General features: G+C 35.2%; 2 protein-coding genes and 1 pseudogene across 3 annotated transcripts; 1 reads left to right on the forward strand and 2 right to left on the reverse strand.

Moving 5' to 3' along the window:
* Positions 1-10,752: 10,752 nt before the first annotated feature.
* LOC132641802 (putative late blight resistance protein homolog R1A-3) lies at positions 10,753-17,267 on the reverse strand. Its single transcript, XM_060358893.1, has 3 exons — positions 16,682-17,267; positions 11,885-14,159; positions 10,753-11,017 (listed from the first exon to the last, which is right to left on the reverse strand). Exons 1-2 carry the CDS (start codon positions 17,120-17,122, stop codon positions 11,895-11,897), a joined length of 2,706 nt encoding a protein of 901 aa, XP_060214876.1. The 5' UTR covers positions 17,123-17,267; the 3' UTR covers positions 10,753-11,017; positions 11,885-11,894.
* A 24,056-nt stretch (positions 17,268-41,323) lies between these two features.
* LOC132642799 (protein PLANT CADMIUM RESISTANCE 9-like) lies at positions 41,324-43,380 on the forward strand (annotated as a pseudogene).
* A 112-nt stretch (positions 43,381-43,492) lies between these two features.
* On the reverse strand, positions 43,493-49,208 carry LOC132641803 (putative late blight resistance protein homolog R1A-3). Of its 2 annotated transcripts, none has more exons than XM_060358896.1 (4): positions 48,880-49,208; positions 47,942-48,211; positions 44,682-46,917; positions 43,493-43,911 (listed from the first exon to the last, which is right to left on the reverse strand). In XM_060358896.1, exons 1-3 carry the CDS (start codon positions 49,045-49,047, stop codon positions 44,713-44,715), a joined length of 2,643 nt encoding a protein of 880 aa, XP_060214879.1. In that variant the 5' UTR covers positions 49,048-49,208; the 3' UTR covers positions 43,493-43,911; positions 44,682-44,712. The 2 variants fall into 2 exon arrangements, with proteins under 2 accessions (XP_060214879.1, XP_060214877.1); XM_060358894.1 differs by having other exon boundaries at positions 43,493-43,953; positions 48,880-49,207.
* Positions 49,209-72,089: the final 22,881 nt, after the last annotated feature.

Raw genomic sequence — 72,089 nt, forward strand, 5'->3', positions numbered from 1 at the left:
GTCTCCAGCTCATCCAGCCTCGACGAAAATTGAGCTTTGTCTCGGCTAAGACAAATCTTCTCAGCCTCGAACTTCAGTTATAATCAGTCATGGCGGCCAACTCATTTTTCAAACGACGATTTTCGTCCTTGGCCGCATCAAGCTCGGGACAAAGGTTGGCAAGAACGGCGGCCCGACCCAACTCTTCATCCTTCTCTCGGAGGGGATGCTTGTATTTCTCCGTTTCCCGGCCTTGGGCATCTAGCTGGCCTCGAAGATCATCCATCTCGTGTTGGGCACGAATGAAGGCTTCGTTTGCCAGTACTACACTCTGCAAAGAAAGCAAACATAAGGAATCAAACGAAATAAGCATAAGGTCTATTGATATACAAAGATGGCCGAGAGCCTTACCCGGTTGACCGCGTGCATCCCTTCGTTAATAAGGCACTGCCAGGTGACCCCGGTCATTTTTCGCTTGTCCGAGTCGGAGACGAGAGGACGCAAATAACTGGTTACTCCTACCGAACGCGATAGAAAGCCACAATCCTCGGGGACGGTGATTACGGCCGATCTGGTCCTTCTTGGTTCTACGCTCGGGGCTGGGAAGATAGTCACCAAGTTGTCTCTAGAGCCGGATTCTGACTGTCGGTGGGCCGACCTCGTGACCCGAGGAATTGGAAGATGGCCAAAACCCGCAGCTTCACCGGTAGCAGGAGGAGTAGTTAAAAACATATCTTCAAAGTCTTCAATCCTCGGGGCGGGGGTAGACGAGCTTGGCATAGACCCGATGTTCTGGGCAAGGACCGGGGGTTCCGGAGTAGAAACAGGTTCGTGGCCGGGCGATGGGCGAGCCTGAATGGGGGCTTCGGTCTCCGAAACTGGAATGGTCCTTTCATCGGTTGCAGTGACAGTCGTTTCCCTGGCTCCTTTACTCCTCTGCAGGGGAGTATCTTCCGAGGAAGTCTCACCTAAAATATCGACAAAGTCAACCGACCGAAGAGGAGCCGGGGAAAGGATTTCTTCCGCACCTGAAGGAAGAACGGGAATCAAGATACCTTCGTTGATAGAAGGAAAGGGCGGTTCGGAGGTAGTATCCTCGGGTATTGGGGCTGTTGACGGAGCCGGGTCGACCCTCCGAACTATGATATCGGGCTCAGTCTCCTCTCTCTGGGGCCGGGCAACGCTTCTTGCCTTATTTCGTTTAGACGGCTCCCCCTTTTCTGAGGGCCGTTTTCTTTTGGTGGCTTCGGCAAGAACACGGGAGGAACCCGCCGTATCAAACGCGGACGCCGGTGCAGGGGAAGCGGCCCCCGACTCCGATCTAGATGCCACCGAGCCCTTCGGCAAACCTGAACGATAAAAGACGTTGGCAGGTTAAGAAAACTGACGACCTCGAATGGCTAAAGGTGCAGCAAGATCGAAGGAAGGTCGAAAGTTACCATGATTTTGAGCGATCCAGCGACCGCGTGACAAGTGGGCCCAAGTCCGGTCTTCATAGGGAAGCTGGTTGAGGAGCGTCGTGACCCACTCACTCAGATCTCGGATAACCGGGGGAACAAACCCATTTGCTACAAAAATAAGGAAAGAGCAGTGAGAAAACAATACCATAAGCGACTGAACAGGTAAGGGCGATGGCTCAAAGGTTCGAACTTATGTTTGTCGTTCCACTTCTCCGGAAAAGGTAGATGGGCGGCCGGGATTATGTCCTCGGTTTTTACCCGGACGTAGCGTTCTAACCACCCCCTGTCCCGATCTTTGTCCATCTTCGAGAAGAGCGGGTTCCGGCTGCGCTTGGTTAGTTTTATGACACCGCCCCGGAATATCCTTGGGGAGTACAGGCGTATTAGGTGGCCCAGTGAGAATTCTTTCTCAGCTCTGTTGGCTAGGAACCGGAGGCAAGCAACGACCCTCCAAACAATCGGGCCGATCTGAGCCAAAGTCACGCCATAGGTCCGGCACATATCCAGTATGACCGGATCAACCGGGGGATCGAGCTTAAGAGTAAAGGGATAAGTGTATACGTACAAGAACCCTTCCCGGTGATCGGTAACGGATTCGTCTGGCCCGGGTGCAAAAACCCCTACCGGGCGTGTGCACCACCCATAGTCTGCCCGGACCGTGTTGAGTTTATCCTCGGTTATGGAGGAAGGATATCTCCTCACGTCATATCCCCGGTCTGAGACGGCAGAGGGTTTTTCCGCCTCCAGGTCTTTATTGAAGTTAAATTTGGCCGGTATAACATCCGAGGCCGTAGTTTCGGGGTTACTCTTTTGTTTGGTCGGGGACACAGCCTCGGCCCTCGGGGATGAAACTGAAGGAACTTCGGTAGAAGTGGTTTCAGACATGTTGAAGGAATGGAAGGAAAAGGATTTTAGGAAACAACGCAAAGGAAACGAAGGAAATAACAATTTGAAGAAGCAAAGAGCAGTTGGCAAGAACGATGACAAAGTTAATCCCCCCTTTTTCTTTTTTCATATAAACAAAAGAAGATTTGGCAACAAATTTGTAACAGAAAGGACGGATCTGGAACACAGAGGGAAGAGGAAAAGAGAGGACAGATCGAAAAAAGTGAAAAAATGAGGGAATAAGGGGCTTTATATAGGCATAAGGAAGGGAACGGTTATCGAGGACGACCAATCGAGGATCGCCACGTGTCACGTCATTAATGTGAAGCGACGCGAAACGACGTGCAAGAGGCGGTTGACAGGAACGGACCATCCGGAATAGGACACGTGGCCGGCAAAGGGGAAGACATGACGCACCCATTCCCCCCAAAACAAGGAGATAAGGATAGGTCGTCCGGGCGGTCGGATGCATGACTCATTCACTTCCCGTCACTCCGATAGATCGTTGGTCCGGGAAGCGTGGGGCTATCTGTATACGGTAGAAAAACCGGATACGGGTAGATCCGGGATAACTATGGATCGGAGAAAGAAAAGGGCGAGGGTTCGTACGAGGACATCACACCTCCGGATGAGCACTTCAATCAAGGCCGAGTGTAAGCGCCATCTGGCCCGGTCTCTAAGCCACCGAGGGTTTAGGATCTCTCCCCGGTGTCTCATCACCGTTGGTCCGGTATCCGTGAGTCCGTTGGTCCGATGCGACCGTTGCTAGGACGCGTCAGTGGTATCACATCATGGACAGCTGCCAACTATGCGTGTGTCAGACGGCGCCGTCAGTCACATCACACCAAACCCGTGCAGGGGCTGTCCCTTTTATTATTATTTTATTGATTCACATTGGAGAGAGCCCATGGGCTCATTGCTATAAATAGAGTACTCCCACCTCCCTTAAGGGGGTTGATTCTTCTTTTACTTTCAAGAGCATTTGTAACACAACATATATATATATACATCCGATTCTTGTTGAACCTCTTCAATCAACTTGTCATATATGTAAGCAGCCGGTATTTATGCTCCTTATTTGTGTATCAAAAAGCGTTCTTATCCAATCTTTGTAATCAATATTTAGGCCCAAGCACATATCCTATATCCACATACAAATTCAATTGGTTACCAAATCGGGGGTAAACAAGTATAACTACCAATATTCCGCAACTTCGATAGTCTGATAATCAGTAACAATTAGAATCAGGGGCGGAGCTAGCATAGTACTCAGGGGTTCGGCCGAACCCAGTAACTTTGGTCTAAACCCTGCATTTGACTTGAGAATTTCATTGAATAGGTATAAATTATTAATTTAGAATCCAGTAACTTAAACGAATTAGAATCTCGAACCCACAAGTCTCGAATCCTGACTCTGCCTCTGATTAGAATATAAGATAATTGTAGCAGTACCATTGACCCATCGCAGCATTGTCTAGGTATATCTGCAAGTTGATAATGAATGACTTTAACTCAAACCTAATCACGTGGGATTTTTATATAAAGTGATTGACAAAATCCTTTTGATATAGTTTATTCATTTACTTTATTCAAATGATTTTGATTAAATATGATCATCATGTGATATAGTGTAAGTTCCATTAATCAATATAGACCAAGAAATTTTTACATTGCCATCTATTAACGTGAATGACCAAAATCATTGTCACTCACATTACGTCATTCCTCGACAAACTTATTCACTATACTCACGAATTTTACTGTTTAACTACAGAATTTGTTCGTCCCTAATTTCTATCCTTTTTAGCAGTGCATCATCTGCGTGAAAACACTTCTAAGACAAATACATAACAAAGTCATTCAGGAAAATTGGACCCTATTAAGTCATCATGTAAAATTCACAAATAACTATTTTTTAGCATTGTAATTGAAAAATAGCCACCGTCATGGAGTTTCAAATTTAACATGCGAAACTCCAGGATTGTGAAATGTGAAACTTCATGACAGTTTTTCAGTTATAGTTATAGCGCCGAAAAATGGCCGGTGGACGCTATTTCTACTAATACTATCCTGGATTGGGCCTAAGCTCTCGCATTTTGTTTTGGGCCGATGATTTGGTCCTTCTTAGTCCAATCAGACCACATAACTGTGTTTAGTCAAGTTGATTACATAATCATGTAACTGATCAAATCTAAATGATTCTTAATTTGTCTAAAGACTCAACCACATCAAGATATATATAGTTCATGTGATTTTTTTCTTAGGTCTCACGAAGCAACGATGTGACACAATTGATACAAAGTCAATTGGCCGGTCATGTATAAGATTCAAATATTTTTATTTGATTAATGAAAGGAGAAGGAAAAGAAGAGGTAGTATCATTACCTTAATATTAACGTCAATCTCAATGACAATTAAAAAGAATTGACAATTATTAATGTAAGCAGATCTAGCGTACAAGAAAGAGCTAGGGCTTCATCCAAATACAGAGTCAGAATTTTTTTATTTTATGTGTTTGAGATTTTAATCATTTTGAGTTATTGTATTCTAAATTAGTAATTTATATATACAAAATGAATATCTTAAGATAAATACATGGTTTAAATCAAAATTATTGGGTTCTTCTAAACTCGCTTCCTATATTCTAGCTCCGCTCCTGGGTTCATTTAAAACTTCACCGAAAAATTACAGTATATATATAAGGCTAAATTCTTTTATGTATATAGGGAAAAGGGCCAAATATACCCCTGTAGTATCGGAAAAGGGTCAAATATACCCCTCGTCATACTTTGGGTCCAAATATGCCCCTCGTTATACTTTGGGTCCAAATATGCCCCTCGTTATACTTTGGGTCCAAATATACCCCTGCCGTTATACTTTGCGTCCAAATATACCCCTGTCGTTATACTTTGCATTCAAATATACCCCTGTTGTTATACTTTGGATCCAAGTATACCCCCTCCCTCCTCCATTAAAGTTATCCAAGGTGGACATCCAATCCTACGTGACATTGACATTTGATTAGGTGGATGCCACGTGGCATGCCATCTCAACAACCATAACCCATTTTACTCCTCCCTCTATTTGTTTTTCTATTACTAAAATTTCCTTCTCCTCACCACCATAACTTAGAAAAACAATAGCTTAGAAATTTGAAGAAAATATAACAATTATATGAAAGTTCCGTAATAAAAAATTGGGAGACAAATTGCAATAGAGATTATAATGAGCAGTACTGTATCAAGGAGTTCACATTACTAAATCTTCAATTACTTTATAAATACCCAAATGAACAGAACAACTAAAACAGAGGCTAAACTGACCTTTCTTTTAGATTTAAAACTTGAAAAATTCTCTAATAACGCGGAATAATTATGGGAGGTAACCGGAAGTAATCTACAAATACTTACAACGGCTACACCGTTTAGCTCAAAACCTGATTCTTGTTCTTGTTTTTACTCATTCATGCTATCCTGATTACAGTACTGCTTTTATAATCTCTATTGCAATTTGCCACCGAATTTTTTATGCATGGAACTTTCATATAATTGTTATGTTCTCTTCAAGTTTCTAAGCTATTGTTTTTCTAAGTTATGGTGGTGGAGGGGAAGAAATTTTAGTTATGGTGACGTCAACCTCATCAAATGTCAGTGCCACATAAGATTGGATGTCCACCTTGGATAACTTTAACGGATGAGGGGTATATTTGGACCCAAAGTATAACGGCAGGGGTATATTTGGACCCAAAATATAACGAGGGGTATATTTGGCCCTTTTTCGATAGTACAGGGGTATATTTGGCCCTTTCCCGATGTATATATATACTAGTAAATATGCCCGTGCTTCACGTGGTCTTATAGAAGGTCACTAAACTTATAAAATTAACATTGAGCTAATAAGGAATTCATAAACTATCCCTCTTTTTTATGAGAAGGAAAACATTTATAAATAGCATGTATTTGTTTTATATATCATTTGCACACTTTTATGTATTGTATATTTTCAATGAAGCTTGTTTAAGTTTATCTAATTAAGGAGGCTCAAGGAAATTAAAAGTAAATTTTTTTAAACAAACATAATAATTACCCAAAAAATTAAATTATTATAAATTAGAAGGGTAAAAATATGTATAAATGAAAGACAAGCAAACAAACAAACAAACAAAAAACTATTAGATTGACCACTTTCTCATGCCCTTGCGACACATATTTTAAAATATTTGTGTTGTGCATAATCTTTAATGTATTACTTGCCATTCGAAGCATGTTTTTGTGAGACATACATTTAACATTTCAGATTGAAAAATATCAGGTAATAACATACTTAAAATGATTGTATAGAAACTAAAAGTAATTTTGTTAAATGAAAAAATGATTATTGTCTAACATTTGATTATGCACTTCACTAATTGTACACGAACGGTTATCTTCTTAGACCCTGGATAGATTGATCAAATTGTTATGTTAAAATTTATGACATTTTTTGTAGGAAAGTCGATGTTTTGTGACATTTTTGTACTAAAGCCAGATTAAGAAAATAATACAATTCCTCTGTAAATAGCACCCTTTATTCCATCACTTACTAACTCGATCAGATGAAGCCTCGATATTTTCTTTAACAAATGGGGTATAAAGTCACTCACTTTTTAACCTTATTTCCATAACTTCACTCTCAATTAATGCTTGGTTCCACTGCTCATAAAGTAGCCGCCGATTAAATCGGCGTCGAAAATGAAGGAATTTGTATAATATATACATTTAAATATTACTAAATACGGAGCATTCTAGATCATATTGTTCCTTAAAGGCTAAAGCTACGTATCACAATTTCACATTGTTCATTCATCAATGGCAATAGCTTGTTGTGCTATATGGCTGCCAAGAGTTTTCACTGTTCTCTAAGAAGCATAAGTTGTTGGGCTGCACATTGGACGAAGGTGAAGTTTCAGGATTTCATGAGATACAAGAAAGTTTGATTATTTTTCTATATCGACATGTTAACAAGCATGTAATCATTAAAATAATAGCCAAATTCCATTCTTTGAAATGATATAGCAGAGTTAGTACTAAGGACACGAACGGAGGATAACCACACAATCACAATTTAGACAATACATACACAGAAAACAAAATGGAAAGACGTTCTTTTAAAACAAACGGAGTGTGCATCCGCCTCTAATTTCCCCTTTCAGGTTCTGAGTGGTGTAAAATTGTGGGACGTGGAAGACGATACATTCGATGATTGTACAGTACAGGGGCTAAGAATAGGGAATTAGAGTGGAAAGCTCGGCGTTCTTTGACACCCAAAAAGCAAAAAATAAAAATTACTCTAATTTTTGCTCGATTTTTACTAACAATGAATGGAAATCAAAAGTTAAATAAGAAGGACGATCGCAATAAGAAATTAGGTTTTTCTCTAACCATTTGTTCGATGTTGGTGAAAGTGGTGTTTCCGGATTGGGCATGGCCATGTCCCGCCCTCAATTTTCCCAGCGTTTGCATGTAAAAAGAAGGGTTTTAGCGGGGCAAAAGGACGGCTTGTCACTCAAGTTATGCGACACTTGGGTTTGTGTAAATTCTTAATTTTAATAATAGGAGAAAACCCCAAAAATTGGAGAAAAAAGATAAAGGCAATTGTTGTTCACCGGGATTGCCACGTCGCTGGCCTAAGTCCTGTAATTATGTATATATATATATATATATATATAGATTAGATGTTAAATTTCATTAGTTTTTTCTCAAGTTTTTTTTTTTTTTGGTTCATTTTTGAATCTCCTAAATAAATATTCTTACTTTGTTTTGTTGGAGTTGCTTTTGACCAACTTAAGTGGTCAAAATCAAGGTTTTAACAAAAAGGACAAAAAGTATTCAATAATTGTCCACAATTTCTAGATAAGTTCGGAAGAGTGATACAATACTTAATACTTAGGACTCGTTTGGTTGGGAAACAACTTATCCAGGGGTAACTAATTTCGGAATTAATTATTTCATCCTCAAGGTGATAGAAAATAAGGCTACAATCCCGGGATAACTAATCCACTCTAATTATATATATGTAATTTATATATCATAATCACCTTTTATTTTTATATTCTTTTAATGTTTTCCTGAAGTGGCCTTTGAATTTCAGGTTTAAGCCCTTTAATTAAAGATGCACCCTTCATTTGGAGAAACGAAATATCCAAGAACATGTGAAGCTTTCGTGTGCTCACTACGCACTATGATTTTGAACGTGACCATTAGATTATTATAGTCAAATCAGATATACATTTATAGATCATAAAATAAACTAGTAAGGTCATTCGTGGCAAATAAACAATAAAAAAAAAGTGAAGATTGGAGGGTATATTTATGAAATTTCCTGGGAAAAAATTAATGTACAAATCTTTACATTATTCATGATCATGAAAGTATATTAGGGTCGCTAATTTTCTCAAGTGCTTATAAAGTGACAAAGCAAATTAAGTCTCAAAAATCTCTCAAGCTAATTTGCTTCTTCAATTTCCTATTTGCAATTACCAGAAGGCAAAAAAAAAAAAAAAAAAAGGAGATGAATACAGAAGGCCAGTGGACAACAAATCTCTTCGATTGCTGGGATAACCGATCTCTTTGTAATTACTTTGATTATAAACTCTTAATTTAGTAATATTTTTTTGTGGTTAATTAGTTTTCTAACGTCAATTTTGTAATCTTATTTTTTTTTCTATCGATTTTGAAGGTGTGAAGACTTGCTTTTGTCCATGTATTACACGGGAGAGGTCGTTGAGATACTTGATCAAGGCACTACATGTAAGAAAAATTTAGAACATTGAGTGGTTTTTTTGGTATTTAGGAAAATGATGTAGTAAACATTTTTTTTTTTAAATAAGTTATTTTTTGGGTAACCGAATAGACAAATAACCAAATAAGTCATTTAAAAAACGGAAAAAGGCCAAATATACTCCTGTACTATTGGAAAAGGGCCAAATATACCATTCGTTATACTTTTGGTCCAAATATACCCCTAGAGTTATACTATTGGCTCAAATATACCCTTCATTAGTTAAAATTGTCCACCTTGGACGACCTATCCTACGTGGAAGTGACACTTCACTCCTAACCCATTTTACTCTTCCCCTCTTCCACCACTAAAATTTCCACCCCTCCACCACCATAACTACCATATACTTATAACTCTAGAAAAATCAGTTGAGCGGCATTAGTCCTTAATCAACAATGGTCTTAAGGTAATTGTAATGTAAAACCACTATACTAGAATGTAGGACATTTTTAAACGTTTTTCCAGTTTCTGGTTTATTGATTTTTGAACTGTGTAGTAACAACCCATATTTTCCGAAGTGATACTTTATTCTACTCCTTCCCTTTATACTTTAAGCGTGATTGCTATAATATATATTTCCTCGACTATTACAAATTATATATGCTCTTTTCTATTGAAATTTTTATTTCCAATGCTAATTGAGGTATTGATTTTGCAGAATGGGAAGGCAATGTTGAGAAATGGAAACGAGAAGGGGTAACTGTGCCACCAATTCCTACATCAGCCATGAGTCGTTAATTAATTAATCCCTTCTGTTGTGTGATTAATATCTAATACAGTGTGATTATTGTTTGTGCCATGAGTTTTGGTTTTTTATTTCCTTTGATGTACCTTATATTGGAGAGAAGATGTAGAATTGGGCTGTTGCTACAATTATTGTTTGTTTAATTGTCTTGGCGATAGTTTGTATGGTTTAGCTATGTAAAAGTATATAATAAATGTGTCTGTTGAATAATGATATTAATTATGTGCAGACCTCTCTCTGTCCATTTTGCTATGCACTTATTGATTTGATATCGATGATTTAAAGAATAGTTGCAAATGCGATTGTATTGGTGGGAGAAGTAACTTGATTTTTGAGAATTGGAGGATTCGAACCTAAATAAGTGAATTTGTTGTGTTTTTTTATTTGATTTTACTAATAAAATTAGTAAATTTATCCACACTTCGTGCAATTATAAAAATTATAGTATAATTTAAAATATAATGTCATAACTTTGATTAAAAAAATCAATATTGACCATCAAGTTAAGTGTGCTATTACAAGAAATGAGGAAGAACATTTTTTTTTTTTACATAAATAGCTCATGCAGCAAAGTTGTCAAATTAAAGTATCAATAATAAACTTAAGATTCATGCTTCATCCCGTATGCTCACAAGATAAGGTACATCTTGTATAAAGAACAATCTAGTATACTGAAAAATGGAAATTTCCGACTGAATCGGTCAAGAATCTATTGAAAACATTACCGATGAGCTAAATTCCGACGGATTTTCACTGGACGTTCTTCAAAAATCCCATCTTTTTAGTAGTATTAGTATAGTTATCTTACCCAAACTTTATTGTAAATTGACCAAGCACAATATGATAATCTAGAATACATCACCAAACAAGAATAAGGGGTAAATCTCACTCAGCAACAAGGCACAGCCAAAAACAAATAAGATAAATCCGGCCACAACAGGAAAACTAAATGCTGGTCTTACAATTACAAAGATAATGAGAAAGCAAAAGAAACAAAATACTCAAACCTTATAGCTTGGAACTCAAGATAATAACAGACAACCTACACAATGTCTCAAAAACATGTAGAGACTTTATTCAGAAAGTAACTTAAAAGGGAAACAAGATTCAGGAAAGTTTCCTCTACCTCCTGAAAAAAAAAAGCCAAAAATAAGAGAAGAAAAGTTAATAAAACCAAATAGAGAAGAAAAACATGTACTTAATAAATAATACTCCTCCGATCCATCCCAATTTAAGTGTCTTAATTTGACTAGACACAAAGTTAAAGGAATAAAAAGAGAATTTTGAATTTGGTGGTAATAAATTAAAGACGTACGTAGTGTATTAAAATGTCTTTTGAATCTTATGGTTTTAAACTTGTCATGTAGGATGTTAGAATTATCAACTTACTAAATATAGAAACATACACTATTTTTGGGACGAACCAAAAAAGAAAGTAAGACACTTAAATTGGGACAGAGAGAGTACTACTCCCTCCCAATTTATGTGAAAGGATTCGGAGAGGGTTAAAACACTTCATTTTGACTATGAATTTAAGTATAGATAATTTTTCATTTTTTTTTATATATATTTGAAAACTATACGGAAAGTACTACACTTCTACAAGTCAATATAGCTAATGATTCAAAATATTTAAAAGAAGTTTGAGAGAAAATTACAGTTAAAGAAAAAACTGTTTGACTTCCAAGTTGGAAGACCTTCACATAAAATGGGAACGTGGGAGTATGTCTTAACAGAACTACAACTAACAAGTGCGTATAATTGATTGAGTTTCCTCTACCTCTTCCATTTAACGGTTAGTGAGAAATTTTATAGCCACACAAATATCATGACGTATTTAAGATCTATAAGTTTCAAAAGTTTTATGACCACATAAATGTTAAGACGTGATTTATAACCACAATTCATAATGTCTTTCTTTCTTTCTTAAATTATGTGTCCAGTCAAACAGATTCACATAAATTGAAATTGATGTAGTTATACGAAATAACTTTACCCGTAAAGAATCAGTGTGTTGGTTGAGGTTGAGGATCAGCATCGTTATCAGGAGGAAATACTGTGAGCTTGAACCCAAAGCTAAAGTTGAATGGGTGTTCTGGTTTGTTCTCCTCTGCATAGTGTTTCAACTCTTCCTGTTTTTTCTTCTCAATTTGTCGCGCCGCTTTCACCGCTGCTTTGTGAGTGCTATCCAGTTTCATCTCTTGAAGATCAAGTATATCCGCCAGACCTTCCGGGATTTCTTCTAGGTTCTCACATGATATAAGGAAAAGCCGCTTGAGGCAAGGAAAGCAGCGATTTGAAGCCCTCCAAGTCTTCAAGTCTGTCCGCTCAATCCACAAGACTAAGAGACTATTGAAACCACCAATATCCGTCTCCCAAAACTCTCCCTTGAATGCGAATTCTTTCAACTTCAGCACTTCAAGGGACTCGAGCTGCCCTAATTTACTCATTTCGCTCCAATCCAGGCTGGTACTGGAAAAGGTCAGCTTTCTCAGGGTCTTGGGAAATATGAATACCAGCTTTGGAAGGATTATGACTTTACCATAGTACTGACCATCGTTTATAAGCTTCAAGTTCTCCAATCGCTTCAACTCAGCAAGATCGCTCAATCCACCAGCACTGGAAGTGAGAAGAGCAGCTACATTGCCCCGAATGCCTAATTTTCTGAGAGCACGTGCCCTTGAAAATATTTTCTTTGTGCAGCTTTGTGGAGCGATCGTGGACAGTGTTTGTATGCAGCATTCCTTGTCCGTTAGAGGACCAGGGAGAGGCAATTTAGCAGGGGCATTAGTATGTAGATGCCTCAACCGTAACATACTCCATATATTTGCTTTGATTTCAAAAGTACTTTCTGGAGTAGTTGTATTAATGATAAGAGTTTCTAGATTCCAGAACCTACCGAAGGGTTCTGGAAGGGCCTTGAAATCCCCTGAGAAAGAAATATACCTCAGATGCAGTAGTCGGTAAAAATCCTTGTTGAAGGAAAATTTTACAGCTTCAAGGTCAAGGACTTTGATTAGGGGAAAGACCTTGTGGATTGTTTTCAAGTGATCATCGGACTTTCCCGTTTGTTCTAAGGTGAAACATAAGAAAGATCTGACAAGTTCCATAGGTGGTTTCTTTGAAAATGAGGACAGGAAGTTTTCCAAGATAGAAGAATTGATGCAAAGGCGACGACAAAAGTCAGAATCTTGCATCATTATAGAAGACTGACCAGGTGCTAGTGTAATTTCCTGGTAAAGATCTTCCTCACTTGCCTCTCTTTTGCAAAACTCATATAACATGTCGTGAATACGACATGTTTTGATTTGACCATCCGCAGTCCAGTTCATTACCATCACTAAGTTCCTCTTAGTCAGATCATTTAAGTAATCTTCTGCTTTCTCCTCAACAGTTAAATTCTTGTCATAAGGGATGAACCCTTCAGCTATCCACAAGCGGATCAATTTCCACGCGGGAATATCAAAGCCTCGAGGAAATGTAGCACAGTATAAAAAGCACGCTTTAGCATCATAAGACAACAGATCATAACTCATTTTTACAAATCCCAAGCAGTTATCATCACTATTTGGATTTATAAGGTGATCTCCTATGTTCTTATTTACATGTTCCCATTCCCTTTTTGTCTTACAAGCTAGCAAAGCTCCCGCAATGACCACGATAGCAAGTGGTAGTCCACTACATTTTGTAGCTATTTTGTATCCTGGATCTTCAAGATCACTGGAGCAACTTTCTTTCCTAAAAACCTTCTTTTTAAGCAAAAGCCAACTATTATCGTCACTTAAGAAGCTTAGCTTATGAATATCTTCATTGAAAGCACTTGCTATTGTATCTTCACGACTAGTCATCATGATTCGATGACCTTTATCGCTCTTGGTGAAAATCTTCCCGATAAAATCCATCACTTCCCTGTGCCACACATCATCCAAGATGATCAAACACCTCCCTCCTTTCCCTAAAAAAGTGCGAATATCTTCAATTATTTGCTCGTCGCTCTTATTGTCAAGCTGTTTCGTGAAAGTTTTAAGAATACTGAGCAAAACTTCCGTTTTCTTATATGACCGAGAGACGTTAACCCAAATGCAACTGAAAAATTCAAATGTAATTCTTGAATCCTTAGAAACCTTTCTTGCGAGTGTTGATTTCCCTAGACCGGGCATACCAACTATTGGAACTGCCTCTAGATTCTTTGATCCTCCAATTAGCCTATCAATCACAATGTTTGCCTCCTCCTCAAAGCCAACAACATCGTCTTCATCACTCAGAGTTAGCTATTTTACATCGGAAAAAAAAAGAATAAATTTAATATATCAGGAGTAAGATTTGAAATAGTCACTCTACGTGCATAAACTAAAATTAGGAAGTACTCATTCCAAACTATTTTCATTTAATTAAAATCCTATAACTTATGACTTTCAACTTATAAGTATTATTGGCCCCGCTTTATCGTTCGCCCTTCTTCCTTTAGAAGTATTTTATAAATATATCTAAAATTATTCATGAAGGCACTGTTTATTTTTATTAAGAATAAGATGTTTGAATAAATACATATCTGATTATAAATCTGAATACTAATTTCTCAATATCTAAAATCATTAAATTCGGTTATTTAAAAATTAATAAGTACATAATTTTAAACTACTAATGTTACCGGTTAAAAAGAATTCAATAAAATAAAATAATTTTAAATTTATATGGTGTTTTAAAAATTGTTCGCTTGATGAATCATACTTTAAAAGCTAGCAGCTGCGACAACAAGATGGTGGGGGTTGTCGGCAACAACAGTAATGAGGTGGTGGCTATTGGTGGTTGAGGTTGGCAGAGGGGCTGATGGTAGTAGCGGTTTTGCGATAGTTATCCGTGATGTGTAGGTGGTGATTAGAGGTGGTGGTTGTTGGCAGTGGTGGAGTCATGATTTTTACTAAGGGGGTTCAAAATATAAAAAGGTGAACTTACGGAGAAGCCAAAGGGAGTTCAACATCTACTATATATACATAAAAAATAATTTTAACCATGTATAAACAGTGTTTTTTTCCGTCAAAGGGGATTAACCCCCTCGGCCCTATGTGGCTCTGCCCCTGGTTGTTGGTGTTAGATGACAGAGGCTAGTGTGAAGGTTGATAGCGACCGGTGGTGTGGGTGGTTGGCGTTGGAGGTTAGCAGTAGATAGGTAGTTGGTGGCCATAGTGGTTAGCAGTGGATCGGAGTTGGTGGTAGAGGTGACTGTGTTGGTGGTAGAGGTGACTGTGTTGTTGGTGATATGTTGATAGTAATAGCTAGTAGTGATAGTGAAGGTGGAGGTTGGTGATGATAGTTGTGTATGTTAATAAATAGATGTGGAGGTAGTACTATGCTTGTATTGGATGGAGTAGTGTTAAAAACTCATCACCTTCACACGAATCTTTAATAAGTGAACAACATTAAATGGTTTTAAGATTTTATACAAGATCCAAGTGATTTTCAAACACCCCTACCGGAAAAATACAAAACTGTGATGGAAATATTCGTGAATGACAAGCTTTTTCACAATTTCCTGGCGCATTTGTGACAATTTTATGATAGAATTCATCAATGTGAAGAAAAAAAAATATTTTGAAGATGATGATCTGTCACAATTCATTGACAATTTCATGACGAAAATGATGATTTGTCACAATTCTATCACTAATTTATGACGAACAAAGAAATTCGTTATAATTTTGTCACAAATTTTTTAACAAGGAAAAAATTAATCAAAATAGTTTGATGTGATGTAATATCCGTCACACTAATTAGTGACGAAATTGTGAGGGATCTTTCCATCACAAATTTTGGCAAAACAAATATACCACATCGGAAGACAATGAGACATGTGATGTAAGTGTCAGTATAAAAGAGTGAGAGGACAACCTTTTAGAGATATTTATTTAAATTAAACTATTAAACAATTTAACAATTAATAATTGATAAATAACTGTTATTGTTTAACAAATTTTAAATATTATGAAAATTATTATAAAATATCATTTAATTATTGTTTATTTTGAAAATAAAATTTAATTTTGTGACAGATTTATGACTAATGGTACATTACCATTTGTGATGAATTTAAGCTTTATTAAATCCAACATTTTGAGACCGATTAGCAAAATCTGCCTCATAGTGAGATCTATCATAAATATTTGTGACAGTCATTATTCCGTCGCAATTTTGTAAGACGAACGAATATGTGATGGCAGAAAATTTATCACAAATTTTGTCACAAAGTTGAATTTGTGACGTCTGTCACAATTTTTGTTTTTTCTTGCAGTGATATGCATAATAAGAGCAAATACGTTGTTCTAAAAGAAAAAAAAAATTAAATGGACCGGCATCTCATATTCAAAGATCAATTAAGTGAAACGAACATGCTTAATCATTTTAACAAGAAAGTTCTAACACATCCACTTTTTATTATTACTCTTATTTCAGTTAATGGTGTTTGACTGGGCACATAATTTAAATAAGAAAGCAAGAATTTTAAAATTTATGTTCTAAAATAAGCCGTAAATATTTATACAATTATAAATCATCACTAATGGTAAAATAGGATCTTAACGTTAAATTATTAGTACTAAATATAAAAAAAAAAATGACATTCTTTTATAGATTGACTAATAAAAAAAGAGTATCAGATAAATTGAAACGATGAGAGTATCATCTAACATAAAAAGCTTAAAACATCAATTTCAATATATTTATCTAAACATGCATATTTATAAAATCAGTTTAAGCAACTAAAAGTATTTTTCTAAGAGGGGATTCAAAGACATACCTCTCTGGTCCGTAGAGTTGTCCTAGATAGACTGTTCAATTGAGTGGCCTCCAAAAGATGTTTATATTTATCTTGAAGATCCTTCACTTTCACTCTGATAGACTGAATCTCTTTAGCAACATTTTTAACTTTGTACCAATATGGAACATCAATCCATTTTGCAGCTGGATGAACATCTTGGTGTTGCTTGGCCTCAACCAAAAATTTGTCAACACAGTCTTCCGCTTTGTAAACCACATTTCTGATCTCTTTCAATGATTGCTTCCAACCTTGAGCAGTATCTCTATTTATCTTCGAAGCGTCTTTAAGAAATGCCTTAAGAATTTGAAGATCATTCACAAGATCATTCACATCGTCTTGTACCCCAGCTATCAACTCAACGTTTTCGCGGCCTAACTCTAACAACTTCTCTACCAAGTAATTCACTGCTACTTCAGTCATGATTTTTTTTTCCTTTCTAAATTACTTTCTTGTTACTACTTGCTAAAGATGAAAGAAGTTTTTTCATTTCTCTTAGATTTTTGGTGGTGAAGACCTCAATTGAAGCCATTATTATATACTAGTTACAAATCACCCGTGCTGAGCACGGGCCCAAGCATGATAATCTAATATGATAATACCAAAATTATCTTTTATCTCTAATTATATAAAAGTAGCTTTAGAATTTGGATAGAAATCCTATAAATTCATCCATAAATATTTATGGTCGTCCACTTCTTTCACTTGAGCGTCTAAAGTGGTTCTCGTTCCGTTTAGACACTTTAGGTGGGTCATTCCTATTCCACTTAGACACTTTTTGCACTGCTATTGGAGCAAAACCAACACCAATCGTCTCCTATGTGGATTAAGTGGCCAATTAAATTGCGTCAGCTCATTTAAATTGTGACAACTCATTTAAATTGTGCCAACTCAATTAAATTGTGTCAACTCATTTTAATTGTAAATTCACTAATTTGTAAATTCGTGAAGTTTTGACCATTAAAAATTGAGGCTTTTGGACTGGTTGGATGTGCAATGAGGCGGCGCCCCTTTGGTGTTGATTTTGCTCCGATAACGATACAAAAAGTGTCTAAGTGGAATAGGAATGATCCACCTGAAATGTTTAAATGGAACAAGGATCACTTTATGTACTAAAAGAAATGAACGACTACAGGTGTCTGTCGATGGATTTGACCTAAATTTTATTCTTCTTTCAAGCGAGACATCATACTTCTGGAGCAACAACTTTGATTTGAGATTTTGCATTATAGTTTGTTAGTATAGACATGTTTGGCAGAATGTTGCATTCAAGTTCAGATGGATTCGTCTCTTTGAGGTTGATATACGTGCAATATCTTCCATTTAAATGACGGAAGAATATTCTTGAGCTCTTTAAAACAGTTAATTACCTTATATATAATAAGAAAAATCATTCAATAATTAAATCAGTGGATAATGTATGACAAAAAATTATTACATGAAATTAGTACTATTAATACTCATAATATTTATAAGATTTCTAATAAAGTAAAAAGGGACTGGAAATTTAAAAGAAAATTGCGCAGAATATATAAGATTCCATATCCGAGCCACATATACTTACATAATCATAAGATATTATTTTGGTTCAGTATTTCGTCCAATATTCTTTTCGGAGCAACTTGTAGCATGCCTTCTGAATTATGCTAATTGTTCTTACTGTCCGACTAATCTCTTCCGTCATAATTCAGAAGGATAATGTATGCTAATTGTGTGAGTAATTTAGGGAAGGATAATGTTTGCTAATTAAGTTGGGACAATTAATAATTTTATAAAGGAATACTGTATGCTAATTGTGTGAGTAAAAAATGTGAACTATTAAAGAGAAAAACCTGGAACAATAGACAACACTTGAGTGAGACTGGGACCCACTCAAAGGATAGCTTCCACTTTCAACTGAAATTGACACGAATCAACCATGGCAAAAAGGTCTGGGCAGCCAAAATAAAACAAAGAAAGCAGGTACATTTCTCCACCAATGCAATTGCTCAATTTCAGCAAAAGACCAAAATATCCTTGAAATGACAGAGCAGGTATGTTGACGTCCCGTTAGCTTATCCCCTCTTAGTAGATAGTAAAAAAATACTGTAATAATATAATAATATTATAAAACCCGGTCAACACGCGGCAAATTAGGATTTGAAGCCCTTGAATTATTGAGCTCGGTCTTTAAAAAAAAAATGTATTTGTCACTGTACGATAACTTTGCCCGGTAGCCAGTATATGACATAATAGCCCTTGAATTATTGAGCTCGGTCTTTAAAAAAAAAAAAAAGTATTTGTCACTATACTAACTTGGCCCAGTAGCCAGTAAATGACATAATTTAGCATTATTTTTTTGCGCGGATGGATCTTCTTTTGGGGTGGTGTTTAATTTTTATCCTTCGCTTATAAAGTCTGTCTTATGCTGCAGACTTTGCCTTAATGTATAATTAAAAGTCTATCGCAGACTTTTTGCAAAGTCTTGCCTTGCGATTTTTTATTTATTTTTATGATAGTCGGGATTCAAATCAGAATCTCGGAGTATTTTAGGCGAAACGCAAAAATTAAAGACCAACAACTTTAGAGCCAAAAATTAAAGACCACCCCCAACGAAGGGCAATCGTGCAAATTGCCCTTTAGCATTTAATTGCACAATTTGACCTTCAAATGGACTGGTCTTTAATTGCACATTTTGGCCAGTTGGTCCGGACACGTCGGCGTGTCGATAAAGGAAAAAAGCCTTGAGGATTTGAAGGTCGGCGACAAGATCATTCACATCGTCTTGTACCCCAGCTATCAACTCAACGTTTTCGCGGCCCAACTCTTAAAAACTTCTCTACCAAGTGATTCACTGCTACGTCAGTCATGATATTTTTTTTCCTTTCTACATTACTTTCTTGCTACTACTTGCTAAAGATGAAAGAAGTTTTTGGTGGTGAAGTCCTCAATTGAAGCCATTATTATATACTAGTTACAAGTCACCCGTGCTGAGCGCGAGCCCAAGCATGATAACCTAATATGACCATATCAAAATTACCTTTTATCTCTAATTATATAAAAGTAACTTTAGAATTTAGATAGAAATCCTATTCTTATTTTATAAATTTTATTCTTCTTCCAAGCGAGACATCATACTTCTGGAGCAATAACTTTGATTTGAGATTTTGCATTATAGTTTGTTAGTATAGATATGTTTGACAGAATGTTGCGTTCAAGTTCATATGGATTCGTCTCTTTGAGGTTGATACACCTGCAATTTCTTCCATTTAAATGACGGAAGAATATTCTTGAGCTCTTTCAAACAGTTAAATACCTTATATATAATATGAAAAATCATTCCATAATTAAATCAGTGGATAATGTATGACAAAAAATTATTACATGAAATTAGTACTATTAATACTTATAATATTTATAAGATTTCTAATAAAGTAAAAAGGGACTGGAAATTTAAAAGAAAGTTGTGCAGAATATATAAGGGTGATCAAGGACATGTATGAGGGAGCCAAAACCTCATATGGAAATGCTTAGAGGTTAAAAGTGTACCTGTGATGTACATTAGGGTGATCAAGGACATGTATGAGGGAGCCAAAACCAGGGTAAGGACAGTAGGAGGAGACTCAGAGTACTTTCCAGTTGTGATGGGGTTGCATCAAGGATCAGCTCTTAGTCCGTTTTTATTTGCCTTGGTGATGGATGGATTGACACGGCAAATTCAAGGTGAGGCGCCATGGTGTATGCTTTTCGCGGACGACATAGTCCTGATTGACGAGACTCGTAGCGGAGTTAACGCTAAGCTGGAGTGTTGGAGACACACTCTGGAGTCTAAAGGGTTTAAACTGAGTAGGACCAAGACAGAGTACTTGGAGTATAAGTTCAGTGAAACACCTCAGGAGGCTGACTTGGAAGTAAGGCTTGGTACCCAGGCCATTTAATTCCCAACTGCCTGTTATACATTTAGTATTCTTCAATTGAATCAAAACTTAATCGTTGGACATTTTTTGCCCTTCAACATAGGCTTTCCTGAAGCAAAATGTGGTTGGAACATATTCTGGTCCGTTTAAATGAATTGCGAATTTGCTGCTCATATATGCTTTATCGAAATAAATTTTTCCAAATAAGAATGATACTTCTTACGAATGACACGGAGGGTATCTCTTAAACTTTAATCCCACATAATGGATTTACCCTATCGGTATCGGCTTTCAAGACCTGCTAAGAATTTATATTTCATTTTCCTTTTTATACTTCTATAATTTGGGCAGAGGTTCCTCTGTATTCCTTACTATCCCAAAACCTGTACACAGGAAATACCAACCATGCCTCACAGGGCCAACACATATACGTATTTATATATCATATCATATCATATCGTAGCCACACAAGGCTAACAATTGCGAATAAAAGTATACAGATGTCGAGACTTACCTCACGTGCCCAACTCAAACGGCACTGGTGACATTTTCCTGTTTATTTTTCTTGTCAATCTTCAACTATATATTTCCATCCTACTTCAAATATCTTTCCCGACATACATCTTTCATACCGTTTCTTACCTGTATACGGTACAACTTCCAATATCATCGGTCACTTTCTTACGTCGATGCCGTCCTCCAGCTGAAATTAAAGGTTAGTAGAAAGAGATTCATTTCCTACGGCTGGCTCTATCGCACGATCTAAGATTCAAAGAAAGGAAACACCCTAAATGTCTTGTAGCCTCCTGTTTATCGATGTGGTGCACAACACACCGATAAACAAGACTCTACGAGACACGGTCTGTAGACATTCCGAAGACAAACCACTCTGATACCACTTCTGTCACGACCCAACCCCGTAGGCCGTGACTGGTGCCCTAATTGGGCACCCTGACATACCTATCCATATCGAATCACAGACAAATAGCGTATACAGGCACAAATATCACACGCTGCCTCAAATTATATCAACTGTTTCAAACACATTTCAACGCAACCATATGCGGACATATATATATATATCAAAAAGCCGACAAGGCTATCAAATGTATCAAAAACCGACAAGGCTAACAGATGTATCAAAAGCTGACAAGGCTAACAGATGTATCAAAAGCCGACAAGGCTAACAGATGGCGCAACGGCCCAAAACATATACAAAATGCTCGCCGACAAGGCGGCCATAACAAATGGGATCATACAAACACAATCTGTACAGAAGTAGGCACACACACCCACAAATACGTCTACAGACCTCTAAACAGACCAACCGAATCATATGGCGGGACAGGGCCCCGCCGTACCCGTGAACTAATATATACATACATAGCGAGCAAAATATATATACCAAAAGTGTTTGCTCTGAAATGAAAAGAGCACTCCAAACAGCAGAAGAGGGTGTCCTAAACTGATGGATCACTAAACTGTGCGTCTGTACCTGCGGGCATGAAACGCAGCCCCCGAAGAAAGGGGGTCAGTACGAAATATGTACTGAGTATGCAAAGCAGAAAATACAGAAACAAATCTGAGTCATAAACGAAATAGTAGTACAGAGAATAAGTACAAATCCAACATATCAAAATATTTACTTTAAAATATGTAAGTCATGCATAGGGTACAGAAGAATATGGTCGCCCGCCCGTCGATGGCACCATAACACAGCATAACACCAGAAAGTTTTCAAATCTCCGGATCCCCGTCACATATCATAACACAGCATAACGCCATACACAACATAACACCATACACAACATAACACCAAATATAAGTGGAACCCGACCCTCTTTAGCGAGTAGCTCGGTGAACCATAAACACAGCATAACTCCGGAGTATATCAAAGTGCGCACGACAACAGAACCGGCCCGGGACTCGGCGAAGGGATAATAGAATGCACGAGTAGAATCGTGAGTAGTCATATGCACAAAATCATTATCACAAACTCAAACATAAGTAAAATGATCATACTTGAAATCAGAATAATAGTCATACCAAATTCTTTCAAAAGTTCTCCGAATTACATAAAGAAAAGTAGCGGGACCCACGGACTGGTATTGATCCGAGTCGGGCCCGCCTATGGAAAATATACTCATTATACATCATGCAAACTCATATAAAAATATTGGAACAATCCGAGCATTTATGTGAAATATATGACATTCAAAAATTACGAAATTCTATAAAGTGAAACCTTTCTATGCAAAGTTCGGAAAGTGATTATTTCAAAGACATCATGGTTCATATTTCATCAAATCCTACATAAAAGTGCCAAGGAATATATACGGATCATAACATGCTCGGATTTTGAATCATAGGATTCTCCTAAAGGCTCGTAATCTAGCCTATCCAAAACTAAGGCATGCCAAAAGAAAGAAGGTTGCGCTTTACATACCTCGTACGCACTCCAAGCTAACCCGACTAAAGCTAATCCCAATCTACGCCTCGGGCTCCCCAAGGTATACAAGTACGCCAACGAATATCAAACATTAGCTAAGGGCACTTAAGCCATTTATTCCAAACTAACATTAAATTCTACAGAAAATTCGGCAGCATTTCCCCTATAAATAGGCCAACCCGAGAATTTAACTCGCTCAAAATCAACAACAACAACAACCACAATAACCAACCTAGCAACATCGATAATCAATTCGAAAGGCAAAATAACAATAGTAACTCTCTTTTACATCATTCAACAACTTTCCAAATATTCAATTCAACGGCTTACATTCAAGCCACAATATCGCTCACACATTCAATTATCAACCCGAATCCTTACCAACAATATTCAAGGGCATTCTAAACAATTCACATAATTTTTTCAACAATCCAATAATTTTTCCAAATTGGGCCGAAAACAGCCCCTAAAACCGAAACAGCCCCTATGCCACACTTCTCAATTTCAATTCATGATTTGTATCAACAATCCACAATATAACGATGTCATTTTCACAAATATACGAATTACATCAAACGCACAATAAGTCTCAAATCAGCCCACACAATCTCAACATAAATCTTGAGTCATTAAATGCTCAATTCCAACTAAAATTCATAACGACGACAACTAAAACGCTAAGCGATATTAACGCGATCTTCGGCATATTATATGACCCACATTCGTCCACACTACACATATACATATGTTGATGGTTCTCATAAATAAAGATTACATTAAGTGCACCAAATTCTCCAAATCAATCCGCACATTTACTATATCAATTTTGGGACATTAAACTCTCATTTCCAACATAAAAGTCATCACAACAACCATTACGACGCTAAGCGATATTAATTCATCATTTGCTACAAATTGGAGGCTATATACACGGCTACATACCCACCTATGTACATACATCGATAGTTCTCATTCATTTCTTCACCCTACAACAATCAACATACTAAATAGAGTTAATTCATCACTTAGTCACAACACCCATTTACACAACTTCACACACCATACACGACCCAACTTCCAACATACTACAATTCATGATTTTCATCCATATTAACATGCTACAACACGAATTAAACGTTCACAACACATAAACAAGAGCAAAACTTACCTTTCTTCCCCAATTCCACACTTTGGTTAGGGTTTGCAATTGACACAACGAATGGTTGGATGACCCAAGCAACTCTTCCACGCTACTTAGGGACCTCAATATAGTGGGCTTGTATCAAGGAAATAATTTTTGGAAGGCTTGATTTGATCTTGGGTTTTCCCCCTCTTTGGTCGTGAGCTAGAGGAAAAGGGTGCTCTCAAATGCTTGATTTTTCTCTAAGTGTAAAGTGATAGAAAGATGACTTGAAAGTCATCTTTTAATCCCACAAAATATCTATATTTGTCTTTGGCCCATACATGTGTTGGACCAATTAAAATTGGCCACAACAATGTGTGGGATCACTTCAATATACACGGCCACAATAGCTTTATTTTGCAAGATTTTTAATTCCAATTTTATGAATTGTGGTCCCAATTTTTCCTAAGTGTTAAATGCCAACACTTTCATATATAACTTGTCTCAAAATCAAATCAAAGGTCAAAAGTCCCGACTTCAAATCCCGGAATAGTCTTGGCCCTAACATATCATAATTAATCCGGGTTGTCCCAACGTATAAAAATACGGGACATAACATTCTCCCTCCTTAAAAACATTCGTCCTCGAATGTTGGATTAGTTCTACGGGTCTTATAAAACATCCGGGGGAGTTTCTTTTATAGCCATCACATACAAGTTATTCACAATCAACATAATCAAACAAAAAATTTGGATTACCTAAAGGTACTGGAAATAGGTGAGGATACTTTTTCCTCATCTGCTCCTCAGCCTCCCAGGTCATTTCTTCCCGGTTATTATTCTGCCACAACACTTTAACAGAAGCCACGTCTTTATTCCGCAACTTTCTTACCTGACGATCCAAGATGGATATAGGCTGCTCTTCATAAGATAGCTCCTTGGTGACCTGTATATCCACTGCAGGAAAATTTCTGGAAGGGTCACCGATACATTTACGAAGCATAGAAACATGGAATACCGGGTGAACCGCTCCCAAGTCAGCTGGCAGATCCAATTCATAGGCCACTTTGCCTATTTTACGAATAATCAGATAAGGCCCAATATAACTCGGACTGAACTTTCCTTTCTTGCCAAATCTCATAACACCTTTCATAGGTGACACTTTCAGGAACACCCAATCGCCAACCTGAAACTCTAACGGTCGACGTCGTTTATCAGCATGAGATTTATGTCGACTCTGGCCCGCTAATAATCGCTCTCGAATCAGTTTCACTTTATCCACTGCCTGCTGGACCACATCTGGACCAATTAACTGAATCTTACCCACGTCAAACCAACCGATCGGAGATCTGCATTTCCTGCCATACAAAGCCTCATATGGTGCCATCTGAATGTTGGAGTGGTAGCTGTTATTATCAGCAAATTCAACTAGCGGCAAATGATCATCCCAGCTACCTCTGAAATCAATAACACAGGCACGCAACATATCTTCCAATGTTTGGATAGTGCGCTCGGCCTGCCCGTCGGACTGAGGGTGGAATGTTGTACTCAGACTCACCTGGGTCCCCAGTCCCTCCTGAAATGACCTCCAGAAATTAGCTGTAAACTGGGCACCTCTGTCGGAAATAACAGACACTGGAACTCCGTGCAGTCTCACAATCTCCTTAATATATAATCTGGCATAATCTTCAGCTGAGTATGTGGTCCTGACCAGGAGAACACGGGCTGATCTCGTCAGTTTATCGACAATAATCCAAACAGAATCGTATCTGTGCGGAATGCGCGGTAAACCTATAATGAAGTTCATGCGAATCGTTTCTCATTTCCAAACAGAAATTTCTAGTTCCTGTAGCAATCCGCCGGGCCTTTGATGCCCGATCTTGACTTACTGACAATTTGGGCATTGGCCAGCGAACTCTGCTGTGCCCCTTTTTATACCGTCCCTTCCGTACAAACATTTAAGTTTATGGTACACACACATTTTTTTTTTGATTTAGGATAAACAGAATACCGAACATTATATGCTTCGCCCATAATTAGCCGTCGCAGCCCTGCAACGTCAGGCACACATAATCTGCTCCCGTACAATAATACTCCATCGGATGTAATCTCAAACGGGGTCTGCTCCTTTTCACGGGCTGCGTCTCTGTACTGTATTAGAACAGGATCCTCGTATTGACGCTGCTTTATCTCACCCAGAATAGAGGACTCGGCCACTCCTCGAACAGAAATCCCAGTATCTCCATAATCGGCTAAGCGGACTCCAAGACTAGCTAACTGATGAATATCACGAACCATTTCTTTCTTACCAGACGGTACCTCAATCGAATTACCCATGCACTTGCGGCTGGGTGCATCTGTCACGACATTAGCTTTCCCTGGATGGTATAGAATATCAACATCATAATCCTTCAGCAACTCTAACCACCGCCTCTGCCGCAAATTCAATTCTTTCTGTCTAAAAATATGCTGGAGGCTCTTATGGTCCGTATAAATATCAACGTGGACCCCATATAAGTAATGCCGCCAAATATTCAAAGCATGAATAACCGCGGCTAACTCCAGATCATGTGTGGGATAATTTCTCTCGTGCGGTCTGAGCTACCGGGAAACATAGGCTATGACTCGACCGTGCTGCATCAACACACAACCCAAACCCGTACCAGAGGCATCACAATAAACCACATACCCATCTGGCCCTTCTGGAAGAGCTAAAACTGGAGCTGTAATTAATTTTTGCTTCAACATCTGAAAGCCGCGCTCACAGGCATCAGTCCACTGAAATTTCACGGCCTTCTGAGTTAGCTTCATTAATAGTGTTGTAGAAGAAGCAAAGTCTTTCACAAATCTTTCTGTAACACCTGGCTAATCCCCAAAAATTGCGTATCTCGGTCTATGTCGAAGACCTAGGCCAACTTTTTATCGCTTCAATCTTCTGTGTGTCAATTGTTTCTATTTCTACTGACCTTACTTCACTTTCATCCGCTCCCCCTCTTTTGGGGTTGTGCTTATACCGTATCCATGTTTTTCCTTTATAATCTATAACTTGATTATCTTCGTAGGAGATCTTAACAAAATCAAGAAGTTATGAAAACTCTCAATCATATAGTACAAAATCTTATCCAGTAGCTGGCACTCAAATAATTTAATTAATATAGCAATTTATCCTTTAATAATTATATCCTTCCTTTACAGCCGTTCCTTATCTGTCGTTCTGTTTTCTCGATAGTCGAATTTCTTAATATTCGCATGCTTCATCATTCCATGCCATAGGTTTTTCTTTTGCCCTGCATTATTACATTCCAGTTCGTTTTCGCAAAATAATTTCGTGCTTTGCCCGTCGACTCTTTTAGAAGTTTTGCTTCATTACGTTTCTTACGGTTCACTTTTTCTAACATTTTGATCTCCTTACCTTCCACTCAATTATTCTCTTTTCTTTTCAAACATCGTCGTATCAGAATCTTCCAATCTGAACCGGTAGCAAAATGAATATCAGTTCATCTCGTAACATCTGTACCATACCTTTCACTTTGTCTCATAAATTCTATTCTGTTAATGTCTCCCATATATTATAATGCTGGCTATTAAGGTTCGTCAATCGATCGGCAAAATCATAAATGGGGGTCCTATACATACATATATATCACTAGCATTTCTTTTACAAAGCGTCTTCAATTACCTGTTCAAACTTACTCTAATTCCGGAGCTGCGTTGTTCTTTCTCCCTTTTTCACTAATCTAATCCGTCTCAGCCCACGCGACCTTTATAAAGTTTCTAATCATTCCACGTAACCTAATTTCCTTTTGGGTTACTCCAAATTTCCTATTTGTCTCTTATATCCATATTTGCGAAAATTTTTGTACATTGCCGAGGGGGTCACCCATCCCAGAATTGCTCTGGCCCTGGCACGCTTAACCTTACAACTTTAATGCATTTAGACACGTTAAGGCCGGTATAATTGCATCACTTGCCCCGCACGGCCTTTATTACGCAATTTAAGACAAGTCGAGGTCTTAACAATTTTCAAAACGTTCTCGTAGCGGGTCCCACCCCGATCTAGAGAGAGTTCTTTTACTTTTCTTACTATATAATTATCGTGTCGCCCCCGATAAATCCTCAATATTTACCTTCATGCATGTACATATATAATTTTAAACAACCCACAAATTTAAGTTCTCATTCCACAAATCCCATCTCCAATTAATCGATGAAGACTGATAAAATATTACTGTAAGGCATTCTCCAACCACCAGCAAAAGAACACTAGAATCCGACGAACATCGCGAAATCCTTTAGTACTTAATTCGCATAATTACCTCCATATATATATATATATATATATATATATATATATATATATATATATATATATATATATATATATATATATATATATATATATATATATTCCTTTTGAGTCGTAAGCAAACCATTTAATTCCCAACTGCCTGTTATACATTTAGTATTCTTCAATTGAATCAAAACTTAATCGTTGGACATTTGTTGCCCTTCAACATAGGCTTTCCTGAAGCAAAATGTGGTTGGAACATATTCTGGTCCGTTTAAATGAATTGCGAATTTGCTACTCATATATGCTTTATCTAAATAAATTTTTCCAAATAAGAATGATACTTCTTACGAATGACACGGAGGGTATCTCTTAAACTTTAATTCCACATAATGGATTTACCCTATCGGTATCGGCTTTCAAGACCTGCTAAGAATTTATATTTCATTTTCCTTTTTATACTTCTGGAAAAATTTGGGCAGAGGTTCCTCTGTATTCCTTACTATCCCAAAACCTGTATACAGGAAATACCAACCATGCCTCACAGGGCCAACACATATACGTATTTATATATCATATCATATCATATCATATCGTAGCCACACAGGGCTAATAATTGCGAATAAAAGTATACAGATGTCGAGACTTACCTCACGTGCCCAACTCAAACGGTACTGGTGACATTTTCCTGTTTATTTTTCTTGTCAATCTTCAACTTTATATTTCCATCCTACTTCAAATAGCTTTCCCGACATACATCTTTTATACCGTTTCTTACCTGTATACGGTACAGCTTCCAATATCATCGGTCACTTTCTTACGTCGATACCGTCCTCCAGCTGAAATTAAAGGTTAGTAGAAAGAGATTCATTTCCTACGGCTGGCTCTATCGCACGATCTAAGATTCAAAGAAAGGAAACACCCTAAATGTCCTGTAGCCTCCTGTTTATCGATGTGGTGCACAACACACCGATAAACAAGACTCTACGAGACACGGTCTGTAGACATTCCGAGGACAAACCGCTCTAATACCACTTCTGTCACGACCCAACCCCGTAGGCCGTGACTGGTGCCCTAATTGGGCACCCTGACATACCTATCCATATCGAATCACAGACAAATAGCGTATACAGGCACAAATATCACACGCTGCCTCAAATTATATCAACTGTTTCAAACACATTTCAACGCAACCATATGCGGACATATATATATATCAAAAAGCCGGCAAGGCTATCAAATGTATCATAAGCCGACAAGGCTATCAAATGTATCAAAAACCGACAAGGCTAACAGATGTATCAAAAGCCGACAAGGCTAACAGATGTATCAAAAGCCGACAAGGCTAACAGATGGCGCAACGGCCCAAAACATATACAGAATGCTCGCCGACAAGGCGGCCATAACAAATGGGATCATACAAACACAATCTGTACAGAAGTAGGCACACACACCCACAAATACGTCTACAGGCCTCTAAACAGACCAACCGAATCATATGGCGGGACAGGGCCCCGCCGTACCCCTGAACGAATATATACATACATAGCGAGCAAAATATATATACCAAAAGTGTTTGCTCTGAAATGAGAAGAGCACTCCAAACAGCAGAAGAGGGTGTCCTAAACTGATGGATCACTAAACTGTGCGTCTGTACCTGCGGGCATGAAACGCAGCCCCCGAAGAAAGGGGGTCAGTACGAAATATGTACTGAGTATGCAAAGCAGAAAATACAGAAACAAATCTGAGTCATAAACGAAATAGTAGTACAGAGAATAAGTACAAATCCAACATATCAAAATGTTTACTTTAAAATATGTAAGTCATGCATAGGGTACAGAAGAATATGGTCGCCCGCCCGTCGATGGCGCCATAACACAGCATAACACCAGAAAGTTTTCAAATCTCCGGATCCCCGTCACATATCATAACACAGCATAACGCCATACACAACATAACACCATACACAACATAACACCAAATATAAGTGGAACCCGACCCTCTTTAGCGAGTAGCTCGGTGAACCATAAACACAGCATAACTCCGGAGTATATCAAAGTGCGCACGACAACAGAACCGGCCCGGGACTCGGCGAAGGGATAATAGAATGCACGAGTAGAATCGTGAGTAGTCATATGCACAAAATCATTATCACAAACTCAAACATAAGTAAAATGATCATACTTGAAATCAGAATAATAGTCATACCAAATTCTTTCAAAAGTTCTCCGAATTACATAAAGAAAAGTAGCGGGACCCACGGACTGGTATTGATCCGAGTCGGGCCCGCCTATGGAAAATATACTCATTATACATCATGCAAACTCATATAAAAATATTGGAACAATCCGAGCATTTATGTGAAATATATGACATTCAAAAATTACGAAATTCTATAAAGTGAAACCTTTCTATGCAAAGTTCGGAAAGTGATTATTTCAAAGACATCATGGTTCATATTTCATCAAATCCTACATAAAAGTGCCAAGGAATATATACGGATCATAACATGCTCGGATTTTGAATCATAGGATTCTCCTAAAGGCTCGTAATCTAGCCTATCCAAAACTAAGGCATGCCAAAAGAAAGAAGGTTGCGCTTTACATACCTCGTACGCACTCCAAGCTAACCCGACTAAAGCTAATCCCAATCTACGCCTCGGGCTCCCCAAGGTATACAAGTACGCCAACGAATATCAAACATTAGCTAAGGGCACTTAAGCCATTTATTCCAAACTAACATTAAATTCTACAGAAAATTCGGCAGCATTTCCCCTATAAATAGGCCAACCCGAGAATTTAACTCGCTCAAAATCAACAACAACAACAACAACCACAATAACCAACCTAGCAACATCGATAATCAATTCGAAAGGCAAAATAGCAATAGTAACTCTCTTTTACATCATTCAACAACTTTCCAAATATTCAATTCAACGGCTTACATTCAAGCCACAATATCGCTCACACATTCAATTATCAACCCGAATCCTTACCAACAATATTCAAGGGCATTCTAAACAATTCACATAATTTTTTCAACAATCCAATAATTTTTCCAAATTGGGCCGAAAACAGCCCCTAAAACCGAAACAGCCCCTATGCCACACTTCTCAATTTCAATTCATGATTTGTATCAACAATCCACAATATAACGATGTCATTTTCACAAATATACGAATTACATCAAACGCACAATAAGTCTCAAATCAGCCCACACAATCTCAACATAAATCTTGAGTCATTAAATGCTCAATTCCAACTAAAATTCATAACGACGACAACTAAAACGCTAAGCGATATTAACGCGATCTTCGGCATATTATATGACCCACATTCGTCCACACTACACATATACATATGTTGATGGTTCTCATAAATAAAGATTACATTAAGTGCACCAAATTCTCCAAATCAATCCGCACATTTACTATATCAATTTTGGGACATTAAACTCTCATTTCCAACATAAAAGTCATCACAACAACCATTACGACGCTAAGCGATATTAATTCATCATTTGCTACAAATTGGAGGCTATATACACGGCTACATACCCACCTATGTACATACATCGATAGTTCTCATTCATTTCTTCACCCTACAACAATCAACATACTAAATAGAGTTAATTCATCACTTAGTCACAACACCCATTTACACAACTTCACACACCATACACGACCCAACTTCCAACATACTACAATTCATGATTTTCATCCATATTAACATGCTACAACACGAATTAAACGTTCACAACACATAAACAAGAGCAAAACTTACCTTTCTTCCCCAATTCCACACTTTGGTTAGGGTTTGCAATTGACACAACGAATGGTTGGATGACCCAAGCAACTCTTCCACGCTACTTAGGGACCTCAATATAGTGGGCTTGTATCAAGGAAATAATTTTTGGAAGGCTTGATTTGATCTTGGGTTTTCCCCCTCTTTGGTCGTGAGCTAGAGGAAAAGGGTGCTCTCAAATGCTTGATTTTTCTCTAAGTGTAAAGTGATAGAAAGATGACTTGAAAGTCATCTTTTAATCCCACAAAATATCTATATTTGTCTTTGGCCCACACATGTGATGGACCAATTAAAATTGGCCACAACAATGTGTGGGACCACTTCAACATACACGACCACAATGGCTTTATTTTGCAAGATTTTTAATTCCAATTTTATGAATTGTGGTCCCAATTTTTCCTAAGTGTTCAATGCCAACACTTTCATATATAACTTGTCTCAAAATAAAATCAAAGGTCAAAAGTCCCGACTTCAAATCCCGGAATAGTCTTGGCCCTAACTTATCATAATTAATCCGGGTTGTCCCAAAGTATAAAAATACGGGACATAACACTCACGTTCAAAAGATGAAAGTTGCCGAGATTAGAATGTTGAGATGGATGTATGGCCACACCAGGTGTGACAGGATTAGGAATGAGGATATTCGGGATAAGGTGGGGGTGGCCTCGGTGGAAGACAAGATGCGAGAAGCGAGATTGAGATGGTTTGGGCATGTGAAGAGGAGAGACACAGATGCCCCAGTGTGGAGGTGTGAGAGGTTGGCCATGAATGGTTTCAGATGAGGTAGGGGTAGGCCGAAGAAGTATTGGGGAGAGGTAATTAGACACGACATGACGCAACTACAGCTTACCGAGGACATGACCTTAGATAGGAGGGTTTGGAGAACCCAAATTAGGGTAGAAGGCTAGTAGATAGTCTCGTTATTCGTTCTTAGTAGTAGTCGCACTATTGCAATATAATTTCTTGTGCTCCGATTTCTGTTATTATCTGTTATTTCCTGTGCTTTGATTATCCTGTGTTATCTGCTCCGATTTCTACTATTATCTGTTATTTCCTGTGCTTTTTGCATTATTTCATTTCCATATCGCTTTGAATCTCTAATCTCTTATCCGAATCTCTTAACCTTATCTGACTTCTTTCTATGCTTTTATGCTTTATTGAGCCGAGGGTCTTTCGGAAACAGCCATCCTACCTTGGTAGGAGTAAGGTCTGCGTACACTCTACCCTCCCCAGACCCCACGATGTGAAATTTTACTGGTTGTTGTTGCTGTTGTGCAGAATATATAAGATTCCATATCCGAGCCACATATACTTACATAATCATAAGATATTATTTTGGTTTAGTATTTCATCCAATATTCTTTTCGGAGCAACTTGTAGCATGCCTTCTGAATTATGCTAATTGTTCTTACTGTCCGACTAATCTCTTCCGTCATAATTCAGAAGGATGATGTATGCTAATTGTGTGAGTAATTTAGTGAAGGATAATGTTTGCTAATTAAGTTGGGACAATTAATAATTTTATAAAGGAATACTGTATGCTAATTGTGTGAGTAAAAAATGTGAACTATCAAAGAGAAAAGCTTGGAAGAATAAACAATATTTGAGTGTAGCGGTGATCATTGAATAAGTTTCTTCGGCTTGAGTTGGGTTAAAAGGACTGGGACCCACTCAAAGGATAAGCTTCCACTTTCAACTGAAATTGACACGAATCAACAATGGCAAAAGGGTCTGCGCAGCCAAAATAAAACAAAGCAGCTACATTTCTCCACCAATGCAATTGCTCAATTTCAACAAAAGGACCAAAATATCCTTGAAATGACAGAGCAGGAATGTTGACGTCCTGCTAGCTTATCCCCTCTTATTAGATAGTAAAATATACTGTATTAATACTATTATAAAACCCGGTCGACACGCGGCAAATTAGGATTTGAAGCCCTTGAATTATTGAGCTCGGTCTTAAAAAAAAAAAAGTGTTTGTCACCGTACGATAACTTGGCCCAGTAGCCAGTAAATGACATAATTTAGCATTCATTTTTTTTTTTGCTCGGATGGACCTTCTTTTGGGGCGGTATTTAATTTTGGAAAAACTACATGGCTTGACAAACTTCTAATGATAATGACATTTATTAGCTATAGTTTAACTTAATTACTTCCCATAGCAAACATTTGTCTATTAATATCATTCAGTAACTAATAAAGTAAAATACATAACTTCTTCTCCTCATCCCTTCTTTCTGTAACATCTACAACACTCTCCTCCACACACTCTCTCTCTAATATCTTCTCCTCCTCCACAGTCGCCGGAGCTTCGGTGAAAACCACCGTCAACGTCGTTTTCCCTCCGTCCTCCCTCCGTTGTCTTTCTCAGGCAAAATTACATATTGTTTGATAAGTGTAACATTGACATACCAGAACTCTAATCCATAATGCCACACCAGAATTCCAATTCATTTGTCGCAGAAATCTTTTACTAACCATTAACATTGATAAGAACACCGAAAAATTTCGTTCGTGGTGGAGCTCGTCGGAGCTCCGATGCGTTTCGTCGGAGAAGACCACCTGGAAAAACAGTAACAAAATAAAAAAAATGATCGGAATTTTTCAGATCTGATCAGAATTTTTCAGATCTAACTGGAAGTTTTTTTTTTTTTTTTTCCAGATTTGGGTGTATACATACACTGCATTTAATATTTTTCGGATGTTTTTTTTCCAGATCTGTGTATACGTAAACTGTATACAATCTTGTTTCGCGTTTTTCGAAGGATATCTTATTGTATATAAATGAATACAGTGGTTTTGAAGTGTATACAGATGAATATAGTCAATTTTATTTCTTGTATTCACTATTCGAATGTATTCGTTAATTTTTGGTGTTCTTATGTTGTATACAGTGTTAATATTTTGGTGTATTTATGTTGTATACGCCTGTATTTGTTGCATACATACCGGAAAATATGTTTTTGTTTTAATTTTTGGTGTATATATGTTTTTATGTATTCATTTTTACTCACTGTATTTATGAATACAACAAGCCAATTTATGAATACAGATAGTCATTTTCATGAATACAGTGAAAAATATTTTTTTGTTGTATTCATGAATACAACAAAAATAAAAAATGAATACAGTGAAAAAAAACGTATACAACTGCTGGTAGCTAGGTTGTTGCTACAAAATGTAAATATTGAAACATCTGCTATGTGGCTTGATTAAAGCCCAAATGTTTGTCATTTATGTAGTTTGCCCTTTAATTTTTATCCTTCGTTTGAAAAGGTAACTGAAAATATCTTGAGATTTTGGGTTTCAATTCTCGCTCAATTAAAAAAAAAAATTGTAAGGCAAGATTTTATAAAAAATCTGTCTTATGCTGCAGACTTTGCCTTAAGACATAATTAAAAATCTGCCGCAAACTTTTTGCAAAGTCTTGCCTTGCGATTTTTTATTTATTTTTATGACTAAGTCGGAATTCGAACCAGAACCTCGGAGTATTTTAGGCAACGCGTAAAAATTAAAGACCAACAACTTGAGAGCCAAAAATTAAAGACCACCACCAACGAAGGGCAATCGTGCAAATTGCCCTTTAGCATTTAATTGCACAGTTTGACCTTCAAATGGACTGGTCTTTAATTGCACAGTTTGGCCAGTTGGTCGGACACGTCGGCGTGTCGGTAAAGGAAAAATGCCTTGAGAATTTGAAGGTCCACGACAAGATCATTCACATCGTCTTGTACCCCAGCTATCAACTTAACGTTTTCGCGGCCTAACTATTAAAAACTTCTCTACCAGGTAATTCACTGCTACGTTAGTCGTGATTTTTTTTTTCTAAATTACTTTCTAGCTACTACTTGCTAAAGATGAAAGAATTTTTTTTTTCTTTTTTCTTTTCTCTATGATTTTTTTGGGTGGAAGTCCTCAATGTAAAAGCAATACTTTTGTATTTGTATTTGTACTATATAGAAGAGCCGTTTGGCTCAATTTTTTCGTCGTCCGTTTCAATTTAAAAAAAAAAAAATTGTAGGCTCCATATATATTAAACAATAATTAATATTAAAAAAAATGTGGGCCCCATATATACTAGTATATATCTATTGAAATATCTACAAATGAGATATAAAACACAGTCACTGTGTATGAAAATGATAATTGGTCATATTCATAAATCAAACGACAACTTTACGTTGATGTATGCTTTCAAACTTGCCTAATCGTAATGATTAAAACAATAACATATAAAGCATTTCTAAATAATTTCAATATAGAAGAATAATCTAAAACTCAATTGCGCTATGAACATGTTCATATAACTTTTTATGGCTAAAATTAAATAGAGTTTTTAAAAATATCCATAGTAATTAAAAATTATATATGATCATAAAACCTATAAGTCACAACAATATGAATTAATACACACACACATACATATATACATAAAACTAAATAACTAATACACACATCGACTAAAATATTGTCTATTTTGATTCAATTCTTTTATATTTCTGAAGGGGGGCTGCTAATGGTTAAGCTTTTTCTCTGTTAACTACTACTTCTCCGTTCCCAATTTATGTGGCGCGTTTGACTAAACGCAAAGTTTTAGAAAAAAAGAAAGACATTTAAAATTTGTGATCTTAAATCCATCTTAGATATTTTTGTGGTTAAATAATTTCATTAAAGATAAAAAGAAAATTTTAAAGCCAAGTTATTTCTAAATATAAAAATGTGATTGCGATACACTAAATAAAATTAAAAGAAAAGTGTGCCAATATGTGTAAAATGACTTTACGATATATGCAAGAATAACTAAAAATCCATAGCACGTGACATGCAATGAAAGCGAGGTACTATGTGTTCCCTTAAACCCACAGGGTTAGCCAATAGATTTGTTGGTTGAAACTAAACCCACATTGTTCAGTGCACAATATATTCACATATATTGTTCATCGTACGTACTTCGGACCATAAGGAAGATAAAAAAAGGACAAGTTGAAATTCTAAAAGCGTGTACTATCCTTTGTTATTGCATCTTATAACTTCGTCTTTGGTTTATTGATTGTAGCAAGAAAAGAAAAAAACAGTGTTTGGAGTTTCAAGGTATACAATGTCTTAACATTGGGACTGTGAAAATGAGAAATGCCGGTTGGCTCAACTTTTTCTGTCGTCCGTTTCAATTTAAAAAAAATAAAATTATAAGTTCCATATATATTAAACAACAATTAATATTAAAAAAAATACGAGCCTCATATTAAACACCAATCAGTATTAAAAAAAATAAAAAAAAGTGAAATCCACCACCTCCAAACTCACGGGAAAAAAAGTGGACCCTATATTAACAAAATCAAGCAATATTAAAAAAAAAAGTGAATCCCATATTAAAAAAACAAATAATGTTAAAAAAAAAAGTACATCCTATATTAAAAAATCAAATAATTAAATCAATAATGATGGATTCATTGCCACATGCGTATCAACCCATTAGTGGGAGCAAATGAAATTATTGTACAACAACATACTTAAAATACTTATATATTAAAATAAGATAGAATTTAATTACTTTTTCATTTTTTCCTTACTCTAATAAATGTGAAAAGAGATTAATGTCATAAAAGAAAAAATAATATTAAATGGACATCAAATAATTAATAAGGTAAATTAGTAAAATTCTAATTCTAATTGACGTTTCCTTAAATATCGTGTAAAAAACAACGTGACAAGTAAAATGAGTTAAACAAAAAATATTTACTAAAAATTAAAAAATAGAAGTTCTTCATTTAAATAGAAAATCAAATTTCTACTTTATTTCATTTTAAACATGTAAAATTAATATAATAATTTGAATTTGAATTAGAATTATCCAAATCAAAATTTGATAAAAAAATTATATGTATTACTTTACTATTACTACTATATAGAAGAGCCGGTTTATAGAGGCAAGATCGTCGTCCGTGTTCGATCCCACTTTTTTATTTAAGGGCAAAAAAATCCTTTGTGATCCCACCCACTTTTTTATTTAAGGGCAAAAAAATGACGTTTTGTACTTTATATTACCAACTCTTCTAAAAAGCAGATAAAAATACTTTATTATATTTCTATTTTTCTACTATATAGAAGCATCGATTTACCCATGCTTCATCGTCAGTCACTCCTAAAAAACAAAAGTAGACCCCACACTAAAAACGTCAAACAATATTAAAAAAAAAAAACGTGCACCCCATATATTAAAAAATCAAACAATATTCATGTAATTCCCAAAGTATCCCCATTAAGTCAATAATAGTGGATTCATTGTCACATGCATATTAACTCATTAGTGGGAGCAAATGAAATTATTGCGGAGCAAAAAACATGAACCCCATATTATTACTTTTCTTCAAAATATTTAATTGTTGTATTTGCTATTCCGCCATATCATTTATTTGTTATGTTTACTAAAATAAATATACTTAAATATATATATATATATATATATATATATAAAAAATAAGATACAATTTAATTACTTTTTTATTTTTATTCTTACTCTAATAAATGTGAAAAGAGATTAATATCAAATGAAGATCAAATAATGAATAAGATAAATTAGCCAAATTATAATTATAATTCACGTTTCCTTAAAAGACCATGCAAAATACAACATGACAAGTAAAATGAGCTAAACCGAGAATATTTACCAAAAATTAAAAAATAACATTTCTTCGTTTAAATAGAAAATCAATATCTACTTTGTTTCGTTTTAAACATGTAAAATTAATTTAATAATTTGAATTAGAATTATCCAAATCAAAATTTGATAAAAAATAATAAGTATTTTACACCTTTAAATTAATCGAATTAAAATTGAAAGTATCAACTGATGCTTAAATATTGCTATTATTTTATCTCAAAGAGAGGAAAATAGTTTTATTTTAAACAAGTCTTCTCTTTTAAAAAGTATTAATAAATTTTCATACCAAACACGAATATAATAAAGTTTTAGATACGGAGCACAAACTACAATGTTATATTAATCGTATTTTGAACATAGTATATATATATATATATATATATATATATATATATATATATATATATATATATATATATATATATTATCACTATCTAAACACAACTACATATACATAAATACACTATAATCCGAAGTGTTAGCCCGTGCGCATAAGCCATCTAGTACTATCTAAAAGCAATACTTACTATCTAAGTTACTGGGTCTTTTAAAAAAAAAAACAAATTGTCACTATACGATAACTTGGTCCAGTAGCCACTAAATGACATAATTTAGCATTCATTTTTTTGCCCGGATGGACCTTCTTTTCCTTTGGTGGTATTTAATTTTTATCATTCACTTAAAAAGGTGGCCGAAAATATCAAACAATTTTGAATTCAAACTCCCGCTCAATCAAAAAAAAAAAAATTCAAGATAAGACTTTGCAAAAAATCTATCTTATGCGACAGACTTTAAGGCATAACTAAAAGTTTGTCTTATAAGGCAAAGTCTGTCGTTTCCGGTAGGCTTTTAGTTATACCTTAAGGCAAAGTCTGTCTTATGCGGCAGAATTTTTGCAAAGTTTTGCCTTGCAATTTCTTATTTATTTTTATGACTAAGCTGCGGTTTGAACCAGAACCTCAGGGTATTTTAGGCGAAGCGCAAAACTTAAAGACCAATAATTTCAGGGACAAAAATTAAAGACCACCCCGAACGAAGGACAATTGTGCAAATTGCCCTTTAGCATTTAATTGCACAGTTTAACCTTCAAATGGGCTGGTCTTTAATTGCACAGTTTGACTAGTTGATCCGGACACGTCGGCGTGTTGGTAACGAAAAAGGTAATTGAAAATACTTAAAAATTATGGGTTTGAATCTTCACTCAGTCAATAAATAATAATTTAGCAAGGTAAGGCTTTGCAAAAAGTCTTTCTTATGCGAAGATTTTGCCTTAAGCAATAACTAAAAATTTATCTTATAAGGCAAAGTCTGCTGTCTCCGGCAGACTTTTAGTTATGCCTTAAGGTAAAGTTTGCCGCATAAGGTAGACTTTTTTGTAAAACTTTGCCTTGTGATTTTTTATTTATTTTTATAAATTGGGATTCGAGCCAGAACCTCAGGATATTTTAGGCGAAGCGCAAAAATTAATGATCACGCCCACGAAGGGTAATCGTGCAAATTGCTCTTTGATAATTAACGAAAGGAGAAGGAAAAAGAAGAGGTAGTATCATTACCTTAATATTAACGTAAATCTCAATGATACTTAAAAGAATTGACAATTAATAATGTAAGCAGGTATAGCATACAAGAAAGAGCTAGGAGTTCATCCAAATACGGAGTAAGAATTTGAATTTTATTGTTTTGAGATTTAAGTCAATTATTATATTGCAAATTAAAAATTTCATATTAAATGAATCTCTTAAGATAATTACACGGTGTAAATTAAAATTATTGGATTCTGCCGAACTCCCTTCTAGTACTCTAGCTCTGCTCCAAGGTTTATCTAAATCTCTTTCATCAAAAAATCACACTGTGTATATAAGATTGCTTTATTTTATGTATGTATATTACATTTAAAATTTCATTAGTTTTTTCATGTGTTTACCTTTTTCATTTTTGAATCTCCTTAATAAAAATTCTACCTAGGTAGAGTTGCTTTTGACCAACTTAAGTGGTCAAAATCAAGACATTGACAAAAAGAGCAAAAAGTACTTATTAATTGTCCACAATTTCCAGATAAGTTCAGGAGAATGATAGTTAATACCTAGATATGAGTTGGTCAAATCCACCCTAATTGTATACTATATAATTTATATATCATAACCATCTTCTATTTTTATATTCTTCCTGAAGTGGCCTTTGAATTGTAGAAACGAAATATCCAAGAAATGTGAAGCTTTCGTGTGCTCACTATGATTTTGAACGTAACCAATAAATTATTATAGTAAAATCGGATATACATTTATAGATAATAAAATAATTTAGTAAGGTCATTCGTGGCAAATAAACAATAACAATAAGTGAAGATTGGAGGACATATTTATGAAATTTCCTGGGAAAAAATTAATGTACAAATCTTTACGTTATCCAGTATCATGAAAGTATAAAAGGGTCGCTAATTTTCTCAAGTGATTATAATTAAAGTGACAAAGCAAGTTAAGTCTCAAGAATCTCTCAAGCTAATTGCTTCTTCAATTTCCTATTGCAATAACCAGAAAAAAAGAAGAAGAAGATGAAAACAGAAGGCCAGTGGACAACAAATCTCTTCGACTGCTGGGATGATGGATCTCTTTGTAATTACTTTGATTATACACCCTTAATTTTAATTAAAAAAAACTCCGTGGTTAATTTGTTTTTTCTCTCTTAATTAGTATTCTAACCTTCAATTTTTTAACCTTATTTTTTAAAATCTCTTTTTGAAGGTGTGAAGACTTGCTTTTGTCCATGTGTTACCACGGGAGAGGTCGTTGAGATACTTGATCAAGGCACTACATGTAAGAAAAATTTATAACATTCAGGGGTTTATTGGATATTAAGGAAAATATTTTTTAGAAAATAAGTTGTTTTATTGATAACCAAATAGGCAAATAGAAAAAAAAAATTCATTAAAAGGGGAAAAACAACCTTTCTCTTCTAATGTTTTTTCTCTAGCAGAGGCGGATCCGTGAACTTATTTTTTAATATATATTCATGGTTCTAGCAAAAAATATTGGGTCCTGTCGTACCCATACATAAATAGTAAATTCGCGAAAGTCCATTTGGAATAGCTTCGAAATTTTAAAGAGGGTGGAATTATGAGATAGAGTTTTTTCTTATCAAACACACCAATTGCGCCTTGTTAAACCAAGAATTATCAAATTAGAACATTCCAAATAAAACTTCACCTAGTATCACTAAAATTAAACATTACTCGATTTCGTCTTAATAATTGTTGTACAATTGTGCTAACTAAAATGCAAATTTCATAAATGGCAGCTAAAGGACATGCTTGTCTTCTCTGGCTTATGCTATGGGTAGCATTCACTGTGGATGGATTTATGGAAGAAGATATAGAAGAAAATTGCGAGAAATATTTAAATTACCAGAGACGCCATACTCAGACACTTTGATTAGTTGCTGCTGTTGTGTTTGTGGTATTTGTCAAGAATACAGGGAACTCAAAAACCACGGTGCCAATCCATCCCTTGGTAAAAATATAAATTTAAGATATATACTGACAATATAAATACTGGTTAGTGAAAATTATAGACACTACATGCAATTGTCTTATGAATGACTTAGATTGTATAAATGTTTTTGTACAATATAGAACTTGAACTCAAAAATCAAATGCATTTAAAATTCTCAAAGCATAAAATTCACTCTTTTCTTTTAAAGAACGAACTTGCCCAGTGCCAGAAGGTCACGGAAATTGGTGACATGATGATAAGGATGCCGGCGACCAAAGTCTTGGTGAATGGCAATTGTAACTATAAAGGCCTTAAGCCAGTGAAATTCCTTTTAAGTTCCTACCCACATGAAAGGTAAAACTATCTGTGCACCAAATCTTTATGTGGATTACTTTTTTCGCCGTCAAAGTCCCTATGATACCTGCCGTTCATACAGTATTTGGTAATCCGAAGCTCATGTAGAGGCACCTACAACATATTCGTCATCTTGGCATGAACTGTTTTAAAATTGGGAATCTAGGGGTTTGTAAGATTTTCAATATACCCATGTTTAGAATTGAAAATCCCCAGCAATACTTTATTCCACTCCTTTCATTTATACTTTAAGTGCAATTGCTACAATCCATACTTCCTCGACCACTACAAATTATAAATGTGCTCTTCTCTACTGAAAATTTTATTTTCAATACTAATTAAGGTATTGACTTTGTCAGGATGGGAAGGCAATGTTGAGAAATGGAAACGAGAAGGGGTAACTGCGCCACCCTTTCCTACATCTTCCATGAGTCGTTAATTAGTCTCTTCTGTTGTGTAATCAATATTTAAAACAGTGATGTTTGTTTGTGCCATGACATCTTTTTTTTTTTATGTACCTTCTATTGGAGAGAAAATGTAAAATTGGGTAGTTTATACAAGGTTGTATTTGTGATATGTGTATACTGTTTAACTATGTAATTCTCACGTTAATTAATAAATTTGTTTGTTGATGATACTAATAATATCGAATTTACCTCTCTGTTGAATGTGATAGCTTTCATTGAGAACCAGTAACTTTCAATTTGGTTATTTCGATCCTAACAAAATAAATAAGCAACAACAATAAGATAACATTCTACTGTTTCACAAGAATTCATCAATGTACATCAAGAACCAAGTCCAGAGAAGGGAAAACCAAGACGACTTACAGAAACAAAGAAAGAGCACAAAACAAGTTAAAATTACAACAATGAAGTCACAATCAACAAGGCAACAGTACATATAGAAACTAATTGCCAATGACAGGCTCTTCTTCAGTGTGAATCTAGACACAACAATAGAAAAAAAAAATGCTCCAAACTCATCTTCATTTTGGCATAGTGCAGTGGAAGTCTCTTTGAAACCAAATGCAGCTTTTATTAGCAGGAGACTTCTCTGTTAATACTGTTATATATAACCAGTAAGGCAAATGTAGTAGTAGCAAGCTGAAGGATTTGCAGTGACTCCGGTATCAGAAATGACAAAAGCCCCTATGCAAAACGATGCATGATCAGCTGGCATGTACTTTATATCTGTCGAAAAAGTGAAATATTTTCCGTCATACCAAACACATAGACAAGGTTTGTCTTGGTTACGATCTATAATGTTTGTCTTGATTAGAAAAAGAGAGAAGGAAAAAAAAAAAAGACGGTCAACATTCGACCGTAGGCAGCACTAGCACAAACAGTACTCATCCTAGTGCTTCAGCTGCTCAAGAAATCAAGACACGCACGTCCTACTATGAACTGATCAGAAGATTGGATTGAATATACCTAAACACCCTTACTTTCAACTCAGCAAAAACATGTATTCAATGCTCAGTTGCTCACTCAACCATTATTAGTTCGGTTCCACCAGCAGATAAAAATAGTGTTAAATCATTGAAAGTGCTACTCACTGCAACAACAATTACCATATAATAAGTATACAATATTGCTGGCTAAAGGATATCGGAATTTGAAAGATAGTAGAGTCAAAACTGATTCTTTTTCACTCTTGACGAAATTCTGCTGGTGTTTATTTGAAATTACCACATCAAATACTGGAAATGTAATAAATATATGCTGATTCTTTTGATTTGTTGACGAAAATCTGTTGGTTTGTGCATTTAATTTTAAGTTTGCATCAAATGCTGGAAAGAATCAAGAATACCATCATATTAAAAAAGAATCCTGGTTGACGCGAACTCGGGTAAATGTAGGAAATTTAACAGAGAAATAACTAAATAACATATGAAGACTTAGTCTGACTTTTAACTCACCTGTCAAGTGCCAATGAAGCAATCTTTAAAGTTACAATCCAAGATCTGGAGGAAATACAGAAAGCTTGAATCCGCCGCCTTCTTTTTCTTGTTTCTTCTTTAGTATCGCTCGTGCAGATTTAGCAGCAGATTCGTTGCAACTCTGGAGTTCCATTAACTGGAGGCTTTGCACATCAGCCAGTTCAGCTGGGAGCTCCTCAAGCTTATCACATGCTATAAGAACAAGGCGTTTTAATCGTGGAAAGTTCCCGGATGAGGCCTTCCAAGAAGTTAAATCTGTCCTTTCGATCCACAGGACCTGCAGACGAGGAAAACCACCGTCCTCCGGGTCCAACAACTGTCCCCTAAACGCGTTTTCTTCCAACTTCAGCACTTCGAGGTACTCTAATTGACCCAATATAGACATATCTTTCCAGTCAAACCAAGTATCTATCAGACTGAGCTTTTTTAGCTTCTGAGGAAAAATATATGCTGGAGGAAGGCGTAGCTCTTTACTACTTAGACGAGTATCGTTCACCAACTTCAGATTTTCGAGGCAAGCTAACTTACCTATGTTACTGAACAAATTACTGTCTTCTAAAAGTGCATCTATTTTTCCACGAACGCCTAATTTCTTGAGATTAGGAGTTCGAGTAAAAACTTCCGCCGTGCAACATTCAGGTGCTATAGTAGAAAGTGTTTGTAGGCAACGATTCGCCAAGTTGTCCTTTCCGCTCTTGGGGCGTTTAGGGGAAGGCAATGTAGCAGAGGCGTTTGTGCAAACATGCCTTAATCTGGTCATATTCCAAATATCTGCTTTGATGTCAAGAGTACCCTGTTGCGTCTCAATTAAAAGTGTTTGTACATTCCAAAGATTCCCAAAGTTCGGAGGAATGGTAATAATCTTATCAGTTGAGAAAGCAATGTACCTCAAATGGAATAACTTGAAGAACTCTTTAGAAAAACGACTGAACTTGATCGATTCCGTATCTAATACCCTAAGCAAGGGAAATGCTCTGGGGATGGCAGGTATGTCATTTAAAGGCATGTCAATTTTTTTCGAGCCAAAGCATAAGAATGACCTGACATGCTCGCCGGAGGGCTTTGTTGACAAGAATTCAGGAACAGAGGAATGAATACACAAGCGACGATAAGTGGCTAACTCTCGTTTCTCTGGAAAAGACCGTTCTTGCCCTCGTTTGATTTCTTGAAAAAGATTTTCCTCCGTCATAGCCTCGTGTCTGCAAAACTCATGCAACATGTCATGAACACGACATGTTTTGATTTGACCGCTACAATTCCTTTTCATTACCATCACTAAGTTCCTATTGACAAGATCATTCAAGTGGTCCTCTGCTATATCCTCTAGAGTCAATGATCCTTGGTATTGTATGAATCCTTCCGATATCCATAAACGAATCAACTTCCGAGCTGGAATTTCAAAACCTCCCGGAAAAGCCCCACAATATAAGAAACACGCCTTTAAGTCGTAAGGCAAACGGTCATAACTCATTTGCACTAATTTCTTGCAGTTCTCTGGATCTCTATTTATGAGGTGCTCGCCCACGCTTTCAGCCACCAATTCCCACTCCCTTGTTGTCTTTCCTTTGCCTATCAAAGCTCCAGCGATAACAACTATTGCAAGAGGCAAGCCCATACATTTTTCGGCTATACTTTTTCCGCGTAACTCTAACTCAGGTAGACACTTTTCCTTGTGAAAAACCTTCTTCTCAAGTAGCTCCCAACTTTCATCTTTAGTCAAAAACTTTAGATCATGAGGTTTATCATTGCAAAGCTTAGCCACATTTTTTTGTCTAGTAGTCATCAAGACTCTATTCCGTTTATGATTATTGGGGAAAGCAACTTTGATGCGATCCCAAGCTTCCCTCGTCCACACATCATCCAAAACAATAAGATATTTCCCACCCTTTCCAAGAAGATCCTTTACTTCATTTGCTAAGTCGTCCTCTGGTGTATCATGATATTGTTTGGTGTTACGAGTGAATTTGCTGATGATGTTGAGGAATATTTCCCTTCTCTTGAATGTTTGAGAGACGTATACCCAAATGCGGGTGAAAAACTCATACTCAACCTTAGGATCCTTGTAGATCTTATATGCCAAAGTTGTTTTTCCAAGACCAGGCATACCAACGACTGGCACAACCTCGACATCATCTGATCCTCCGATGAGACGATCAATTACAGTTTTTGCTTCCTCATCAAAACCTACCACGTCATCTTCCTCAACTACAGGGACCTGTTTTAGGAATTTAAAGAAGAATAAGGTCTTAGAAATGATATTAGATGAATGTCACTCTATTTTACACAATGTACAGAGGATAAATGCAATTAAAGTCCTAGTTGACTGTCTGCACTCAATCTTGATTGCCTGTCCTTTTTAGGACATAGCTCAAATGGAGAACAAAGAGCCAGAAATACATAATCTTCTTGAATTGTAAACATGCAGCACATTTATTTACAGAAATCCATAACATAGATATGAATTAACTTGAGGGCATCACCTCTTTCTCTCAAGCTGTATTTTTAATAAGGGAGCTTTGGCCTACTCCTCTGTTTTTTTCCTATCCTTTTCTGCTTCTCATAATAAAATTCAACTACTTCTTGGTGGTTTTATTTTAAACTGTTTGACATAAGTTGTCCGAATTCATTTTTAGTTTCAACACACAGCTTGACACTTAGCACAAGATAATAAAAACATCAGCAAGAAAAACAGAGAAAAAAAGAGGAAACCAGTACAGAAAAAGAACTATTACCCGCAATCAGTCAATCTCAAGCAAGTTTGGGTTGGCTATATAAATCCCCACTATCCATATCGCTTTATTCACGCAGATTCAGGATTTGAACTTTATATGAGTTTGAGTTCAGGATTCTACCACAACTCAATTATTTGTACTTATTCAGTTGTTTTTTTAACACATATATAGGGTCGGAGCCAAATCTACGGGTTTGGATAAACTCATAACTCCCACTCTAGTCTCTACATTCGTCCCTGCCTATTCAAGCTCGTCACATTCCAAGATAATATAAAATTAAAATGTCATAAAAATGTAAAAAAAGCAACTAAAGTCAGACCTCTCTATAACAATCATCCTCTGTAATAATATTTCATTATAACGTGTCCAATTTTTTTGAAACGGCTTTTTCATGTCACGTTGTATTATATGTTCACTATAAGAGCATTTTACTATAGCAGAAACGATGCCGTTATAGAGGTTTGACTGTAGTAGAAATTAAAAGAGTGAGAAATCCACTTAATATACCTTCCTCTCCTCATCACCTCTGTTGGGATTATCATCAAATGAAATAGCTTGAAGACCATAAGCATCATCCTCACGAATTGCCTTCACCCTGTCCCTTATAATTTTAATCTCATCGGCCACCCCTTTAGCTCTAGCAACATGAGTAAGATGAAACCACTGAAGAAATTTATTTTTATCGTCATGTCTCTTAGCTTCAATCACAAATTTATCAATCGAATCCTCAGCATCGTTCACCACTTTCCTGATTTTCTTCACCAGTTCTTTCAAAACCTGAAGGAAAATAACTTACTCATAAACTCAATAAATCTTTGAATGATTGCTAATTTTTTGAAAATAAGCAATAGCACCCTATTTATAATACTGCAAAACCTATGCTTTACTTAGAAATTGGAACCCCAATACTTTTGATGCAGAGCATAAATTTATACGAAAAGATGTACGAAAATTGCAACAAATAGTAGATACGAACCAATAATTTTGAAAATATAATGTGTTTAATGCCAAGAACCTTAAATATTGAACCCATAAAACTTAAATCATCGATCCGCTTCTGTCTACTCCTATATAAACTTGATTACAATTCCTATTTAGACATAAGACATGAATCATACAAATGCAACAACAACAACAACAACAAACCCAATGTAATTTCACAAGTAGAGCCTAGGGAGGGTAGAGTGTATGAGGACCATAACCCTGCCTTGAGAAGACAGAGAGTTTGTTTCTGATAAACCCGATGAAAAAGAAACAGAAACAACAAGATAATAAGATAACCGAAACTAAAGAAACTGCAAGTAGTAATAGAAATCTAAGACTAGGAAAATACAAGAATAATATTAATACTCCTGCTATGGATAGACTTGAATTAAAAATACTAGTAAATATCAAATTCTAAACAAGTTTGATTTCCTACAACTTTAAATTATTCTTCGACAAACCTCATTGTCCCTTCTTGATTTAGCAGCTTGTTTTAGAAAAGCATTGAAGTCATTGAGATCTCTGAGTAATTCTTCAACTTCACCTTTTACACCAACAATTAAATCAGCGTTGTCAATCAATAGTTGCAGCAAGTTTTCTAGTAGGAACTTCACTGCTACATCTGCCATGGCTGCACCTGTGAGTTTGCTTTCAGGGGTTGACTGGCAAAGTCAACTGGAGCTAGTAGAATGGTTCACTAAAATGGGTGCTGCCAAGTGCCAACTAATAATTAGTACTAGTACAATTATTGAATTCTACATACAGATCGGAAATTTTAGGACATTTTGTCGTCTTGTCTGGTCTTTCTTAGTCTATGCTCTTTTAAGACTAGATATTGGAGCCCGGCCTCAACATATATTAATTATTTTATTTTTATACAATAATAAGACTCCAACATATTTTATGATGTTTTTTGAAACTCCTTTTATTCACATCTTGTTGATATGTTTTAATAATTATTGAAGTTCCTTCGTTATTTAATTGGATAATTTTTTTAAAAAAATTATTTATGAGGAAGCAAGATTAGTAGGAAAATTCCCAAATACCAAAGGGCCTCAAATGATTCAATATTTATAAACTAACATGATAAAATGTGATAATTACAACTCAAGGAAGATCATAAATGAATAAATTTTTTTATATTTTTATGAATGTGTGAGTAATAGATTTCTTTTGATATGTATTAATTTTTTACTCATTATTTTATGTGTCAAGTCTTTATGTTAGTTAAAAGTGATTTTTAATCTTAGTTTTAGACGAAATTCAAGAAATAACCTAAATTCATTATAATGAACCTCAAGAATCAATATATATATATATATATATATATATATATATATATATATATATATATATATTATGCTTCAAAAAATTAATTTTAGTTAATCACACAAGAGATTTTAAAGACAACCCGATTTTGATCGATAACGCCACCTTCATTTTCAACCTTATATGACACCATGTAACAATTTTTACTTTCTATATTTGTAAGCTCATATTTTGGAAGTTCAAAACAAATAGAGAGAAGAATACGGAGAGGAACATATGACGTGTGATATGTTTAAATGTAAGACCTAATAAATGTTTCGGTAAAAACAGATAATTTTGCTCAAAATTACCTAAATTAATGTATACGAACAAATAATGTAAAAGGTACTCCTCCAGTCCACATTGTAGGTATTTTTAGTTTGAGCACACCTCCTTAAGAAATCAACACCTCTAAAGACTAAGAAGCATTTTTACTAAATTATTCTTAATTAAATAGAGTACCAATTTAATTTGAGCTCTTGGTTATGTAAAACTTTACTTATCTACATAAGGTTAAATTTTACAAATAATTAATACCTTTTCAATTATGTAAAAAGTTATTTATTATGGATTATGAGCCCGTTTGGATTGACTTATAAGTTACTTATAAGCTGTTTTCAGCTTTTTTGAGTGTTTGGCTAGCCAGCTTAAAGTCATTTTGTGTACAAAATAAGCCCCAAAAAATAATTGAGCCCGTTTGGCTTAGTTTATCTAAAGCAGCTTATAAGCTGAAAACAGCTTATAAGCCAAAAAAAAAAAAAAAAGTTAGCCTACCCCAACTTATTTTTATTTGGCTTATAAGCTGTTTATTTTAAGCCCATCCAAATAGGCTCTATATATAAACGTTAAAAACTCCACATACTCACAAGTAAACTTATACTTGAGTAGATGAAAAACAAAACGTCTGTGAAATATTAAAGTTAATTTTTTGGAAGAATAAATATCATAGATATTTAGAAGATAATCTAGAAGGTTATATTGGACTATCTTAGATATTTAGTTTACTTAAGAAAAATCTAGATGCTCTAGAATCTTAGATATTTATAGAAGAGGATAGAATTGTCTAGATTTTTTTAAATAGGATCATGTCTAGAATCATCCATACACAACTATAAATAGGGTGACCTTAGTCATTTGTAACCAACCCCAATTGTAAGCTAATACTACCAATACAAGCCAATTCAAGTAAACTTTTTCTTTCTATAGCTTCCTCTTCTTTAGTTGAATCTTCTGGTCTTAGTTAACGATCTTGGGCTAGCAGAAGGTCTTCCCTATTTACCCTTCTTCTGCTATATTTCTCTACATGGTATCAGAGCCATAACCATAGCCGTAGTTGGCTTCTGGATTTTATTTCAAGATCGGGTTAGTGGTAGATTCAACTGGTTTCTCTATATGGATTTAAGCGACCGTGTTAATGGACTGGGGATGGAGTTGTTGAATCAGTCCAATTACAAGGTATGGAAGACATGTATGGAGTCATACCTTGTGGGAGAGGATTTGTGGGATGTTATTAATGGTAGTTACACAAGTCCTCTTATTGACGGACCGAAAAATAGCGACGCATGCAAGAAGTGGAAGCAAATTAATGCGAAGGCGGAGTTCATCCTGAAGAGGTCCATTCCTCACAACTTGTTTGATCATATTATTAGGTGCAAATCAGCTCATGAGATATGGAGGACGCTCGATCGGCTGTTCAACAAGAAGGATGAAGCGCGGCTACAGATCTTGGAGAATGAATTGGCTAACACCATTCAAGGTAATCTTTCTATTGCCGAATATTTTTTGAAGATTAAGAACTTATGTTCAGAGATCTCATTATTAAATCCGGATGAGACTATCTCTGAAGCACGAATGAGAAGAATTATCATTCGTGGTTTGAAGAAAGAATATATTCCTTTTGTTACATCAATTCAAGGATAACAACCATCCTTGGAGGAGTTTGAGAATTTGTTGTTATCACAAGAGCTACTAGCCAAACAGATGGCTAGTGTGTCTATCAAAGAAGGGGAAGGAAATGCTCTTGTAGCTGACAAGAGGAATTTTAAAGGAAGACAAAAGCGAAGTGGCTCAAGAGAGATGACACATTCTCAATTCCATGAGGGGTCAAGCTCGCCAAGACAGAAGGAAGACTCTTCTAATAATGGTAAGAAGACTATTAAATGTTATTGATGTGGTGAAGTAGGACACATAAAAAGATTTTGCCGAGCCAAGGAAAGGCTCAAACTGAGAGAGCTCCTGAAGAAGAAGATTGGGGAAGGTGCTTTGTAGCTGAGACTCGAGTAGTAGATGCCTTGGCTTCTCTCAATTTCGAAAGAGGCTGGGTCGTGGATTCAGGATGTGGGCACCATCTCTCTGAAGATGAATTTAAATTTTTCAACTTCCAAGAAAACAATGGTTGTGATGTCATTGTGACAGCAGATAATACGGTCCATCACGTGGAGAAGGAAGACACTGGTGTCATAAAAAAGCAAGAAGATTCCAAAGACGTTCAGACTAGTGACGTGGTAGCTGCTACCGCGGAAATCAACGAAGCAGATCCTGAAACTGGTAATAAAAGTCTGGACGTGGAGGATGTTGAAGTAGATCCTGAGCATGAAGTTTCTGAAACTATATATGACAATGGTGACCATTCTGGAGAAAACATTGAGGGAGTTGTAGTGGAAGTTGAAGTCTCTGGTCAATCTTCTGTCATATCAGAGTCAATCACTAGCTCAGATCAAATACTGGAAGCAGATGGAGAAGCTGACGGTCAAATAAACGAAGAGGTTGACCTTGAAGGCTCAATTTCATATGGAGAGACATATAATATGGTTCTCGGATGCTCTGAAGCTGACAAACAGTTCATTGAGAAGCTGAAAAGGGAATCTGGTGGTGGATCCTACGGTAGTGCTAAGTCTTGGCAGGAAATTGATGGTCAGATCGTCACCGACTCAGGTGCTTCTCCAAATAACACAATTGTCAAGGAGCTAAGAGAAAGGGGGAGTCTGGAAACTCAAGAATATAAAATTCAGCATGAAGATGATTCACGTGGTTCACAAAGGCCAAAAAGAAATAGTGGCAAGACTGCCCGCTATAGAAATGAAAATTTTATCAAGACGTATTCATGTTTCTTTGGAGGCCCAATTATCAGCGGAAAACCATCATCATTTGAAGAAGGAAGAAGTGTCGGGAAAACATTGCTGAGATCTTCACCAAGGCATGTCCAAAAGATTCGTCTAAGTTCTTCCACGACAAGTTCAGGATAACTTCCAAAAAATTACTTTAAGGGGGAGTGTGAAATATTAAAGTTAATTTTTTGGAAGAATAAATATTATAGATATTTAGAAGATAATCTAGAAGGTTATATTGGACTATCTTAGATATTTAGTTTACTTAAGAAAAATCTAGATGCTCTAGAATCTTAGATATTTAGTTTACTTAAGAAAAATCTAGATGTTCTAGAATCTTAGATATTTATACAAGAGGATAGAATTGTCTAGATCTTTTTAAATAGGATCATGTCTAGAATCATCCATACACAACTATAAATAGGGTGACCTTAGTCATTTGTAACCAACCCTAATTGTAAGCTAATACTACCAATACAAGCTAATTCAAGTAAACTTTTTCTTTCCATAGTTTCCTCTTCTTTAGTTGAATCTTCTGATCTTAGTTAACGATCTTGGGCTAGCAGAAGGTCTTCCCGATTTACCATTCTTCTACTATATTTCTCTACAATGTCAGCAAATTTATAAAAGATTGGAATTATTTTTAAGCGTTTAAATATGATTCTAACAATTGTAATAAAAATGCTTTAGGAATAGAAATTTAAGCTTGCTATATTACTTCTACAGTCGAGCAATTTTAAAGGCGGCATCAAAAGGAGAAGTTCCCAAATGTCATATATACTGTGGCTCTTTTGCATGTCATCTCTTACAATGAAATTGTCATTTAAGCCTTATAAGAAGGCATTAAAGATGGTATTATTTACAAACAATAAGACAAAAAGGCAAGGGCAATAATAGCCTGCAAAAGTAGAAACGTACATGGGACCCACCACATGAGATCATTAAAAGATTACAACAAACCAATAATAAATGTCCACCCACAGTGCTCTTCACAAAATGAATTGAGGAAACAACCAAAAGCCAATTTACAACATTCACGTGTAAGCATAAAACATTGAAATTCCCATTGAGCCCCTACGAGGACAACGATCCTTAGTAGAAAACTCATGCTTCTATTATAGTAGTGTTATAAAATAAAAGCAGTGCAATAAATTAAAGTAGCAAAAATGAAGGGAGAGAGAAACAGAAAGTATTAAGTTTTCTTTTTGTATTGCTGTCTGTGTCTTATATTCCATCTAAGGCTATATTTATAAGCCTACAAAACATGGGGAAACATACATGCTACAGTTGTGTGGCCTTTACATGGGCATCCACTATCTCCACTACATGGACATCCACTATCTTCACTATCTCCACTATCATTTCATAACACTCCCCCTTGGATGTCCACTAATTAGATGACGTGCCTCGTCAAAACCTTATTAGGAAAAAACCCTGTGGGAAAAAGTCCTAGTGAAGGAAAAAGAGTACACATATCTAGTAATACGCTTTAAGAGCTGCCTCATTAAAAAACTTACTAAGAAAACCCAATGGGACAAAACTTGGTTAAGGAAAAAAGAGTACAACGCGTATTTCACTCCCCCTGACGAAGACCAAGATTCAGATGTTGGAATCTTCGCATTCCAATCTTGAATATCATCTTCTCAAGAGTTGAAGTTGGCAAAGATTTGGTGAACAAATCTGCAGGATTGTCACTAGAACGGATTTGTTGCACATCAATATCACCATTCTTCTGGAGATCATGTGTGAAAAATAACTTTAGTGAAATGTGCTTCGTTCTATCTCTTTTTATAAAGCCTCCTTTTAATTGGGCAATGCATGCTGCATTATCTTCATATAAGATTGTGGGTATTTTATCACATTTCAAACCACACTTTTCTCGAATGAGATGTATCATTGACCTCAGCCACACAACTTCACGGCTCGCTTCATGAATAGCTATTATCTCAGCATGATTTGATGAGATAGCCACAATAGACTGCTTTGTAGATCGCCAAGATATGACAGCGCCCCCACAAATAAATACATAGCCTGTTTGAGATCTGGCTTTATGTGGGTCAGATAAATACCCTGCATCGGCATAACAAACAAGATCGGGACTGCAATTGCTACAATAAAATAAGCCCAAATCGATAGTCCCCTTTAGATACCTCAATATGTGTTTAATTCCGTTCCAGTGTCTCCTTGTAGGAGCACAACTATGTCTCGCTAACACATTAACTGAAAATGCTATGTCAGGCCTTGTGGTATTGGCAAGATACATTAGTGCACCAATTGCACTAAGATATGGTACTTCTGGACCAAGAATCTCCTCATTCTTTTCTTGAGGTCGGAACGGATCTTTATTTGCATCGAGTGATCGAACAACCATCGGAGTACTTAATGGATGTGCTTCATCCATATAAAATCATTTCAACACTTTCTCTATATAAGCAGATTGATGGACAAAAATGTCATTTGTCAAATGTTCAATTTGCAAACCAAGGCATAGTTTTGTCTTTCCAAGATCTTTCATCTCAAATTCCTTCTTTAAATAATCAATTGACTTTTTGAGCTCTGCAGGAGTTCCAATAAGATTTATGTCGTCAACATATACAGCAAGTACAACAAACTCCGATATTACTTTCTTTATAAAAACACATGGGCAAATTGCATCATTTGTATAGCCTTCCTTTAACAAATATTCACTAAGGCGGTTATACCACATGCGCCCGGATTGCTTCAAACCATACAATGATCTTTGTAATCTGATTGAATACATTTCCCGAGACTTTAAACTACATGCTTCAGGCATCTTAAATCCTTCGGAGATTTTCATGTATATTTCATTTTCAAGTGATCCATATAGATAGGCCGTAATCACATCCATCAAATGCATCTCAAGTCTCTCATGGACAACGAAACTAATGAGATAACGTAATGTTATTGCATCCATAACAGGGGAGTATGTCTCTTCATAATCAACACCAGGCCTTTGTGAAAATCCTTGTGCAACAAGGCGTGCCTTATATCTTTGTATCCCATTTTTCTCATTTCTTTTTCGCACAAAAACCCATTTATAACCAACAAGTTTAATGCCATTAGGTGTTTAGACTACAGGTCCAAAAACTTCCCGTTTGGTAAGTGAGTTTAACTCTGATTGAATTGCCTCTTACCACTTTGGCCAATCACGTCTTTTTTGGCATTCTTTAACAAATTGGGGTTCAAGATTCTCACTATTTTGCATAATTCTTGTTGCAACATTATAGGCAAAGACATAATCCACATTTATTTCCAATCGATTCAAATTAGTCCCAACATTAATTGGATTAATTGATATTTCCTCATTTTCTTGAGTCCCAGGCTCATTGATTTCTTCAAGAATATCACTATTGCTCAAATCTCGAATTTCTTTATGAGGTTCTTTCGTAGTGTCATCTTGACCATTTGTTTTTCTTTTTCTAGGATTTCAATCCTTAGAACCCAATGGTCTACCACGCTTCTGGCGTGCTTTGGACTCGTTTGCTATGACACTAGTAGATGGTCCTACAGGGACATCAATCCGAATCGGGACATTCTCTGCAGGGATATGTGATTTGGTAATCCTTTTCAAATCTGTAAATGCGTCTGGCATTTGATTTGCTATTTTCTGCAAATGAATAATCTTTTGAACCTCTTGCTCAAAAATAGAAGTACGTGGATCAAGATGAGACAATGATGAATTATTCCACGAAATTTCCCTTTTTATTTCATTATTCTCTCCCCCTAATTTTGGGAAAATTGTCTCATCAAATTGACAATCTGCAAATCGAGCAGTGAACAAATCTCCGGTTAATGGTTCAAGGTAGCGAATAATAGAGGGCGATTCAAACCCAACATATATTCCTAATCTTCTTTGGGAACCCATCTTGGTGCGATGTGGTGGTGCTACAGACACATATACGGCACATCCAAAAAATCTTAGATGGGATATATTAGGTTCTTGATCTAAAACCAATTGCAACGGAGAAAATTTATGATAGTTTGTCGGTCTGAGACGAACAAGTGTTGCTGCATGCAAAATAGCGTGACCCCAAACAGCCGTGGGCAACCTAGTTTTCATGAGTAATGGTCTTGCAATCAACTGCAGACGTTTAATTAATGACTCTGCAAGGCCATTTTGAATGTGAACATGAGCTACATGATGTTCAACTCTTATCCCAATTGATAAACAATAATCATTAAAAGTTTGGGATGAAAACTCTGCAGCATTATCAAGGCGAATAGACTTTATCGAATTATCAAAAAATTGTGCCCGTAATCGAATTATTTGTGCTAATAATTTCGTAAACGCCAGGTTGTGAGATGACAGTAGGCACACATGAGACCATCTAGAAGAAGCATCTATTAGGACCATAAAATATCTAAATGACCCACTAGAGGGGTGAATTGGTCCACAAATATCCCCATGTATACGTTCCAAAAATTCAGGGGATTCAAACTCAACCTTTGTAGGTGATGGCCTAATAATTAACTTGCCTTGATAACAAGAAGGGCTAGAAAATTCATGGCCTAATAATTAACTTGCCTTGATAACAAGAAGGGCAAGAAAATTCATTGTTTAAAAGAATCTTCAGGTTCTTTAATGGGTGCCCATTTGAATTTTCTATAATTCGTCTCATCATTATAGATCCAGGGTGTCCCAATTGATCATGCCAAAGTACAAACGTATTGGAGTCAGTAAACTTCTGATTTACGACAGAGTGTGCCTCAATTACACCAATTTTTGTCCAATATAAGCCAGAAGACAAAGCAGGAAACTTTTCTATAACAACTTTCTGGCCAGAAACATCCTTGGTGATACCAATATATTCAAGATTCATCTCATCCATTGTTTTAATATGGTATCCAGTTTGACGGATATCTTTAAAACTTAATAAGTTCCTTCTGGACTTAGGAGAGAACATGGCATTGCTTATAATGAGTTTTGTTCCCTTAGGTAAAATTATGGTGGCTCTTCCGGAGCCTTCAATCAAACTAGTACTACCAGATATGGTATTAACATTTGCCTTACCCATAAGTAAATGAGTAAAATATTTCTTGTCTTTGAATATAGTGTGTGTAGTAGCAGAATCAATCAAACAAATGTCTTCATAATTGGATTTTAATCCAAACTTGCTTTGAGAATAATCCATATCTTCAAGTGAAATTACATACACAAAATTAAATGAATTCCCATTAAATATTAACACTTATACACATATAAAGTCAAGGAGGTTAGATAATACTAAATAGTTTCACGTATTTTATCCGGTAAAATGAAGTACTGACATATTCATTACCATGACTCGTGCAAAAATCAAGTTGACAAGCTATCATCCATGTGACTTGTTACCACATCCCTCCAATTAGAAACTTAATAAGGTATAGCCACGTTATACACATCTCAATCTATGCTAACTAGCTATAAAATAAAAGTACCAAGAGACATGAATTAAATATGTAACTGTAAAAATGAAATAGCATAACACTGCAATTTATACCACTAGATTTGATAAACCAATTCCCATCTTTCCAGTTCGCTCTTTAGTAGTATATTAATTCTATTATACTTCAAGTATAAAGTGTAGTGATTAAAAGAATGTAAAGTGTAGATAAAATGAAAAATCTTCTCGGCCAGAGGAATAGAAGAAGTAACAAGATATAGATAATTCAAACTCCATTGAATTGGTGTCATAAGTTTATAAATCTCCCAAAATACTCACTGAGCCTTTATAATTAGTAAGCAAAGGATACTAATACCAATATTAAAATATTATTTAATCAAGACAAACCAGATTTACATTTTTTATTAATAACTGACTATAACAAACTTACTAAATCTAGACTAATTAAAATAGTACTCATGTAAACAACTATTGTCAACTATTACGACTAGTAAAAATTAAAATAAACAACTCAATCATCTCTAACGACAAAAACCATCACCAATCAAGTGATCTATCTTTCGTTCAGGGTGCTCAAAGAAATCTGCTACATCCAAGTGTGTGATGTCAATTTGATTTTCAGAGATAAAATTAGCTTCGGGATTTTTCTCTTTTCTTTTAATTGATGCCTGATAAAGCTCAACCAAGTGCTTTGCCGTACGATAGGGACGTGACCAGTGTCCACTTCCACCACATCGATAGCATTAGTTTTCTGAGTCACGTGCTTCTGGCACTTCATGCCTATCATCCTTCTTTTTCCCCCTTTTGGTGGTGATTTTTCTTTGAAGAGTGATTAACACCAGAAAAATAATTTCTTATTTGACCATTATAACGACCACGACCACGACTATTATCACGACCACGACTATTATCATGACCACGACCGGGGCCACGACCTTTTCCCCGCCTGGAGTAGTGGGCATACACCTCATTCACTTTGGGGAGTGGTGCAGCGCCAGTAGATCGATTCTCGTGATTTTTCATCAGCAAATCATTATTTTGTTCAGCCACAAGAAGATGAGCAATCAAATCACAATACTTTGTGAAACCTTTCTCTCGATATTGCTGCTGCAGGAGCACATTCGAGGTATGAAAAGTGGAGAACGTCTTTTCCAGCTTATCAGAATCACTAATCTTTTCTCCACATAGTGTCAATATAGAAGTAATTCTGAACATCTCAGAGTTATACTTCATAACTGATTTGAAATCTTGTAGCCTTAGATTGATCCATTCATGTCGTGCTTTTGGGAGGAAGACCATCTTCAGGTGGTCATACCTTTCTTTCAAGTTTTCCCATAAAATGAGTGGATTCTTAATAGTAAGATATTCAATTTTCAGGTCCTCATCAAGATGATGACGCAAGAATATCATAGCCTTGGAATTTTCTTGGTTGGATGCTTTATTATTTTCTTTCATGGTGTCTCTAAGACCTATAGCATCAAGATGGATTTCAGCATCTAGCACCCATGATAGGTAGTTCTTGCCCGAAATATCAAGGGCAACGAACTCGAGTTTTGTAAGGTTAGCCATAAAATAGAGAGAATAAAAATATTACCTTAACCTTCAAAAATTCCTTGAGACGGTAGAGTCTCGTGCTGATAACGTGTTATAAAATAAAAGCAGTGCAATAAATTAAAGTAGCAAAAATGAAGGGAGAGGGAAACAGAAAGTACTAAGTTTTCTTTTTGTATTGTTGTCTGTGTCTTATATTCCATCTAAGGCTATATTTATAAGCCAACAAAACATGGGGAAACATACATGCTACAGTTGTGTGGCCTCTACATGGGCATCCACTATCTCCACTACATGGACATCCACTATCTCCACTATCATTTCATAACAAGTAGAAATATTTCCAGGTACAGTAGCTTCTTTCCTTCTTTTTTTTTTTACTCCCTCTGGTTCATTTTACTTGCCTCCTTCTAAAAATAAATGATCCAAAATAGTTATCATTTTAACAAATCATAATATAATTAAGTATTAATTTTTACCTTTACCCTTACTCAATAAATATAGAGAGATATTAATATAGTGAAAAAGAGTAGTATTAATTTGATATCAGAGATTAAATAGTGATAATTTAGTTAAATTATCTTTTTAGTTAATGTTTCTTAAGAGACGTACAAAAGAAAAACATGACAAGTAAAATGGATCCGACCGGAGGAAGTAATAATTATGGGCATCGAAATTGATAGGGCGGGCTAATTTAGATTTGTATCGCATAAGATCCGTTAAACGGAATCACTTTTTATTAGGAGAAGTTTTTAAATTTTAAGAATCACGGCTGGTCGGGAAGATAGCTATATGAGCCTGGGCCTGAGTAGATTTTTGTGGCTAGGATTTAGGACCAAGCAGAATGGCATAATTCATGGGAATATATGCTTTTATTTTTTTGCCTAACATGGGAATATATGCTGGTTTATTTGTTAATAATTGAGTTCATGTATATACAATAGTTTGGTACACGGTATAAGGTGGTATATCCCAGCACTAATTTGGGATTAATTTTGTACCATATTTTGTAGAAGATATAAATTTTTTCTGGAATAAATTTATACCTTCTACCAAACAAAGGACAAAATTAGGTCAATACTTAAAGATGGGATATCCCACCTTATCACATTAACCTTGAGACTATTTTATCTCACCTTTTAGATGGGATAAATTAGTCCCAAGATTATAATCCTAGGACTATAATACCGAGATAATTTTGTCCGCGTACCAAACGACCCCGTACCATAGAAATATTACAATGTTAATGTATTTTAAATCTATTATAGTAAATAACTTATCTTATTTTTTAAGTTAATTATCACTCTCGTCTATAATGGACGATTCAGTTACCTATACGATGTTTGTTATCTTTTAGATAACTCATATGATAGTGTAATTTTTTTATTTTTTTACATTATCAGTATATAATTTATTTTTATTTTAATCAACCTACCTAAGACAAAAGGGGAAGAACAACGCTCTATTCTTGGGACAGTGATTCTTTCACTATTCTAAAAAAAAAATCCATGTGTGCACGTGAGGGATTCGTTTGTATCCTATGACTACTTCGATTGGTCTTTGTTTAAACTTTAAAGCAACCTAGTACATAGCATAATATTGCGTCGAATTTTTATAATCTTCCTAAACTAGTTTTACCCTGGATATTAATGTTATGGAACTTGAGCAACAAATAGTTTAGTTTTTTTCCTAATTTAATTGTTTTTAACAATTCCGAAATTATTGAGTCCAGAATATCTTTTAAAAATATACTAGTTTTTCTTATATTCCTCTAATGAAAAAAATGCTCCTCTAATGAAAAACTGCTGGTCTTTGAATCAGGAGATCAATGAAATCCTAGGTAGTCTTAAGCATTAATAGTTGAACTTGAGCAGCAGATGTTTAGTTCTGCTTCTCATCTAATTGTTTTTGACAGTCCCAAAATTATCAAGTGCAGACTCTCTTTTGGAATTGTTTTAAAGAATTTTTTCTTAAGTTATCTTAGTTCAAATTACCTAATAAAGCAGGTAAAAATAATTTGGTAAAATTCTTTTGAATGGATAAAACTTTTATATAAATATATGCCAAGAATTGTTTTGAAAATAATTATTTATCCAATTTACAGATTATATGCATGATTTATTATAGACCGTATGTAAAATATTTTAACTATTTTACCATTTTAACATATTTCATGTAATCTTTCCTCAATAAATATCTAGTCCATCCATAGCGAAAACCTCTTATATGTTGATCATTAATATAAGGGTAAAATGGAAAAAAATTACTTAATTTTGTATTGATTAAATAAAACAATAAATATTTTGAGATAAGTATTTTTATTTTTAATAAGGATAATAAATATTTTGAGATAAAATTAATTAAATCTTTTTTATCTTACTTTTAGTATTAAATATTTTTAAAAATAGTTAATATTTATTAGTAGAATATATTTATTGCAGAGATAAGAGTAAATTAGTAAAACATATTTTATATTTATGGTTTCTCAAGAGGCGCGCTGAAGAAAAAGTGACTGACTAATATGGGACGAAGGGAGTAATGTAAATCATTTGGAGTAGAATTAATTACAGTCACCATCTTCCACCTTAAACAGACAAAAGGTCAAGTGACTCCAACATATTTTATGATGTTTTTTGAAACTCTTTTTATTCACATCTTGTTGATATGTTTTAATAATTATTGAAGTTCCTTCGTTATTTAATTGGATAATTTTTTTAAAAAAATTATTTATGAGGAAGCAAGATTAGTAGGAAAATTCCGAAATACCAAAGGGACACAAATGATTCAATATTTATAAACTAACATGATAAAATGTGATAATTACAACTCAAGGAAGATCATAAATGAATAATATTTTTTGTATTTTTATGAATGTGTGAGTAATAGATTTCTTTTGATATGTATTAATTTTTCACTCATTATTTTATGTGTCAAATCTTTATGTTAGTTAAAAGTGATTTTTAATCTTAATTTTAGACGAAATTCAAGAAATAACCTAAATTCATTAAAATGAACCTCAAGAATATATATATATATATATATATATATATATATATATATATATATATATATATATATATATATATATATATATATTATGCTTCAAAAAATTAATTTTAGTTAATCACACAAGAGATTTTAAAGACAACCCGATTTTGATCGATAACTCCACCTTCATTTTCAACCTTATATGACACCATGTAACAATTTTTACTTTCTATATTTGTAAGCTCATATTTTGGAAGTTCAAAACAAATAGAGAGAAGAATACGGAGAGGAACATATGACGTGTGATATGTTTAAATGTAAGACCTAATAAATGTTTCGGTAATAACGGATAATTTTGCTCAAAATTACCTAAATTAATGTATACGGACAAATAATGTAAAAGGTACTCCTCCAGTCCACATTGTAGGTATTTTTAGTTTGAGCACACCTCCTTAAGAAATCAACACCTCTAAAGACTAAGAAACATTTTTACTAAATTATTCTTAATTAAATAGAGTACCAATTTAATTTGAGCTTTTGGTTATGTGATAAGTTGGTATTTTACCAACTTATTTCTTCTTTAATCTTAGATTGTTGCTATGTTTTGATTGAAAAAATAGTGCATTTAATGTCGTTTACTTCCATTTTATAGGTTTATGTGATTTAGAAGTGATCGGAAGAAACCAAGTCAAAAAGAGGCCAAATTGGACAAAAACTGCACAGTTTTGCAAAACTGTCAAAAGTGGACAGTTTTGCAAAAACGGGACAGAACTGCAAAAAACGGGCAGAACTGCAAAAACTGAAATTTGGGGCATATTTTGTCATTTTTGGAACTTGAAAAAATGAGGTAATTACAAAAGAAAGAGAAGGGAGCAATTTTATTCATCTTTTGCCATTTTGCAAGCTTGGAGGCTAGGGTTCATCTACACCACACTTTGGGGTTGAAGATTTGAAGATTTGGTTGAGCATTTCTTAAACCTTTAATTCATTTCTTCAATCTCTTGTTTTGTATTGTATATCTAAGTGTGTAGTATTTCATTTCAATACTTGAATCTTGTTTATGAAAATATTCTTGATTAAAGTTTGGATTGAATCTCTTGTTATGCTTATGTATTGAATGATTTTTATTTCTAATGAAGTGGGTTTATTGTTTTTCTATTAACTCTTCATGCTTAAATATCTCCTAATGGTTGCAAACATTATTTGTGCCTAAGCACTTTTACTTTGCTTGAGAAAGAAAGTGAAAGTTAGGAAAAGAGTTTGATAGCAAGGATTTGGGTCATTAAACCCATCTAATAACTTGAGCTAGAGATAGGATAGTTAACTTGAGGTTGAATTGATTGTGTTTAACATCACACTCTAAGGCTTGAGAAAGCTTAGAGTGAAATTCATTGATTTGGTTGAGAAACTTTCAATGAGATTTTAGAAATCATTATCTATTAACATAGACCCGCTCTTAGTTGTAATATCATAAAATATATTGGATCGTTACTTGAGTGTAATTTCCTTTGTATCCATGCTTGTGGCCATTGATCAATGTACTTGCTTTCTAGGTTAGTTTATATATTTTCGCATTAGTCATAAATTTCTCAAAAACCCAAAATATCATTTATCGTTTGGCAGAGCTTAGTTAGTAAAAATTCCTTACTTTCTTAATCGCCTAGCACATTGTTCCCTGTGGGATCGACCCCGACTCATAGTTGGGTAAATATATTGCATACGACCGTGTACACTTTCTCTTTGAGGAGTGTATTTGGACGTTATCAAAAATGGCGCCGTTGCCGGGGAACAATTTGGCGTATTTAGGTTAGTTTGGGATTTAAGCTTGCTTGCTTTGGTCAAAATTCGTAAATATTAGTGTAGTTGTTTTCTTTGCTTGATTTTATTTTTATATAAAAAAAAAAAAAAAAAAAAAACTGACCAGTTTTGCAGAATTGCAAAACTGTCCAGTTCTGAAAAACTGTCCAGTTTTTGCTTCTGCAGAAACTGTCCAGTTCTGAAAAACTGACCAGTTTCGCAGAATTGCAAAACTGTCCAGTTCTAAAAAACTGTCCAGTTTTTGATTTTTGCAGAAACTGTCCAGTTCTGAAAAAAAAAAAAAAAAAAAACATGGCATCTTGGAATGAAAACGAAAATGGGTTTGATGGTTGCAATCCATATTTTGATGACCCATGTCCATATTGTGAAGGACCCCACTTTTGGCAAGATTGTGAATATGCTCCCGGGAGAGAGATGTGTGCACCGTCTCAATCCTATGATGAGAGTATTTGTAATGTATGTGGTGGCCAAGGTGGACATTGGGGTGATTGTCCCAATTATTTTACTTCCCCTCCCCCAAGTTGTTCTAACGAAAATGCGAGCTGTGCTTTTGAGTTTGACAGGGCCAACAACATGACAAGTGAAGGACAAAGTGCCGGATATGAAGGCATCATGGCAATGCTCCAAACATACTTAGATCGAGAAGCTAAAATGGAGGAAGAGCGAAAGCTCCTCCAACAATCCGTTTTAGAAAATGGAGAAGCCATGAAAAGAATGAATGATTCATTGGAGGATGCCAATTCCTCAATTGTCATGGAAGTGTCAACTCCTCAAAATGAAATGGTTGAAGAAGAGATTTCAAGTTTACAAGATGAGCCCGAAAATTCGTGTGACCACAACGAAAGTTGTGAAATTGAAGAAGTGGTTCAACTTGAAGAAGAAGAGCAAAATCTTGAAGAAGAAATCTCCAATTCTCAAAAAGAAGAAGTTGAGGAAATTTTGAAAAGCATAATGGGGAGGAACAAAAACTATGGGCAAGTCTTGACCAGATTGTGGGAAGAAGTTCAACATGGAGATGATGAAACTATCCAAAAGGTATATCTCACCATGGATGGATTTTTACAAGAGTTGGACGACTCTCACAATGAAGAAAATCTTGACAAAATGGAAATTTTGAGCCAAGATTGGCTAATGAATCAAGCTCAACAACTTGAAGCCTATGGAAATCACCGTGAAGGCATTTCACGGATGATGGAAGAATTTCTGAAAATGCATGTTGAGCAAAGTCAAGAAGTGGAGCTACTTGAAATTACTATCCAAAAATTGGAGGCCGAATTGAATGCAAAGATTGAGGCATGTGATGCTCAATATCAAAGGGCCATGGATTGTAGTTTTGAGTTGGTTTCCAATGAAGAAGAGGTCAAGATTGATTTTGATGAGCTAATGGCGAATTGCCAACCTACCAACCCAAAATTAGTGAATGATGCCGAAGTTAAAGAAATGATACTAGAGTTGCATAAAAGAGTTCATAATATAATTTTTGAAGACTCTAGTTCATTTTTTGGTGAGGATGTCAAAACTCATGCAAATTTGGAATTTGAGCGCGCTGGACCACATTCTAACCATTTTTCAACATTGTGCTTGGTTGATGATATGGAAGTTGAACTAACCAAGCCAATGGAGAATTGTGAAAATGAAGAAGAAAGCGTTTTCATTTTGAAGTTTGCTATGCCAAGAAGACAAAATGGCATGCCTCACTTAAGGGCCAAGAAGTGCAAAATGCGATACCCGAAAGTTGGCCTCGTTTTTCTGCCACCGCCCCATGAGCGCCATCATGATCTTGATTCAAAGTTGGGGCGCAAATTCATATCTTCCAAATGGAAGGAAAAGTGGTAAAGGTAACCGTCGTGCCGCGACGTTAAATCAAGCGCTTGGTGGGAGGTAACCCATCGTTTTAAAAGTTTTAAATCGTTTTTGAAATTTTATTTTTTAGAATAGTTTAGTTTATGGTTTTTGACTAATCTACAAAGTTTCAGAATTTTTGGAGTTGTTTTGAGCATGTTGGATATCCGGACAGCCCCTAAAATCAGTTAAAAAAAAAAAAAAAAATCTGGTGGCATAACCTGCGAAACGTAGGTAATACCTGCGAAACGCAGGTCATACCTGCGAAATCGCAGGTCTGGTCGCATAGTGTGACAGAGACAAAAAAAAAAAAAAAAAAAAAAAAAAAAAAAAAAAAAAAACTTTCGCAGGTCGTACCTGCGACTCGCAGGTCATACCTGCGAAATCGCAGGACGGGTCGCAGGTCGTGCCAGTGAGCAAAAAAAAAAAAAAAAAAAAAAAAAAAAAAAAAAAAAAAAAGTTTTCTCTTTCCTTACTGTTTTATGTTTTGTTTGATTATGTGCAGTGAGGACACTACATTGTTTGTAGTTGGGGGTGACATGTGATAGCTAGCACATTATATTTTGGTTATGCTTTATTTGTAACCTTGTCGGGCTTGTTTTGTGACTGTCGTTGTGGCTGTGGATAGACGTTGTTACAAATGGAACTTGCTCAAATTTCTGAAAATGTCGTTCTTTTGGCATGTTGTGGATTAGTCACTTTACTTAATTTATTTTCATTCTTAGTTAGGTAGTTTAGGAGTAAAAATGGTATTGGGATGTGATTTTTTTTGCCTCTTGACTAACTTTTGGCTTACTTGGTACCAACATATTTAAATCTTGGCATATGAATTCTTGATTTTTGAAAAAGAAAAAAATGATTGAAGTAAGGGTTCTTGTTGTGACTTTTAGATTCAATTTTTGGCTCTTACTTTCACTAATTAGTCTCTTTTGGCTATGAGTGACTTTTTGAGTTCATTTGTTTCAATTTGTTCTTGGATACATATTCTACTTGAGTTTTCATGTGCCATGTGTGATGAGGTTTATTTGTGAGTTCTGTTGCATTATTTGTGGTCTAGAACTTGCCCGGAATGAGTTTCAAGGTGAAATCCTAGACTACACTTGGTTTGAAAAATGATGTTAGGCCTTCATTGAACCGCTTTTGTGCCTTAAATATCCTACCCTTGCATATTCTCCCTAGTCAACCCCTTTTGAGCCTTTAACCTTTTCTTTGGCAACCATGTTACAAACTTTAACCTTTTGTTCTTCATTGATCCATCTTTTGGTACCCTACCTCCTTAAGTGCGTTGAAAGTGCAAATATAGGCTAAAAGCCTAAGTTTGGGGGTGATGGTTGGAAAAAGTTGTTATGTGGGAGTTACTTTTAAGGCGAAGAGGTAAAAAAAAAAAAAAAAAAAAAAAAAAAAAAAAAGGAATTGAAGAAAGAATAAAGAGTTGTGAATAATGGGAAGACTAAGTGGTGCAATGAAAAATGAAAAAAAAAAAAAAAAAAGGGTGGAAAAATTTCAAAGGAAGTGTACTTTGATTGTTGAAAATTGTAGTGCTTAGGGAGGTTTTTGAGTCACCATTTCCAAATTATATCCCTACCTTAACCAAAAGCCTACATTACAACCCTTTAAGTCCTAATTGATTTTGAACCAAGTGTGTCTATATTAGCGGAGAAATACATGAAGGGCAAGCTTATGGTACTACTTGTGCAATTGAACATCTTTGTGAGAGAAGAGAGTTAATTCTTTCCATTTGATATCCCATTTGTGTTTCAAATTGCATTTTTTGTGAGTTTGGGATTCTCTCTTGATTGTGAGGGCACATGAGAATTTATGTTGTGAATTTGTTCCATTTTCCAATTAAGATGAATGAACAAAAGAAAATTGTTTTGTGATAATGAGGCAAATTTTGAAGCTTTAGTGTCATGACGTGATTGCTATTTTGATTAACTTGGTGTTTGAGCACTTGAAATGAAAATTTAGTTTTTGAGAAGAAGTTGGTGATTCATATGTTTTAGATTAATTGTTGGTACCAATCAAAGTCATGTGTTTGTGCTTAAAGTAGACCTTTTTGACTTGGTATGATGTTGGTGCACTTTTGAATGGAGTCCTTTGAAGGAAATTATAATTTGATTTGCTTGAGGACAAGCAATAGTTTAAGTTTGGGGGGTTTGATAAGTTGGTATTTTACCAACTTATTTCTTCTTTAATCTTAGATTGTTGCTATGTTTTGATTGAAAAAATAGTGCATTTAATGTCGTTTACTTCCATTTTATAGGTTTATGTGATTTAGAAGTGATCGGAAGAAACCAAGTCAAAAAGAGGCCAAATTGGACAAAAACTGCACAGTTTTGCAAAACTGTCAAAAGTGGACAGTTTTGCAAAAACGGGACAGAACTGCAAAAAACGGGCAGAACTGCAAAAACTGAAATTTGGGGCATATTTTGTCATTTTTGGAACTTGAAAAAATGAGGTAATTACAAAAGAAAGAGAAGGGAGCAATTTTATTCATCTTTTGCCATTTTGCAAGCTTGGAGGCTAGGGTTCATCTACACCACACTTTGGGGTTGAAGATTTGAAGATTTGGTTGAGCATTTCTTAAACCTTTAATTCATTTCTTCAATCTCTTGTTTTGTATTGTATATCTAAGTGTGTAGTATTTCATTTCAATACTTGAATCTTGTTTATGAAAATATTCTTGATTAAAGTTTGGATTGAATCTCTTGTTATGCTTATGTATTGAATGATTTTTATTTCTAATGAAGTGGGTTTATTGTTTTTCTATTAACTCTTCATGCTTAAATATCTCCTAATGGTTGCAAACATTATTTGTGCCTAAGCACTTTTACTTTGCTTGAGAAAGAAAGTGAAAGTTAGGAAAAGAGTTTGATAGCAAGGATTTGGGTCATTAAACCCATCTAATAACTTGAGCTAGAGATAGGATAGTTAACTTGAGGTTGAATTGATTGTGTTTAACATCACACTCTAAGGCTTGAGAAAGCTTAGAGTGAAATTCATTGATTTGGTTGAGAAACTTTCAATGAGATTTTAGAAATCATTATCTATTAACATAGACCCGCTCTTAGTTGTAATATCATAAAATATATTGGATCGTTACTTGAGTGTAATTTCCTTTGTATCCATGCTTGTGGCCATTGATCAATGTACTTGCTTTCTAGGTTAGTTTATATATTTTCGCATTAGTCATAAATTTCTCAAAAACCCAAAATATCATTTATCGTTTGGCAGAGCTTAGTTAGTAAAAATTCCTTACTTTCTTAATCGCCTAGCATATTGTTCCCTGTGGGATCGACCCCGACTCATAGTTGGGTAAATATATTGCATACGACCGTGTACACTTTCTCTTTGAGGAGTGTATTTGGACGTTATCATTATGTAAAACTTTACTTATCTACATAAGGTTAAATTTTACAAATAATTAATACCTTTTCAATTATGTAAAAAGTTATTTATTATGGATTATATATAAACGTTAAAAACTCCACATACTCACAAGTAAACTTATACTTGAGTAGATGAAAAACAAAACGTCAGCAAATTTATAAAAGATTGGAATTATTTTTAAGCATTTAAATGTGATTCTAACAATTGTAATAAAAAATGCTTTAGAAATAGAAATTTAAGCTTGCTATATTACTTCTACAGTCGAGCAATTTTAAAGGCGGCATCAAAAGGAGAAGTTCTCAAATGTCATATATACTGTGGCTCTTTTGCATGTCATCTCTTACAATGAAATTGTCATTTAAGCCTCATAAAAAGGCATTAAAGATGGTCTTATCTATATCTATATATCTATATCTATATCTATATATATAAAAAATGAGAGGTACAAGCAATGTGGTTAAGCCGAGTGGCGAGCTAATAACAAGCCACTTGGCAATTTTAAGACAAAGTTAATAAGCATTGTAATAATTTTTAAATATTGTTCAATTTAATTTAAAGGTATAATAAAAATACTTGATATTGAAAGGATTAAGATATTGAAGTATAATGAGATAATTTTCATTAGTTTAGAACTAGAGATTTTCACGTGAAACAGAAATTCACGGCATGAAGAGTTCAAAGTGTTTAAGCTTATCCTAACGGATATTTTTAAAATACATAGTATTTAAATTTCAAAAATTGCAGATTACTTATTTTCTCCCATCTAATAAGGCATCTTCATTCTTCAAAAAGATGTTCTCACTTTTATATGCATGAGCAAACTAAAATTGAAATGTCAATTTTAATTAATATGTGAATCCAATAAAATATATACTCCTATTATATTTTATAACAAATTAATTTAGTTTTGTAACAAAAAGGAAAGAAAGAAAATAAGATAGAAGAGAATCACAGTAGAAAAAAACGTATGGGAAAAGGTAAAAAAGATATGGGTAACAAATGATAACCAATTTTTATCAAATTCCAAATTGAAAAAAAAATTATGAGAAATAAACTTTTGAATTTAAAGCAACCCATAGTTATCCTCATTTAGCTAGCCTTAAACTTTATCCTTAATAATATCACATTTACGGGCTTATTCAAATTCAAACATATTTGTTAAAAAAAATTATTTATTAAACAAATTCACATTTAATTTAAAATGAAATTGAAAATAAAAAAATGTTAAACTTATCCTTAGCAATATCTGATAATAATAGGATTATTCCGACTCAAAGATATCTTTTTAACAAAGAGTTATTTATTAACAAAAGGCCACATTCAATATAAATATTTAAGAACATATAGTATCAATAATATTCGCTGGATACTCTCATAAAAACTGATAATATTTTAAAGGCAAACCTTATCATTCGGAGAAGACAAATTTTTCAATTTCTGTAAGTACTTAAATATTAATAAAGTTGCAATCCAAGAAGAGAAAAGTAGAATTTGGATAAACATAAATATCAAATTCTATTCTTTCAAATACACATTGTTTTTTTTTAAAGAAAAAATAAATCCTAATAAACTGATATGATATTTGAATTTGAATTTAAATGAAATTTGAGTTGGACTGAAGCTCCCACTTCTTAACCTCTTATTCATATATATATATATATATATATTCTCAGTGACACATAAATTAATATTATATTTTCTTCTCCTCTTTTTTTTGTTGAACATTAGCTCTATTTATGTGTTTATCAAGTTTTACAACAGGAGAGTTATTACTACATAAAAAGAGTTATTTTATCCGGCTCTAATCACTATTCCAGATGTAGTGCGCAAGTAAAAGCTTATTTTCTGTTGTTTCATTGTGTTTTCGTTTATCATGATTTCTCTTTGGTTATTGAAGTAACTTATATAGCACAATACAAGTTAAATCGGCTTCGTCTCCACTTAGTATCAGTGAAAATGTAACTTCTCTATTCTTTTCGCAGTTACCAATCAAGTTTGCCTGATTCTATAGCCGTTCCATACTTCAAGTATTCATGGTTAGAATGGGTGAATATTCCTATTACTTTTTCCTTTTTAAAGCGCACTATGTTTTTTATTTCCTGATTAGCATACATAATATCTACTACCATGTAGAAGTTGAACTGCTATTTTTTGTTAGAAAAAATGAAGCGGGATTGAAAGGAATTTTGGGTTATTATTTGAGTATCATAAAGTTATGTACATAACTTCACAACTCTACTTTTTATTATTATTATTTTGCGT

This window comes from Lycium barbarum, chromosome 5, assembly GCF_019175385.1.
Source record: "Lycium barbarum isolate Lr01 chromosome 5, ASM1917538v2, whole genome shotgun sequence".
In the NCBI taxonomy this organism is placed as follows: domain Eukaryota; kingdom Viridiplantae; phylum Streptophyta; class Magnoliopsida; order Solanales; family Solanaceae; genus Lycium; species Lycium barbarum.

Excerpts from the sequence above, each read along its gene's own strand:
- LOC132641802 (XM_060358893.1), bottom strand. The coding sequence starts at position 17,122 with ATGACTGAAGTAGCAGTGAATTACTTGGTAGAGAAGTTGTTAGAGTTA. Across the intron at positions 14,160-16,681 it reads CAACTCTACGGACCAGAGAG|CTAACTCTGAGTGATGAAGA; the intron begins GTATGTCTTTGA and ends GATGTAAAATAG.
- LOC132641803 (XM_060358896.1), bottom strand. The coding sequence starts at position 49,047 with ATGGCAGATGTAGCAGTGAAGTTCCTACTAGAAAACTTGCTGCAACTA. Across the intron at positions 48,212-48,879 it reads AATCAAGAAGGGACAATGAG|GTTTTGAAAGAACTGGTGAA; the intron begins GTTTGTCGAAGA and ends ATTTTCCTTCAG. Across the intron at positions 46,918-47,941 it reads GAGGTGATGAGGAGAGGAAG|GTCCCTGTAGTTGAGGAAGA; the intron begins GTATATTAAGTG and ends TTCCTAAAACAG.